Source organism: Salmo salar, chromosome 15 (assembly GCF_965601325.2).
Source record: "Salmo salar chromosome 15, fSalSal1, whole genome shotgun sequence".
NCBI lineage: Eukaryota > Metazoa > Chordata > Actinopteri > Salmoniformes > Salmonidae > Salmo > Salmo salar.
This window is the reverse complement of record NC_138305.1, coordinates 104912323-104984411: the sequence shown is the minus strand read 5'-3', so window position 1 is coordinate 104984411 and position 72089 is coordinate 104912323. Positions and strand designations below refer to the sequence as shown.

Sequence of the window (72089 nt, the reverse complement as noted above, 5' to 3'; positions counted from 1 at the left end):
TGGTGTGGAGGGGGGGGGGAGCAATGCAAATAGTCTGGGTAGCCATTTGACTAGATGTTCAGGAGTCTTATGGCTTGGGGGTAGAAGCTGTTTAGAAGCCTCTTGGACCTAGACTTGGCGCTCCGGTACTGCTTGCCTTGAGGTAGCAGAGAGAAAAGTTTATGACTAGGGTGGCTAGGGTCTTTGACAAGTTTTAGGGCCTTCCTCTGACACCGCCTGGTATAGAGGTCCTGGATGGCAGGGAGCTTGGCCCCAGTGATGTACTGGGCTGTTCGCACTACCCTCTGTAGTGCCTTGTGGTCGGAGGCCGAACAGTTGCCATACCAGGCAGTGATGCAACCAGTCAGGATGCTCTCGATGGTGCAGCTGTATAACCTTTTGAGGATCTGAGGACCCATGCCAAATCTTTTCAGTCTCCTGAGGGGGAATAGGTTTTGTTGTGCCCGCTTCACGACTGTCTTGGTGTGCTTGGACCATGTTAGTTTGTTGGTGATGAGGATATATATGGGGCATACAACAATCTCAGCTCTGTAGATTTTGCTACGAAGAGACAGATTCACTATATCATTTGTTCTGGTATTGCTCCTATGTAGCTTGTTTCTGGTCACATGTTCACGAATGGTTAAAAAAATCACAACATTCACTTAGAATGAACCTTATAAATAGCAGTGTTGGGCGTTCTGGAAAGCCATAGACAGTCAATAAATAATATAATAATTCTCGTAGGAAAGGTTTTCATCTTTAGCTCACAATCTGTGGATACTATACGATTAGAAAGGTTCAAAATGTATGTAAAACATCACAGCACAATTGAAAAACATATGGCACAGGGAAACCAAACGAGGGTGGTCTATGGTGATAGGTGGGATGGGCTGAGAGTGGCTGAGGGGTGGGATTAAGGAGCTCATGTTCAGTAATGTATTATTGTTATGTGATTGCTGTATATAAAAGTACCATGTATGTAACATGTGCATGCAAAATGTAAGTATATGTAGCAGAAAAGCTGTAAAAAACTAAAAAGATATGTGTCCTCCGAAGAGGGGGGGTGGTGGATGGGCTAATAATAATAGAAAATGAATTAATAATATTGTCCTCAATACAAAGCGTTATGTTTGGAGCAAATCCAAAAGAACACATCACTGAGTTCCACTCTTCATATTTTCAGCATGGTGGTGGCTGCATCATGTTATGGTGTGGTTGTCAAGGACTAGGGAGTTACTTAGCATAAAATACATGGAATAGAGCTAAGCACAGACAAAATCCTAGAGGGAAACCTGCTTCAGTCTGCTTTCCAGCAGACACTGGGTGACAAATTCATCTTTAAGCAGGACAATAAGCTCAAACACAAGGTCAAATGTACACTGGAGTTGCTTACCAAGACGATGTTGAATGTTCCTGAATGGTCTAATTAAAGATTTTGCTTAAATCGGCTTGACAATCTATGGCGAGACTTGAAAGTGGTTGTCTAGCAATGATCAACAATCAACTTGACCGAGCTTGAACAATTTAAAAAAAAATAATAGGCAAATGTTGTACAATCCAGGTATGCAAAGCTCTTAAAAGCTTACCCCAAAACACTCACATCTGTAATCCCTGCCAAAGGTGATTCTAACATGTATTGACTCTGGGGGTTGAATACTTATCTAATTAAGATATATTAGTGTTTTCTTTTTCATACATTTTGAACAAATATTCACATTTTTCTTCCACCCAGACATTGGAGTATTGTGTGTGGATCACTGACACAAAAAAAGGACAATTAAATACATTTGAATCCCACTTTGTAACATAAAAGGTTTAAAAAGTCAAGGGGTGTGAATACTTTCTGAAGACAATGTACATGGCAAAACTGATTGTATAAAAAATAGATCCATAGGAAGTATGTTTTGAAGTGTCTGAGAGAAAGCTCAGAAAAAAAGAAAAACAAATAACTGTGGAAATGCCTTTGACGTGGAAATACTCTATTCACTTCTATTCATTTTTCGGCCTGGTACGGGGTTACCTTACCTTGTGAGGTAAAAGCTTTTAAGCTTTTGATTTCTATGGGCTGTATTGCATGAGTGAGTGCAGCAGACTTTCAATGTTCTTACAGCAGACAGACCGGCTTAGAAGTATCAGAATATCACATCTCTCTCTCCCACCATACCTCTCTTTCTCTCTCTCCTTGCGTCTACTCTCCCTTCCTCACTCTCTTTCTGTATCTCTATCTGCCTATCACACTCCCCCCTTTCCCTGTCTCTCTTGCTTTCTCTCTCCCTCATCATTAATCTACTGCTGCCCTTAATCCAGTGCCTGCCTCTGATGGGAAATACACTAGCAGATAAGTGACAGGCCCAGACACGCTCCCTTAACAAAACAAGCTTGTGTGTCTAAGTACTCCTCTTCTGAAGCATGTGTGAGAGAGGAATGCCACGACAGCACCTGCCTCTGAATGGTTAGTGGTCATGGGAAACGCTTGTATGGTGCCTATGTCTCCCAGTTGTTGTGCGGTCCTGTCGAGTAGAAGAGAATGTGATTTAGATGGCTGATGTTGGTTCTGTGTCTTTGCTGGCGTGTCGAATCGACAATAAAAGGCTGGTGATTCTGTGGCAGGTTTTGGGTTTAACACCTGGGCACACTTGACGTGGGTTTCTTTTGTATGTTGGAGGGATTTTGTGCATTCAATGCTATAGTATGCGGCCGCAACACACACTTCTGATTTGCAGGTTCAACGATAGTTCCATCATCAGGGATGAGGATGCAGTTGATAAATACCAGCAATTGTTTATGGAAAGCTTGTTGAGGTTCTAGGCTTCCTGTATTTTTCATTAAGCTTGTTGAGGTTATAGACTTACTGTATTTGTCATAAGCTTGTTGAGGTTCTAGGCTTACTGTATTTTTCACAAGCTTGTTGAGGTTCTAGGCTTACTGTATTTTTCACAAGCTTGTTGAGGTTCTAGGCTTACTGTATTTTCCACAAGCTTGTTGAGGTTCTAGGCTTACTGTATTTTTCATAAGCTTGTTGATGTTCTAGGCTTGCTGTATTTTCCACAAGCTTGTTGATGTTCTAGGCTTACTGTATTTTTCATTAAGCTTGTTGAGGTTATAGACTTACTGTATTTGTCATAAGCTTGTTGAGGTTCTAGGCTTACTGTACTTTTCACAAGCTTGTTGAGGTTCTAGGCTTACTGTATGTTTCATAAGCTTGTTGAGGTTCTAGGCTTACTGTATTTTTCATAAGCTTGTTGAGGTTCTAGGCTTACTGTATGTTTCATAAGTGCACTTTCTTTTCTTTTCCACCTTTGTATAATGTTGATTTTTCAAGTCCCATACCAAAGAGATAAAATATCAAATTCTGATATACACTGAGTATACCAAACATTAGGAATACATAGTTTCAATGTGGGAGCTGTGGAGAGACCTGCTGCAGTATGGGGGTGTCATGTGTAGGTGTCAAGGTTGAGGTCACGTTCATTTCACATCTTCTCAATTCTGTATCACTTAAATTTAAATGTTTCCATTTTCAATTTAGAAAAAGTTGCTTTGACACCGAAGGGCTTTTCACAAGTCGAATCTCGATTCATTCTCTGAACTGATCGGCATTGAAACGGAGATGACCCCAAGCTCAGCAAATTACATTTCACAAAATCACGCGGGTGTGTTGGCGGCCATTGCGTGGGAGGGGAGGTCACGGACACATCTGAGTCACGTTCAATCCAGGGGCAGGATGTCCAACCTCCACACAGGAAGTAGGAAGTCATCTCCTGCATGTGACATTGGTGTGTGTGGGCGAAAGGGACAGACGGAAACCGAAGGGACACAAATGTGCAGATCAGGCCACACACACCAGCGCCTGTTATGTCATCGCCTGGGCGTCCCCAACATACCATCACTCCACAATCTCCAAGTTCTAATCCACAAGAGTTTATGTTAAGAAACTGATGTTGCCAAGATGGATGCCGAACGCAGTGTTCACATTAGGGACAAAAAAACTGTTTGACGTATGACTGTGAATTCTATGTGCAGGATATGGTGGAGGGTAAAATAAACCTATTTTAAAATATCTAAATGAAATAAGAACACTGTCTATCACAAAGCAGCCTTAGTTAGACTCAGCGTTCGATTCAATCAGATCAATTTAACATGTCTCACTACCCATTCTGAGGACACTTTCACATATCCCTGTTATTATTCACTAACATGTCTAACTACCCATTCTGAGGACACGTTCACATATCCCTGTTATTATTCACTAACATGTCTAACTACCCATTCTGAGGACACGTTCACATATCCCTGTTATTATTCACTAACATGTCTAACTACCCATTCTGAGGACACTTTCACATATCCCTGTTATTATTCACTAACATGTCTAACTACCCATTCTGAGGACACGTTCACATATCCCTGTTATTATTCACTAACATGTCTAACTACCCATTCTGAGGACACGTTCACATATCCCTGTTATTATTCACTAACATGTCTAACTACCCATTCTGAGGACACGTTCACATATCCCTGTTATTATTCATTAACATGTCTAACTACCCATTCTGAGGACACTTTCACATATCCCTGTTATTATTCACTAACATGTCTAACTACCCATTCTGAGGACACGTTCACATATCCCTGTTATTATTCACTAACATGTCTAACTACCCATTCTGAGGACACGTTCACATATCCCTGTTATTATTCACTAACATGTCTAACTACCCATTCTGAGGACACGTTCACATATCCCTGTTATTATTCATTAACATGTCTAACTACCCATTCTGAGGACACGTTCACATATCCCTGTTATTATTCATTAACATGTCTAACTACCCATTCTGAGGACACGTTCACATATCCCTGTTATTATTCACTAACATGTCTAACTACCCATTCTGAGGACACTATTCGCACTCTGGTATATATGGTACTCTGATCAACGCTCTAAATCATACGTGAAACTCAAATGAAACCTGGCAGGAATGAATTCTGGACCTGGCTGTGGGTATTGGGACGCGGCAGCGCGAGTCATGTGAAACTTTTACCCATTGTAAACAAGCTAGCTTGTTAATGTCATAAAAAAATTGCACCCTGAAATGGTTATTTTTAGCTTGTGAAAGCAAAGCGTATTTTCAATCATCTCCACTCATGGCAGTGTTGGTGTAACTGCAGTATCAGCTGATAAATCGGTGAGCTCCTGTGTTTACAAACCACTCCCTTCATTATTAGCTCTACAGCAATAAGGTAACTCAGGGAGTTGCTCTAAAGCAGGTCCACCTCCGACACCACCAAAACAGCTGCTATGCAGGGGGTTGTATTCTTAATGAATAATAACAGGGACATATGAACGTGTCCTCAGAATGGGTAGTTAGACATGTTAAACGCAAAAAATGAATGAACGTTTTCTTATTTTTGGCCAAAATTGCTGACTCATTGAAAACAACGATTTCCGGTTTCACTCTGCCGTTGCGTAACCCATAACCCACTGCTACAAGAACAGAAATATAAGACAACGATGAAGAAATCTAGGAAATATATGTTTTATTGGGTTCAAGCTGTATTCCATTCCATTCATGGCATACATCAGCACTGTCATCCCAGACACCCTGGACCCACTCCAATTCGCATACCGCCCCAACAGATCCACATACGATGTAATCTCTATTGCGTTCCACACTGCTCTCTCCCACCTGGACCAGAGGAATACCTATGTAAGAATTCTGTTCATCGACTTCAGCTCAGCGTTGAACAACATAGTCCCCTCCAAGCTCCTCACTAAGCTAAAGGACCCTGGGACTGAACACCTCACTCTGAAACTGGATCCTGGACTTCCTAACGGTCCTCCCCCAAGTGGTGAGGGTAGGTAAGAACACATCTGCAATGCTGACCTTCAACACGGAGCGCCCGCAGGGGTGCACAGTCCCTCCTGTACTCCCTGTTCAGACACGATTGTGTGGCCGCGCACGACACCAACACCATCATCAAGTTTGCTGACAACTCGATGGTGGTAGGACTGATTACCGACGCGTTACAGATGAACAGTGGGGAGGCCTGCTGGGCGGATAGAAGAGGCACAGTGGGGAGGCCTGCTGGGCGGATAGAAGAGGCACAGTGGGGAGGCCTGCTGGGCGGATAGAAGAGGCACAGTGGGGAGGCCTGCTGGGTGCGTTATAGAGGAGGCACAGTGGGGAGGCCTGCTGGGCACGTTATAGAGGAACAGTGGGGAGGCCTGCTGGGTGTGTTATAGAGGAACAGTGGGGAGGCCTGCTGGGAGGGTTATAGAGGAACAGTGGGGAGGCCTGCTGGGTGTGTTATAGAGGAACAGTGGGGAGGCCTGCTGGGCACGTTATAGAGGAACAGTGGGGAGGCCTGCTGGGTGTGTTATAGAGGAACAGTGGGGAGGCCTGCTGGGTGCGTTACAGAGGAACAGTGTGGAGGCCTGCAGGGTGCGTTATAGAGGAACAGTGGGGAGGCCTGCTGGGAGCGTTATAGAGGAACAGTGGGGAGGCCTGCTGGGTGCGTTATAGAGGAACAGTGGGGAGGCCTGCTGGGTGCGTTATAGAGGAACAGTGTGGAGGCCTGCTGGGTGCGTTACAGAGGAACAGTGTGGAGGCCTGCTGGGTGCGTTATAGAGGAACAGTGGGGAGGCCTGCTGGGCACGCTATAGAGGAACAGTGGGGAGGCCTGCTGGGTGCGTTATAGAGGAACAGTGTGGAGGCCTGCTGGGTGCGTTATAGAGGAACAGTGTGGAGGCCTGCTGGGTGCGTTATAGAGGAACAGTGTGGAGGCCTGCTGGGTGCGTTACAGAGGAAGAGTGGGGAGGCCTGCTGGGTGCGTTATAGAGGAACAGTGTGGAGGCCTGCTGGGTGCGTTACAGAGGAACAGTGGGGAGGCCTGCTGGGTGCGTTATAGAGGAACAGTGGGGAGGCCTGCTGGGTGCGTTATAGAGGAACAGTGGGGAGGCCTGCTAGGTGCGTTATAGAGGAACAGTGGGGAGGCCTGCTGGGAGCGTTACAGAGGAACAGTGGGGAGGCCTGCTGGGCGCGTTACAGAGGAACAGTGTGGAGGCCTGCTGGGTGCGTTACAGAGGAACAGTGTGGAGGCCTGCTGGGTGCGTTACAGAGAAACAGTGTGGAGGCCTGCTGGGTGCGTTACAGAGGAACAGTGGCGAGGCCTGCTGGGTGCGTTACAGAGGAACAGTGGGGAGGCCTGCTGGGTGCGTTATAGAGGAGCAGTGGGGAGGCCTGCTGGGCGGATAGAAGAGGCACAGTGGGGAGGCCTGCTGGGCGGATAGAAGAGGCACAGTGGGGAGGCCTGCTGGGTGCGTTATAGAGGAGGCACAGTGGGGAGGCCTGCTGGGCACGTTATAGAGGAACAGTGGGGAGGCCTGCTGGGTGTGTTATAGAGGAACAGTGGGGAGGCCTGCTGGGCACGTTATAGAGGAACAGTGGGGAGGCATGCTGGGAGGGTTATAGAGGAACAGTGGGGAGGCCTGCTGGGTGTGTTATAGAGGAACAGTGGGGAGGCCTGCTGGGTGCGTTAAAGAGGAACAGTGTGGAGGCCTGCAGGGTGCGTTATAGAGGAACAGTGGGGAGGCCTGCTGGGTGCGTTACAGAGGAACAGTGTGGAGGCCTGCTGGGTGCGTTACAGAGGAACAGTGGGGAGGCCTGCTGGGTGCGTTACAGAGGAACAGTTGGGAGGCCTGCTGGGTGCGTTATAGAGGAACAGTGGGGAGGCCTGCTGGGTGCGTTATAGAGGAACAGTGTGGAGGCCTGCTGGGGGCGTTACAGAGGAACAGTGTGGAGGCCTGCTGGGTGCGTTATAGAGGAACAGTGGGGAGGCCTGCTGGGCACGCTATAGAGGAACAGTGTGGAGGCCTGCTGGGTGCGTTATAGAGGAACAGTGGGGAGGCCTGCTGGGTGCGTTATAGAGGAACAGTGTGGAGGCCTGCTGGGTGCGTTACAGAGGAACAGTGGGGAGGCCTGCTGGGTGCGTTATAGAGGAACAGTGTGGAGGCCTGCTGGGTGCGTTACAGAGGAACAGTGTGGAGGCCTGCTGGGTGCGTTACAGAGGAACAGTGTGGAGGCCTGCTGGGTGCGTTATAGAGGAACAGTGGGGAGGCCTGCTGGGCACGCTATAGAGGAACAGTGTGGAGGCCTGCTGGGCGCGTTATAGAGGCACAGTGGGGAGGCCTGCTGGGTGCGTTACAGAGGAACAGTGGGGAGGCCTGCTGGGTGCGTTATAGAGGAACAGTGGGGAGGCCTGCTGGGTGCGTTATAGAGGAACAGTGGGGAGGCCTGCTAGGTGCGTTATAGAGGAACAGTGGGGAGGCCTGCTGGGAGCGTTACAGAGGAACAGTGGGGAGGCCTGCTGGGCGCGTTACAGAGGAACAGTGTGGAGGCCTGCTGGGTGCGTTACAGAGGAACAGTGGCGAGGCCTGCTGGGTGCGTTACAGAGGAACAGTGGGGAGGCCTGCTGGGTGCGTTATAGAGTAACAGTGGGGAGGCCTGCTGGGTGCGTTACAGAGGAACAGTGGGGAGGCCTGCTGGGTGCGTTATAGAGGAGCAGTGGGGAGGCCTGCTGGGCGGATAGAAGAGGCACAGTGGGGAGGCCTGCTGGGCGGATAGAAGGGGCACAGTGGGGAGGCCTGCTGGGTGCGTTATAGAGGAGGCACAGTGGGGAGGCCTGCTGGGCACGTTATAGAGGAACAGTGGGGAGGCCTGCTGGGTGCGTTATAGAGGAGCAGTGGGGAGACCTGCTGGGTGCGTTATAGAGGAACAGTGTGGAGGCCTGCTGGGTGCGTTATAGAGGAACAGTGGGGAGGCCTGCTGGGCGGATAGAAGAGGCACAGTGGGGAGGCCTGCTGGGTGCGTTATAGAGGAACAGTGGGGAGGCCTGCTGGGCACGTTATAGAGGAGCAGTGGGGAGGCCTGCTGGGCGCGTTATAGAGGAACAGTGGGGAGGCCTGCTGGGCGCGTTATAGAGGAACAGTGGGGAGTCCTGCTGGGCACGCTATAGAGGAACAGTGGGGAGGCCTGCTGGGTGCGTTATAGAGGAGCAGTGGGGAGGCCTGCTGGGCGGATAGAAGAGGCACAGTGGGGAGGCCTGCTGGGTGCGTTATAGAGGAGCAGTGGGGAGGCCTGCTGGGCGGATAGAAGAGGCACAGTGGGGAGGCCTGCTGGGTGCGTTATAGATGAGCAGTGGGGAGGCCTGCTGGGTGCGTTATAGTGGAGGCACAGTGGGGAGGCCTGCTGGGCACGTTATAGAGTAACAGTGGGGAGGCCTGCTGGGTGCGTTAAAGAGGAACAGTGGGGAGGCCTGCTGGGCGCGTTATAGAGGAACAGTGGGGAGGCCTGCTGGGTGCGTTACAGAGGAACAGTGTGGATGCCTGCTGGGTGCGTTACAGAGAAACAGTGTGGAGGCCTGCTGGGCGCATAGAAGAGGCACAGTGCGGAGGCCTGCTGGGTGCGTTACAGAGGAACAGTGGGGAGGCCTGCTGGGTGCGTTATAGAGGCACAGTGGGGAGGCCTGCTGGGCGCATAGAAGAGGCACAGTGAGGAGGCCTGCTGGGAGCGTTACAGAGGAACAGTGGGGAGGCCTGCTGTGCGCATAGAAGAGGCACAGTGGGGAGGCCTGCTGGGCGCGTTATAGCGGAACAGTGTGGAGGCCTGCTGGGTGTGTTATAGCGGAACAGTGTGGAGGCCTGCTGGGCGCGTTATAGAGGCACAGTGCGGAGGCCTGCTGGGTGCGTTACAGAGGAACAGTGTGGAGGCCTGCTGGGTGCTTTATAGAGGAACAGTGGGGAGGCCTGCTGGGCGCATAGAAGAGGCACAGTGGGGAGGCCTGCTGGGCGCGTTATAGCGGAACAGTGTGGAGGCCTGCTGGGTGTGTTATAGCGGAACAGTGTGGAGGCCTGCTGGGCGCGTTATAGCGGAACAGTGTGGAGGCCTGCTGGGCGCGTTATAGAGGCACAGTGGGGAGGCCTGCTGGGTGCTTTACAGAGGAACAGTGGGGAGGCCTGCTGGGCGCGTTATAGAGGAACAGTGGGGAGGCCTGCTGGGTGCGTTATAGAGGAACAGTGTGGAGGCCTGCTGGGTGCGTTATAGAGGAACAGTGTGGAGGCCTGCTGGGTGCGTTACAGAGGAACAGTGTGGAGGCCTGCTGGGTGCGTTACAGAGGAACAGTGTGGAGGCCTGCTGGGTGCGTTACAGAGGAACAGTAGGGAGGCCTGCTGGGTGCGTTACAGAGGAACAGTGTGGAGGCCTGCTGGGTGCGTTATAGAGGAACAGTGGGGAGGCCTGCTGGGTGCGTTATAGAGGAACAGTGTGGAGGCCTGCTGGGTGCGTTATAGAGGAACAGTGTGGAGGCCTGCTGGGTGCGTTATAGAGGAACAGTGGGGAGGCCTGCTGGGTGCGTTATAGAGGAACAGTGTGGAGGCCTGCTGGGTGCGTTATAGAGGAACAGTGTGGAGGCCTGCTGGGTGCGTTACAGAGGAACAGTGTGGAGGCCTGCTGGGTGCGTTATAGAGGCACAGTGGGGAGGCCTGCTGGGCAGAGCGGTTTTTTTTGGATGACTTAGTTGGCTGAGTGTCTCTCATTGGGTGACGCCGCAAACGTGCGAAGAGAGGCGGCCTCTGGGTACGTTACTCACCACCAGGCGAGCAGAATGGGGCACCCATGCTACAGAGAGTCAGGGATGGAATTTCCAATCATCCAAGCTGTTATCTTTTAGCCTGCTATGATTGTGTGCATGGCGTTCAATGATGGCCATGAAAGTGCTGTGTTTTAATTGTCTTCCTATCGCTCTTTAGTTTCCCCTCTCCTTCTGTTCCATTTCTGAAACACTCACTCTCTCTGTCCTCCGGCCCACTCTGCATGTTTCTCTCTCTAACCCTCGTTCCCTTCCCGTCCCTCACCTCGTTCCCTTCCCGTCCCTCACCTCGTTCCCTTCCCCCATCCCTCGTTCCCTTCCCTCCATCCCTCTTTTCCTTCCCTTCTTATTCTTCATTCTCTATTTACCTTTTGTCTCCTTCCACCCTGCTTTCTCTTTCTGTCCATCTCTCCCACCGTCTCCCTCTATCTCTTCTCTCCCTCTATCTGTCCTCTCGCGCTGTCTCCCTCTATCTGTCCTCTCCCACCGTCTCCCCCTACCTGTCCTCTCCCACCGTCTCCCCCTACCTGTCCTCTCCCACCGTCTCCCTCTACCTGTCCTCTCCCACCGTCTCCCTCTATCTGTCCTCTCCCACCGTCTCCCCCTACCTGTCCTCTCCCACCGTCTCCCTCTACCTGTCCTCTCCCACCGTCTCCCTCTATCTGTCCTCTCCCACCGTCTTCCTCTACCTGTCCTCTCCCACCGTCTCCCCCTACCTGTCCTCTCCCACCGTCTCCCTCTATCTGTCCTCTCCCACCGTCTCCCTCTATCTGTCCTCTCCCACTGTCTCCCTCTACCTGTCCTCTCCCACCGTCTCCCTCTACCTGTCCTCTCCCACCGTCTCCCTCTATCTGTCCTCTCCCACCGTCTCCCTCTATCTGTCCTCTCCCACCGTCTCCCTCTATCTGTCCTCTCCCACCGTCTCCCTCTATCTGTCCTCTCCCACCGTCTCCCCCTACCTGTCCTCTCCCACCGTCTCCCTCTATCTGTCCTCTCCCACCGTCTCCCTCTATCTGTCCTCTCCCACCGTCTCCCTCTATCTGTCCTCTCCCACCGTCTCCCTCTACCTGTCCTCTCCCACCGTCTCCCTCTATCTGTCCTCTCCCACCGTCTCCCTCTACCTGTCCTCTCCCACCGTCTCCCTCTATCTGTCCTCTCCCACCGTCTCCCTTTACCTGTCCTCTCCCACCGTCTCCCTCTATCTCTCCTCTCCCACCGTCTCCCTCTATCTGTCCTCTCCCACCGTCTCCCTCTATCTGTCCTCTCCCACCGTCTCCCTCTACCTGTCCTCTCCCACCGTCTCCCTCTACCTGTCCTCTCCCACCGTCTCCCTCTATCTGTCCTCTCCCACCGTCTCCCTCTACCTGTCCTCTCCCACCGTCTCCCTCTATCTGTCCTCTCCCACCGTCTCCCCCTATCTGTCCTCTCCCACCGTCTTCCTCTATCTGTCCTCTCCCACCGTCTCCCTCTATCTGTCCTCTCCCACCGTCTCCCTCTATCTGTCCTCTCCCACCGTCTCCCTCTATCTGTCCTCTCCCACCGTCTCCCTCTACCTGTCCTCTCCCACCGTCTCCCTCTATCTCTCCTCTCCCACCGTCTCCCTCTATCTGTCCTCTTCCACCGTCTCCCTCTATCTGTCCTCTCCCACCGTCTCCCTCTACCTGTCCTCTCCCACCGTCTCCCTCTATCTGTCCTCTCCCACCGTCTCCCTCTATCTGTCCTCTCCCACCGTCTCCCTCTATCTGTCCTCTCCCACCGTCTCCCTCTATCTGTCCTCTCCCACCGTCTCCCTCTACCTGTCCTCTCCCACCGTCTCCCTCTATCTGTCCTCTCCCACCGTCTCCCTCTATCTGTCCTCTCCCACCGTCTCCCTCTATCTGTCCTCTCCCACCGTCTCCCTCTATCTGTCCTCTCCCACCGTCTCCCTCTATCTGTCCTCTCCCACCGTCTCCCTCTATCTGTCCTCTCCCACCGTCTCCCTCTACCTGTCCTCTCCCACCGTCTCCCTCTATCTGTCCTCTCCCACCGTCTCCCTCTATCTGTCCTCTCCCACCGTCTCCCTCTACCTGTCCTCTCCCACCGTCTCCCTCTATCTGTCCTCTCCCACCGTCTCCCTCTATCTCTCCTCTCCCACCAGTCTCCTCTTTCTGTCTCTCATCCTTTCTCATCCATTCCCTGACCTATACACTGTCCATAACAGTTAATGTATGTTAAGCATTCTGCCACACATAACATTTTTGCCTCCTGCAGCAGACTAGGAGGAAGGCAGTCACCTTTTGATGACCTCTGAACTGTGACCTAACTCCCAGAGAGCAGCCCCTATCCCAGCTTCCACCTAGTTTAGTAGATCCCTCAAGGACTGAGGACAAAGTCACGTCAATTAGACTCCCCTCGTTAATTTGCTTTTTAATGAGGCTATAGGGGAGGTGTGTACGGTGTAGCGGAGACGGTGTAGCCTGTGTTGCTGTGCAAGCCGTTTTCACTCCCTTTGTCTGAACGTGTTCTGGCTGTGGCCCTGCTTCAGTACGCCACCTCATGTTGGGTGAAACAGGCACTGCTGAGGGACGGAGCGTGGCGAAAGGTGACAGTGGAACGGTCATAATGGTGATGTCATCCTGTCATTCTTTACTTGACTCTCCCTCTCTCTTCACCCTATCGTCTTGTGAAGGAGTCTTTATACTTCAAGTAAGCTCAGTCTAATTAGTGGATGTTTTGTATAAGCCTTGAGCTTGGGGTATAGCTCTCCCTCTTTCGTTCACTCATCTCGTCTCTACTCCGTGTCTTTGTCTGCTTCCTGTTTTCCATATCTTCCTTCTTTTTCCCCTGAGACTGGGTGAGTTGCCTAGTGTGTGTTGCGGCTAAAGCCATCGGGAAAACTTTTTCATTCAGAAACTCCACATTTAGGTCTGGGGATAATTCATACTACACACTCTGTCAGGCTGTGCTTTTCTGCTTTTTTTTCGTAGTCCTTTCATCAATTCAAGGAGAACAAATTGTTGTTTGTATAATAGCGGCCTCATCATGTTCCCACATTCTAAGATGTGATTCATTTTAAATTACTGTACAATTGATTAACAGCGGAAAGACTAAAAGATTTAAAGAGAAAATTATCTTGATGTCTTTTTTTATTGCTTTAGTTTTTCTCTCTTGCTTTTGGTCATGTTTTGGTCATGTTTTGGTCATAGTTTGGTCATAGATTGGTCATGTTTTAGATCAATTTGATCTTATGTCTGTATATCCTGCATGTTGAAATACACGTGAGATGATCTTATGGCAGAATTGTCTTTATACGTCTGTATATCCTGCATGTTGAAATACACGGGAGATGATCTTATGGCAGAATTGTCTTTATACGTCTGTATATCCTGCATGTTGAAATACACGGGAGGTTTTACACAAGCATCACGCACACATGCACGCATAAACACACACACACACACACACACACAGACACACACACACACACACACACACACACACACACACACACACACACACACACACACACACACACACACACACACACACACACACACACACACAGGCCTGATTGTATCATGGGGGGATTTTATCCATGAGGGCCTTTTATAACCAGTATCCTAGAGCCCTTTGCCACGGTGTATGTTAGTATATTCACAATCTAATATGTGGACCTCTTATCAGTGATGCCCCACTCCCCTCCAGTCATCACGAGGACAGAAAGATTACACGTGTATCTCTTACACGTGTATATCTCTTACGCGTGTGCATATCTCTTACAGGTGTATATCTCCCCTGTGTTCTATCTTGAATGTAAACTATCCTGTCGTTATTCAATTTAAACTATTGTCACGACTTCCGCTGAAGTCGGCTCCTCTCCTTGTTCGGGTGGCCTTCGGCGGTCGACGTCACCGGCTTTCTAGCCATCGCCGCTCCATGTTTCATTGATCCATTTGTTTTGTCTTGTTCCCGGCACACCTGGTTTACATTCCCCAATCACACTGCATGTATTTATTCCTCTGTTCCCCCTCATGTCTTTCTGTGATATTGTTTGTGTTACGTGTTATTTTGTGACGCCTCAGACTGGTGTTCTTATATTCCGTGTTGTTCACGAGGTATGTTTATTTGTTAAATATACATTTTGTGACTGTTTGCGCGTTTTTTGCACTTTTGCCTATTGGCTGGAGGTTTTGACACAGTTGCGTCCGTCTGTTGGTTTTTCCTGCCTCAATAAAGTGTGCGCCTGTTCACAACTCTCTGCTCTCCTGCACCTGACTCCACTACCAGTACACACACACCTGACTTCACTACCAGTACACACCTGACTTCACTACCAGTACACACACACCTGACTTCACTACCAGTACACACACACGTGACTTCACTACCAGTACACACACACCTGACTTCACTACCAGTACACACACACCTGACTTCACTACCAGTACACACACACCTGACTCCACTACCAGTACACACACACACCTGACTTCACTACCAGTACACACACACCTGACTTCACTACCAGTACACACACACCTGACTTCACTACCAGTACACACACACCTGACTTCACTACCAGTACACACACACCTGACTTCACTACCAGTACACACACACACCTGACTTCACTACCAGTACACACACACCTGACTTCACTACCAGTACACACACACCTGACTTCATTACCAGTACACACACACCTGACTTCACTACCAGTACACACACACCTGACTCCACTACCAGTACACACACACCTGACTCCACTACCAGTACACACACACCTGACTCCACTACCAGTACACACACACCTGACTCCACTACCAGTACACACACACCTGACTCCGCTCCCAGTACACACACACCTGACTCCGCTACCAGTACACACACACACCTGACTCCGCTCCCAGCTCACACACACCTGACTCCACTACCAGTACACACACACCTGACTCCGCTCCCAGTACACACACACCTGACTCCGCTCCCAGTACACACACACCTGACTCCGCTCCCAGTACACACACACCTGACTCCACTACCAGTACACACACACCTGACTCCGCTCCCAGTACACACACACCTGACTTCACTACCAGTACACACACACCTGACAACTATCCTGTTGTTATTCAATGTAAACTATCCTGTTGTTATTCAATGTAAACTATCCTGTTGTTATTCAATGTAAACTATCCTGTTGTTATTCAATGTAAACTATCCTGTTGTTATTCAATGTAAACTATCCTGTTGTTATTCAATGTAAACTATCCTGTTGTTATTCAATGTAAACTATCCTGTTGTTATTCAATGTAAACTATCCTGTTGTTATTCAATGTAAACTATCCTGTTGTTATTCAATGTAAACTATCCTGTTGTTATTCAATGTAAACTATCCTGTTGTTATTCAATGTAAACTATCCTGTTGTTATTCAATGTAAACTATCCTGTTGTTATTCAATGTAAACTATCCTGTTGTTATTCAATGTAAACTATCCTGTTGTTATTCAATGTAAACTATCCTGTTGTTATTCAATGTAAACTATCCTGTTGTTATTCAATGTAAACTATCCTGTTGTTATTCAATGTAAACTATCCTGTTGTTATTCAATGTAAACTATCCTGTTGTTATTCAATGTAAACTATCCTGTTGTTATTCAATGTAAACTATCCTGTTGTTATTCAATGTAAACTATCCTGTTGTTATTCAATGTAAACTATCCTGTTGTTATTCAATGTAAACTATCCTGTTGTTATTCAATGTAAACTATCCTGTTGTTATTCAATGTAAACTATCCTGTTGTTATTCAATGTTTGTGTTGCCAAATGAGGAGAACCCTTTACAGTACAAAAAGCTTTAGAAAAGACAGAAGAATGTCTCAGAGAATTCGGCAAAACTCAGACATTTACTCCTAAATCTGATTTTCTTTATTGAGATTTAGTTGTTGTTCTGTGTTACTCCATTTGCCTCTAGCAATCGTGTTAAAGAGGTTAATGAACTATGTCAATCGACCTGTAGGAGAAAACTCTTTCAAATGTAACCCTAAGCTAAGCATGGCGTAGGCAACGCAGTGCCTTGTTCAGGGTTGAAGCGCTGGTAAGGTTTACCCGTTAAATTGTTGAGAGCATCCACAGTGTTTATACAGTTGACTCTTCTTCACTAAGCACGTCTACAGATATTTAGGGGTGGTGTCAGCTTATGCTTTTTACTAGTCTAATTTCTCTACGAAATGATTCCCTCTTGATCTATACTATACATGTATGTATGCAAACACTCTTGCCCAACGTTTTCAGCCCAAGCCAGGAAATGCTCTCTCTCGCTCATTCATTTCATTTTCTCTCTCCCCCCCTCTCTCTCTCTCTCTACCTATCCTATTCCCCTTCTCTCATGTCTCATTCTCTACCTATCCTATTCCCCCCTCTCTCATGTCTCTCTCTACCTATCATATTCCCGCTCTCTCATGGCCTCTTTCTCTACCTATCATATTCCCCCCTCTCTCATGTCTCTCTCTCTACCTATCCTATTCCCCCCTCTCTCATGTCTCTCTCTCTACCTATCCTATTCCCCCTCTCTCATGTCTCTCTCTCTCTACCTATCCTATTCCCCCTCTCTCATGTCTCTCTACCTATCCTATTCCCCCTCTCTCTCATGTCTCTCTCTCTCTACCTATCCTATTCCCCCCTCTCTCATGTCTCTCTCTCTCTCTACCTATCCTATCCCCCCTCTCTCATGTCTCTCTTTCTCTACCTATCCTATTCCCCCTCTCTCATGTCTCTCTCTCTCTACCTATCCTATTCCCCCTCTCTCATGTCTCTCTCTCTCTACCTATCCTATTCCCCCCTCTCTCATGTCTCTCTCTACCTATCCTATTCAATCAATCAATCAAATGTATTTTTATATAGCCCTTCGTACATCAGCTGATATCTCAAAGTGCTGTACAGAAACCCAGCCTAAAACCCCAAACAGCAAGCAAAGCATGTGAAAGAAGCACGGTGGCTAGGAAAAACTCCTTAGGAAAAACTCCCTAGAAAGGCCAAAAACCTAGGAAGAAACCTAGAGAGGAACCAGTCTATGAGGGGTGGCCAGTCCTCTTCTGGCTGTGCAGGGTGGATATTATAACAGAACATGGTCAATGTTAAAATGTTCATAAATGACCAGCATGGTCAAATAATAATAATCATAGTAGTTGTCGAGGTTGCAACAAGCACGTCCGGTGAACAGGTCAGGGTTCCATAGCCGCAGGCAGAACAGTTGAAACTGGAGCAGCAGCACGGCCAGTTGGACTGGGGACAGCAAGGAGTCATCATACCAGGTAGTCCTGAGGCATGGTCCTAGGGCTCAGGTCCTCCGAGAGAAAGACAGAAAGAGAGAAAGAGAGAATTAGAGAGAGCATATTTAAATTCACACAGGACACCGGATAAGACAAGAGAAATACTCCAGATGTAACAGACTGACCCTAGCCCCCCGACACATAAACTACTGCAGCATAAATACTGGAGGCTGAGACAGGAGGGATCAGAAGACACTGTGGCCCCATCCGATGATACCCCCGGACAGGGCCAAACAGGCAGGATATAACCCCACCCACTTTGCCAAAGCACAGCCCCCACACCACTAGAGGGATGTCTCCAACCACCAACTTACCGTCCTAAGACAAGGCCGAGTATAGCCCACAACGATCTCCGCCATGGCACAACCCAAGGGGGGGCGCCAACCCAGACAGGAAGACCACGTCAGTGACTCAACCCACTCAAGTGACGCACCCCTCCCATGGACGGCATGGAAGAACACCAGTAAGCCAGTGACTCAGCCCCTGTAAAAGGGTTAGAGGCAGAGAATCCCAGTGGAAAGAGGGGAACCGGCAAGGCAGAGACAGCAAGGGCGGTTCGTTGCTCCAGCCTTTCCGTTCACCTTCACACTCCTGGGCCAGACTATACTTAATCATAGGACCTACTGAAGAGATAAGTCTTCAGTAAAGACTTAAAGGTTGAGACTGAGTCTGCGTCTCTCACATTGGTAGGCAGACCATTCCATAAAAATGGAGCTCTATAGGAGAAAGCCCTACCTCCAGCCGTTTGCTTAGAAATTCTAGGGACAATTAGGAGGTCTGCGTCTTGTGACCGTAGCGTACGTGTAGGTATGTACGGCAGGACCAAATCAGAAAGATAGGTAGGAGCAAGCCCATGTAATGCTTTGTAGGTTAGCAGTAAAACCTTGAAATCAGCCCTTGCCTTAACAGGAAGCCAGTGTGGGGAGGCTAGCACTGGAGTAATATGATCAAATTTTTTGGTTCTAGTCAGGATTCTAGCAGCCGTATTTAGCACTAACTGAAGTTTATTTAGTGCTTTATCCGGGTAGCCGGAAAGTAGAGCATTGCAGTAGTCCAGCCTAGAAGTAACAAAAGCATGGATTAATTTTTCTGCGTCATTTTTGGACAGAACATTTCTGATTTTTGCAATGTTACGTAGATGGAAAAAAGCTGTCCTTGAAACAGTCTTGATATGTTCTTCAAAAGAGAGATCAGGGTCCAGAGTAACGCTGAGGTCTTTCACAGTTTTATTTGAGACGACTGTAGAATCATCCAGATTCATTGTCAGATTCAACAGAAGATCTCTTTGTTTCTTGGGACCTAGAACAAGCATCTCTGTTTTGTCCGAGTTTAAAAGTAGAAAGTTTGCAGCCATCCACTTCTTTATGTCTGAAACACAGGCATCTAGCGAGGGCAATTTTGGGGCTTCACCATGTTTCATTGAAATGTACAGCTGTGTGTCGTCCGCATAGCAGTGAAATTTAACATTATGTTTTCGAATGACATCCCCAAGAGGTAAAATATATAGTGAAAACAATAGTGGTCCTAAAACGGAACCTTGAGGAACACCGAAATTTACAATTGATTTGTCAGAGGACAAACCATTCACAGAGACAAACTGATATCTTTCCGACAGATAAGATCTAAACCAGGCCAGAACTTGTCCATGTAGACCAATTTGGGTTTCCAATCTCTCCAAAAGAATGTGGTGATCGATGGTATCAAAAGCGGCACTAAGATCTAGGAGCACGAGGACAGATGCAGAGCCTCGGTCTGACGTCATTAAAAGGTCATTTACCACCTTCACAAGTGCAGTCTCAGTGCTATGATGGGGTCTAAAACCAGACTGAAGCGTTTCGTATACATTGTTTTTCTTCAGGAAGGCAGTGAGTTGCTGTGCAACAGCTTTTTCTAAAATTTTTGAGAGGAATGGAAGATTCGATATAGGCCGATAGTTTTTTATAATTTCTGGATCAAGATTCGGCTTTTTCAAGAGAGGCTTTATTACTGCCACTTTTAGTGAGCTTGGTACACATCCGGTGGATAGAGAGCCGTTTATTATGTTCAACATAGGAGGGCCAAGCACAGGAAGCAGCTGTTTCAGTAGTTTAGTTGGAATAGGGTCCAGTATGCAGCTTGAGGGTTTGGAGGCCATGATTATTTTCATCATTGTGTCAAGAGATATAGTACTAAAACACTTTAGTATCTCCCTTGATCCTAGGTCCTGGCAGAGTTGTGTAGACACAGGACAATGGAGCTTTGGAGGAATACCCAGATTTAAAGAGGAGTCTGTAATTTGCTTTCTAATGATCATGATCTTTTCCTCAAAGAAGTTCATAAATTTATTACTGCTGAAGTGAAATCCATCCTCCATTTGCGAAGGCTGCTTTTTAGTTAGCTTTGCGACAGTATCAAAAAGAAATTTCGGATTGTTCTTATTTTCCTCAATTAAGTTGGAAAAATAGGATGATCGAGCAGCAGTGAGGGCTCTTCGATACTGCACGGTACTGTCTTTCCAAGCTAGTCGGAAGACTTCCAGTTTGGTGTGGCGCCATTTCCGTTCCAATTTTCTGGAAGCTTGCTTCAGAGCTCGTGTATTTTCTGTATACCAGGGAGCTAGTTTCTTATGACAGATGTTTTTAGTTTTTAGGGGTGCAACTGCATCTAGGGTATTGCGCAAGGTTAAATTGAGTTCCTCGGTTAGGTGGTTAACTAATTTTTGTCCTCTGACGTCCTTGGGTAGGCAGAGGCAGTCTGGAAGGGCATCAAGGAATCTTTGGGTTGTCTGAGAATTTATAGCACGACTTTTAATGCTCCTTGGTTGGGGTCTGAGCAGATTATTTGTTGCAATTGCAAACGTAATAAAATGGTGGTCCGATAGTCCAGGATTATGAGGAAAAACATTAAGATCCACAACATTTATTCCATGGGACAAAACTAGGTCCAGAGTATGACTGTGGCAGTGAGTAGGTCCAGAGACATGTTGGACAAAACCCACTGAGTCGATGATGGCTCCGAAAGCCTTTTGGAGTGGGTCTGTGGACTTTTCCATGTGAATGTTAAAGTCACCAAAAATTAGAATATTATCTGCTATGACTACAAGATCCGATAGGAATTCAGGGAACTCAGTGAGGAACACTGCATATGGCCCAGGAGGCCTGTAAACAGTAGCTATAAAAAGTGAGTGAGTAGGCTGCATAGATTTCATGACTAGAAGCTCAAAAGACGAAAACGTAATTGTTTTTTTTTTTGTAAATTGAAATTTGCTATCGTAAATGTTAGCCACACCTCCGCCTTTGCCGGATGCACGGGGGGTATGGTCACTAGTGTAACCAGGGGGTGAGGCCTCATTTAACACAGTAAATTCATCAGGCTTAACCTGTTGGGGCTCGGGGGCAGTATTGAGACATTTTGAAAAAAATATGTGCCCATTTTTAACTGCCTCCTACACCAACTCAGAAGCTAGGATATGCATATTATTAACACATTCGGATAGAAAACACTCTGAATTTTCTAAAACAGTTTGAATGGTGTCTGTAAGTATAACAAAACTCATATTGCAGGCAAAAACCTGTGAAAAATAGATCCAAAAAAATGTGAATTTTGTGACTGTACTATTTAGTGTCATTGTTTTATAGATACCATAGTGAAAAAGGATTCATTTCGCAACACCTACGGCTTCCACTAGATGTCAACGATCTTTATAAAGTTGTTTGAAGCGTCTATGATAAACAGAGAGCAAATTAGAATCCAAGGAAGTTGACATGTCATCACTTCATTTTTTTGCGCCTGCGCATAAATCTGAGAAGCGTGAGTTTGTCTTCATTGTTTATCTAGACATAGGATAGGTTGTGTGAAAATATTACTGATGTTTAACGTTAAAAATGGACCAAAAGATTAATGCTAAACAACATTTGACATGTTTGAACGGACGTAAATAGATTATTTACTAGGTTTTTTTAGCTTTTCGGCGTGATTTTACACTCCCCCCACCACGTTTTGTGGGAGCATAATGAACGCTAAGTACTTGGTGTTATTTGGACATAAATTATGAACTTTGTCAAAAGAAACCACATTTGTTCCGGACCTGGGATGCCTTCCGGACCTGGGATGCCTGCCTTCTGATGGAGATAATCAAAGGTAAGGGGATATTTACAATGTTATTATCGATTTTAGATGATGCTAACTGTATAGCATAGCCTGTTGTTCTTAGCATAGCACCCCGTTTATTGCAAAATGTGATTTCCCAGTAAAGTTATTTTGAGATCTGGCCATTCGGTAGCAATTACGAGATGATAATATATTATTCTTTGAATGACAATATTATAATTTACCAATGTTTTCGAATAGTAATTTTGTTATGTTCACCGGAAGCATTTCAGAGAAGAAAAAAATCTGAATTTCACGCTACTGTAAAATGCTGTTTTTGGATATAAATATGAACTTGATGGAACAAAAAATGCATGTATTATATAACATAATGTCCTAAGAGTGTCATCTGATGGAGATTGACAAAAGTTAGTGCATAATTCTAGCTGGTTTCTGCTTTTGGTGACGCCTGACCTTGAATTGAAAATGGATGTTTGTACTTTTGTGGCTATGTACTGTCCTAACATAATCTAACTTTATGCTTTTGCCGTAAAGCCTCTTTGAAAATCGAACAATGTGGTTAGATTAAGGAGATGTTTATCATTTAAATTGTGTAAAATAGTTGATTGTTTGAGAAATTGAAATTATTAGATTTTTGATGTTTTGAATTTCCAGCCTTGTTAGCAATCCCGACTCGGGGTTCATTGCTAACCTGTAGCCCCAACAGGTTTTAAGCCATGTTTCAGTCAGGCCAATCACATCAACATTATTATCAGTGATTAGTTCATTGACTATAACTGCCTTGGAAGTGAGGGATCTAACATTTAGTAACCCAATTTTGAGATGTGAGGTATCACAATCTCTTTCAATAATGGCAGGAATGGAGGAGGTCTTTATACTAGTGAGATTGCTAAAGCGAACACCGCCATTTTTAATTTTGCCCAACCTAGATCGAGGCACAGACACGGTCTCAATGGGGAAAGCTGAGCTGACTACGCTGACTGTGCTAGTGGCAGACTCCACTAAGCTGGCAGGCTGGCTAACAGCCTGCTGCCTGGCCTGCACCCTATTTCATTGTGGAGCTAGAGGAGTTAGAGCCCTGTCTATGTTCGTAGATAAGATGAGAGCACCCCTCCAGCTAGGATGGAGTCCGTCACTCCTCAACAGGCCAGGCTTGGTCCTGTTTGTGGGTGAGTCCCAGAAAGAGGGCCAATTATCTACAAATTCTATCTTTTGGGAGGGGCAGAAAACAGTTTTCAACCAGCGATTGAGTTGTGAGACTCTGCTGTAGAGCTCATCACTCCCCCTAACTGGGAGGGGGCCAGAGACAATTAATCGATGCCGACACATCTTTCTAGCTGATTTACACGCTGAAGCTATGTTGCGCTTGGTGACCTCTGACTGTTTCATCCTAACATCGTTGGTGCCGACGTGGATAACAATATCTCTATACTCTCTACACTCGCCAGTTTTAGCTTTAGCCAGCACCGTCTTTAGATTAGCCTTAACGTCGGTAGCCCTGCCCCCTGGTAAACAGTGTATGATCGCTGGATGATTAGTTTTAAGTCTAATACTGCGGGTAATGGAGTCGCCAATGACTAGGGTTTTCAATTTGTCAGAGCTAATGGTGGGAGCCGTCGGCGTCTCAGACCCCACAACGGGAGGAGTAGAGACCAGAGAAGTCTCGGCCTCCGACTCCGACTCGCTTAACTTCTTGGGGCTATGTGGGACGCTAGCGTGCCACCCGTGGTGCACCCTATCAACAGCAGGTGCATTTCAAGAGCGGCAAATTTGAAACCAAATAAATGTCAAAATTCAAATTTTTCAAACATACAACTATCTTACACCCTTTGAAAGATAAACATCTCCTTAATCTAACCACGTTGTCCGATTTCAAAAAGGTTTTACGGCGAAAGCATAAAGTTAGATTATGTTAGGAGAGTACATTGACAATAGCTGTGTGTAATGTTTTGTCAATTCAAAGACAGGGTCACCAAAACCATAAAACCAGCTAAAATGATGCACTAACCTTTTACAATCTCCATCAGATGACACTCCTAGGACATTATGTTAGACAATGCATGCATTTTTAGTTATATCAAGTTCATATTTATATCCAAAAACAGCGTTTTACTATGGCATTGATGTTGAGGAAATCGTTTCCCTCCAATAACCGGCAGTCAAGTCAGCACCACAAATTAAATAATTAAAATTAGAAAACATTGGTAAAATATTATATTGTCATTTAAAGAATTATAGATTTACATCTCTTGAACGCAATCAACTTGCCAGATTTAAAAATAACCTTACTGGGAAATCACACTTTGCAATAATCTGAGCACTGCGCCCAGAAAAATATGCTTTGCTATACAGACAAACGGCCATGTTGGGGAGATCTAAAATCAAAAATACTATGTAAATAATCCATTACCTTTGATTCTCTTCATCAGATGTCACTTCCAGGAATCCCAGGTCCATAACGAATGTAGTTTTGTTCAAAAAAGCTCATCATTTATATCCAAAAAGATCCGTGTTGTTAGCACATGATCTAAGCCAGCCGGACTTCTCGTCATGAACGAGGGGAAAAAATATATTTACGTTCGTTCAAACATGTCAAACGTTGTATAGCATAAATCATTAGGGCCTTTTTTAACCAGAACATGAATAATATTCAAGGTGGACGAATGCATTCTCTTTTATAACGTATTGGAACGAGGGTACCCAACATGAACTCGCGCGCCAGGTGTCTAATGGGCCATCATCGTTCCATGGCTCTTGTTCGGTCAGATCTCCCTCCAGAAGACTCAAAACACTTTGTAAAGGCTGGTGACATCTAGTGGAAGCAATAGGAAGTGCCAAAATATTCCTCAGCCCCTGTGTTTTTCAATGGCATAGGTTTAAAGGTAATACAACACATCAGGTATCCACTTCCTGTCAGAAAATGTCTCAGGGTTTTGTCTGCCAAATGAGTTCTGTTATACTCACAGACACCATTCAAACAGTTTTAGAAACTTTAGAGTGTTTTCTATCCATATATAATAAGTATATGCATATTCTAGTTACTGGGTAGGATTAGTAACCAGATTAAATCGGGTACATTTTTTTATCCAGCCGTGCAAATACTGCCCCCTATCCCTAACAGGTTAATGGGGAGAACCGGTTGAAAGTTTCTGTCGGCTGAATAAGCGACAGCCATGAGAAAGATGTCCGGCTGCGGGGACCGTGCGAGGGGGTTTATACTAACGTTTCTATCTGTACTTACTGGTGGCACAGACGCTGTTTCATCCTTTCCTACACTAAAATTACCCTTGCCTAACGATCGCGTCTGAAGCTGGGCTTGCAGCACAGCTATCCTTGCCGTAAGGCGATCGTTCTCCTGTATATTATAAGTACAACGACTGCAATTAGAAGGCATCATGTTAATGTTACTTAGCTTCGGCTGTTTGAAGTCCTGACGAACCATGTCAAGATAAAACCTCCGGGGTGAAAAAGTTGAATGAAAAAAGTTGAGTGAGGGAAAAAGTAAAAATATACGGTAATGAAAAAGTAAAAAACCGTCAGGTAGCAAAGTAAGATCGGCAACAAAACGCACAGCAGCGTAAACAAGTCTGCAAGTTGTGACCGGAAACAGGAAACAGGAAGACTGAAGGTCTCAGGTCTCTCTCTATACCTATCCTATTCCCCCTCTCTCATGTCTCTCTCTACCTATCCTATTCCCCCTCTCTGTCATGTCTCTCTCTCTACCTATCCTATTCCCCCCTCTCATGTCTCTCTACCTATCCTATTCCCCCTCTCTCATGTCTCTCTCTCTACCTATCCTATTCCCCCTCTCTCATGTCTCTCTCTCTCTCTACCTATCCTATTCCCCCTCTCTCATGTCTCTCTCTCTCTACCTATCCTATTCCCCCCTCTCTCATGTCTCTCTACCTATCCTATTCCCCCCTCTCTCATGTCTCTCTCTCTCTACCTATCCTATTCCCCCTCTCTCTCAGGTCTCTCTCTCTCTACCTATCCTATTCCCCCCTCTCTCATGTCTCTCTCTCTCTACCTATCCTATTCCCCCTCTCTCATGTCTCTCTCTCTCTACCTATCCTATTCCCCCCTCTCTCATGTCTCTCTCTCTCTACCTATCCTATTCCCCCCTTTCTCATGTCTCTCTCTCTACCTATCCTATTCCCCCTCTCTCTCAGGTCTCTCTCTCTCTCTCTACCTATCCTATTCCCCCCTCTCTCATGTCTCTCTCTCTCTACCTATCCTATTCCCCCTCTCTCATGTCTCTCTCTCTACCTATCCTATTCCCCCCTCTCTCATGTCTCTCTCTCTCTACCTATCCTATTCCCCCCTCTCTCATGTCTCTCTCTCTCTACCTATCCTATTCCCCCCTCTCTCATGTCTCTCTCTCTCTACCTATCCTATTCCCCCCTCTCTCATGTCTCTCTCTCTCTACCTATCCTATTCCCCCTCTCTCATGTCTCTCTCTCTCTACCTATCCTATTCCCCCTCTCTCATGTCTCTCTCTCTCTACCTATCCTATTCCCCCCTCTCTCATGTCTCTCTCTCTCTACCTATCCTATTCCCCCTCTCTCATGTCTCTCTCTCTCTACCTATCCTATTCCCCCCTCTCTCATGTCTCTCTCTCTACCTATCCTATTCCCCCCTCTCTCATGTCTCTCTCTCTCTACCTATCCTATTCCCCCCTCTCTCATGTCTCTCTCTCTCTACCTATCCTATTCCCCCTCTCTCATGTCTCTCTCTCTCTACCTATCCTATTCCCCCCTCTCTCATGTCTCTCTCTCTCTACCTATCCTATTCCCCCCTCTCTCATGTCTCTCTCTCTCTCTACCTATCCTATTCCCCCCTCTCTCAGGTCTCTCTCTCTACCTATCCTATTCCCCCCTCTCTCATGTCTCTCTCTCTACCTATCCTATTCCCCCTCTCTCATGTCTCTCTCTCTACCTATCATATTCCCCCCTCTCTCATGTCTCTCTCTCTACCTATCCTATTCCCCCCTCTCTCATGTCTCTCTCTCTACCTATCCTATTCCCCCCTCTCTCATGTCTCTCTCTCTACCTATCCTATTCCCCCCTCTCTCATGTCTCTCTCTACCTATCCTATTCCCCCCTCTCTCATGTCTCTCTCTACCTATCCTATTCCCCCTCTCTCATGTCTCTCTCTCTCTACCTATCCTATTCCCCCTCTCTCATGTCTCTCTCTCTCTACCTATCCTATTCCCCCTCTCTCATGTCTCTCTCTCTCTACCTATCCTATTCCCCCTCTCTCATGTCTCTCTCTCTACCTATCCTATTCCCCCCTCTTATGTCTCTCTACCTATCCTATTCCCCCCTCTCTCATGTCTCTCTCTCTCTACCTATCCTATTCCCCCTCTCTCTCATGTCTCTCTCTCTCTACCTATCCTATTCCCCCTCTCTCTCATGTCTCTCTCTCTACCTATCCTATTCCCCCACTCTCATGTCTCTCTCTCTCTCCCTCTCTTATTTTTCTCTCCTTTGCTCAAGGAACCGTATCACCTCAGTTCCATAGTCTGCAGCTGAACCTCTCGCTCATACATCAGAAACAAGACTCTGACTTCACAAAGGGAAGCTTCTGTCATTGGCTTGTTGCAAATAACAACACCTTTCTACCTGCACGGTGCCATTTCCCTTTTTCTGTCACAAATGTTATAGATTGAATTGACAAAGTAGTGTCCCGGGGTGTAACGAGGTTAACAGTGTGTGTTGGGTGGGGGGGTGAAAGACAGCTCCTTAGAACACAGACTGAGCACAAACATACTTCACATGCCGATCAGCAAATGAGAAACGTGTGATTGGTGTGCACTCTCGAGACCTGGGCTTTTCCTCTCAATGGCTGCATGTTTTTGAAGCACACATGCCTTTATCTTCTCACACCAATCCCACCACCAAAGAACAAGGATAAAAGCATGGGCCATAGATGGCTCATGGGCCTTCAGGATACTATGAGCTCTTTAGGTGTATGTAGACAGAGGAGTTTATTAATCACATGCACAGGGTACAGGGAAGTTCTTACGCTCCAAGCTCCAATAGTGCAGGTATAAAAATAAGTGAATGAGACAATAATATTAATAACTGTAGCAATGATAAATGTCCATTGGGGGGTGGGGGCAGGGTAAATGTTATATTCAGCAGCCTGATGGTCTGTGGGGTAGAAGCTATTGGCCAGTCTGTTCGTTTTTGCAATGATGCTCCTGTACTGCCCGAGTCTGAGTGATGGAAGCAGAGAGAACAGGCCATGGCTCGGAATGCTGAGGTCCTGCAACAGCTGGTGTTGTCCGTAGGTGTCCTGGAGGGCAGGCAGTGAGCACCCAAATGGTGTGTTCGGCTGAGGGTACCACCCTCTGTCGAACCTTGCGGTCCTTGGTGGTGTAGTTGCCGTACCATAGATGTACTATTGTAAAGTGGTTGTTCCACTGCATATCATAAGGTGAATGCACCAATTTGTAAGTCGCTCTGGATAAGAGCGTCTGCTAAATGACTTAAATGTAAATGTACTAGGCTGTGATGCAGCCTGACAGTATGCTGCATGGTGCTCCTGTGGTGCTCCTGTACAACACTTTGAGGGCCCTCAAGGACAGGCCGGATTTCTTCAGAATCCTGAGGTTGAAGAGTCGCTGTCGTGCCCTTCTTCACCACGGTGTCAGTGTGATTTGACCGTTTCAGCTCGTCGGAGATGTGTACACAGAGGAACTTGAAGTTTTTGACCATCTCCAAGCCGGCCCCGTTGATGAGGATGTGGGGTGGGCCCAACCTGGTTCCTTGAGGGAGAGGTGTGCAACCAGCGCTACCAAAGGTTCTCCAACAATGACTGGGTATAGGTATTACCCACTGGGCACAAACTAGTTGAATCAACGTTGTTTCGATGCAATTTGTCAACGTATTGTGATGTGGAATCTACGTGGAAAATACATTGGATTTGAAAAAAGTAATCAACTGTTGTTTTGAGGGTGTAATTTCAACCAAAGGATTGTGCTATCATGGTAACCAAATTTCAACATAGACAAACTTTATATAAAATATGTTTAATTTGTGAGTTTAAAACAACGTCAGATCTTCAACGTTATATCCACTATCAGAAAAAAAGCAATAGGCTGGACAGCACCTCCTACTGGAGAATTTATCTATCTACAGCTACCCTAAGGTCTCCCATCCAGGTTTTTAACAAAGCCCTGCTTAGCTGTGGCATTTCTCACTGACTATTACCAATGTGCTATCGTGAAAATGATTGTTGAGAGATCTCCTATTAAAACCGAAATAGATTAACAGTTGCTAGCAAAGTCATTCCAAAGGGTAGGTTTACCTTTTGAGACTATTTAGGCCTATGTAGCATTGGCAATGTCATCAACAGCTGTTGTTTCAATTCAACCCAGAATTCAATTCAAAACAGACAATACAATAGGCCTAGGGTTTCAAGCTCTGGTTGATTTCAAATGTAATGATACTTAGTCATGTTGAAATGTGTTTGGTTGTCAACGCAACCAAATATCAACATTTGAAGGAGATGTATCTTCTGATTGGATAGTTCCATCTGAGACATTGACTTAGTCTGGCTTTAATTCCAGTTTATCTACAAATTAATAATTGATATGTTGGATTCAGGTCTCCATCTCAACCAAAAATCTAAGTTTTAGAATAAAATAAAATAAAACGTTATTTAAAGTGCATTTAAAGTGTGATTTGATTTAGCCCTATTCTATAACATAGATTTTTGTTTCACAAGTCAACATTTACAGTGCATTCATCTTAAGATAGCTAGGTGCGACAACCACATATCACAGCAATTTCTTCTCAATATCATAGCTTCAGTATCAGTAGAGTCAAAGATAGATGGTATTAAAAAAAAATATATTAATCCAGTGTCTCAGATGGAACTATACAAGCAGTAGATATATCTCCTATAAATGTTGATATTTGGTTGCATTGACAACCGAACACTATTCAATATTACCTTTGTAACACTGTAAATAGGCTAAAGTTTAGGCTATCTTACAAACTAACATTCAACCTTAAAACCATTCCCACATTTTGAGGTTAATGTAACTTTACATTTATTCTTATGTAATCATATAAAGCATGCATGTTCAAGGTACCATGCATAGGTCATCACAGGTCTGTGGAGATCTTCACAATATCTGTAATAATCTGGCAGAATCTCGAATGGCACTTGCACCATGTACTATTAATGTCATCTCAGCTGCAATCCAGTTCACTTGGTTCTGCTATCATTTGAAGCACAGAATAACACATTCATCTGCTGTATATATAAACAAAATATCTGACATTGTATTCCCATTTGAACTTTGCTGTGCTTTTAAATGGTTGGAAGTGCAGCGATAGACATTTGACCGACAACTAAACGAAAAATCAGACATTGTTTATCCATTGGAATTTGGTTGTGATTTTAGACGGTGGATAGTATAGTGATAACACATTGGAAAATCAACTTGCCTGTCTTTTTGAGTGGGTTGTAATCTCATTGATCAACATCTCAACCAAATATTACCCAGTTATCCACGTTGAGATAACATGGTGTGCCCAGTGGCTAGCTCCCAGGGTGCATTTGCGAGCTCCAAATGACGAACCTTTATGTGAGCACCTCCCTTGCTTAAGTCATAATACTACATTTTCCAACACTTGTCTATATGCAGTGCTGTGCAGTACAGTCAAATACCTTTCACATTGGCCAGTCCTTGTGCATGCCAACCATAAGTACGGATGTCATCACATTCCTAAGGAATTCAAAAGGAAACATATAAGACAGGATTACAAAGAAGATGCGTTGAGAAGTGCACCGATGAGACAGGGCCAAACACAGCTCTGTTCATTTTCAGAGCGCCACTGCCTGCCAGAAGACAACAGTTCCACCGGGCCCCAGCGCTGTGTGAGGACAGATAATGCCTAGGCCTGTTAAATCGTTATCTATGCAGCCTTTGGCTATCTCTCTCTGTGCGCCAGTTCCAACCCACACCCAGCCTTTCAGAGGAAGCAGAAAGGATTCTTATCTGTTCTGAGATGTCCTGGGAGCATGGATCGGTGCTACGGCACTAGGCTAGTCCAACAACAATAGCAGCAGCAGTATGGCTGTAGTGACCTGTGTACACTGTCCTACTGTGTACAGCCCTGTTTAAACGTGTGTCTTACCGACCCATACACTGTGATATGCAACTATTATAATTTAGGAGATTGCTTTGTTGGGTTGTATGCAAACAATATACACTGCTCAAAAAAATGAAGGGAACATGTAACTCCAAGTCAATCACACTTCTGTGAAATCAAACTGTCCACAACACTGATTGACAATACATTTCACATGCTGTTGTGCAAATGGAATAGACAACAGGTGGAAATTATAGGCAATAAGCAAGACACCCCCAATAAAGGAGTGGTTCAGCAGGTGGTGACCACAGACCACTTCTCAGTTCCTATGCTTCCTGGCTGATGTTTTGGTCACTTTTGAATGCTGGCGGTGCTTTCACTCTAGTGGTAGCATGAGACAGAGTCTACAACCCACACAAGTGGCTCAGGTAGTGCAGCTCATCCAGGATGGCACATCAATGCGAGCTGTGGCAAGAAGGTTTGCTGTGTCTGTCAGCGTAGTGTCCAGAGCATGGAGGCGCTAACAGGAGACAGGCCAGTACATCAGGAGACGTGGAGGAGGCCGTAGGAGGGCAACAACCCAGCAGCAGGACCGCTACCTCCGCCTTTGTGCAAGGAGGAGCAGGAGGAGCACTGCCAGAGCCCTGCAAAATGACCTCCAGCAGGCCACAAATGTGCATGTGTCTGCTCAAACGGTCAGAAACAGACTCCATGAGGGTGGTATGAGGGCCCGACGTCCACAGGTGGGGGTTGTGCTTACAGCCCAACACTGTGCAGGACGTTTGGCATTTGCCAGAGAACACCAAGATTGGCAAATTCGCCACTGGCGCTCTGTGCTCTTCACAGATGAAAGCAGGTTCACACTGAGCACGTGACAGACGTGACAGAGTCTGGAGACGCCGTGGAGAATGTTCTGCTGCCTGCAACATCCTCCAGCATGACCGGTTTGGCGGTGGGTCAGTCATGGTGTGGGGTGGCATTTCTTTGGGGGGCCGCACAGCCCTCCATGTGCTCGCCAGAGGCAGCCTGACTGCCTTTAGGTACCGAGATGAGATCCTCAGAACCCTTGTGAGATCATATGCTGGTGCGGTTGGCCCTGGGTTCCTCCTAATGCAAGACAATGCTAGACCTCATGTGGCTGGAGTGTGTCAGCAGTTCCTGCAAGAGGAAGGCATTGATGCTATGGACTGGCCCGCCCATTCCCCAGACCTGAATCCATTTGAGCACATCTGGGACATCATGTCTCGCTCCATCCACCAACGCCACGATGAGTCCAGGACTTGGCGGACGCTTTAGTCCAGGTCTGGGAGGAGATCCCTCAGGAGACCATCCGCCACCTCATCAGGAGCATGCCCAGGCGTTGTAGGGAGGTCATACAGGCACGTGGAGGCCACACACACTATTGAGCCTCATTTTGACTTGTTTTAAGGACATTACATCAAAGTTGGATCAGCCTGTAGTGTGGTTTTCCACTTTAATTTTGAGTGTGACTCCAAATCCAGACCTCCATTTGTTGATAAATTGGATTTCCATTGATTATTTTTGTGTGATTTTGTTGTCAGCACATTCAACTATGTAAAGAAAAAAGTATTTAATAAGATTATTTCATTCATTCAGATCTAGGATGTGTTATTTTATTGTTACCTTTATTTTTTTGAGCAGTATATTTCATTTTCCAAGAAGAGATTCATTTATTTTACTAGGCAAGTCAGTTAAGAGCAAGTTCTTATTTTCAATGACACCTAGGAACAGTGGGTTAACTGTCTTGTTCAGGGGCAGAATGACAGATTTGTACCTTGTCAGCTCAGGGATTTGAACTTAAAATCTTTCAGTTACTAGCCCAATGCTCTAACCACTACGCTACCCTGCCGCCCGAATTATGAGTATAGAAGCGTGTGTGTAGAATGTGACTGAGGAGAAATGTCGGCCAGTTTGGTAGAGTTCACCTGAACTCTACCAAACTGTTTCCTGGAAATGTCCATTCATAGTGTCTAATAAATATTCCACACTCTGAAACCTTCCATCCATAGTGTCTAATAAATATTCCACACTCTGAAACCTTCCATCCATAGTGTCTAATAAATATTCCAAACTATGAAACCTTCCATCCACAGTGTCTAATAAATATTCCACACTCTGAAACCTTCCATCCACAGGGTCTAATAAATATTCCACACTCTGAAACCTTCCATCCATAGTGTCTATTAAATATTCCACACTCTGAAACCTTCCATCCACAGTGTCTAATAAATATTCCACAGTCTGAAACCTTCCATCCATAGTGTCTAATAAATATTCCACACTCTGAAACCTTCCATCCACAGTGTCTAATAAATATTCCACACTCTGAAACCTTCCATCCATAGTGTCTAATAAATATTCCACACTCTGAAACCTTCCATCCACAGTGTCTAATAAATATTCCACACTCTGAAACCTTCCATCCATAGTGTCTAATAAATATTCCACACTCTGAAACCTTCCATCCGTAGTGTCTAATAAATATTCCACACTCTGAAACCTTCCATCCATAGTGTCTAATAAATATTCCACACTCTGAAACCTTCCATCCATAGTGTCTAATAAATATTCCACACTCTGAAACCTTCCATCCACAGTGTCTAATAAATATTCCACACTCTGAAACCTTCCATCCACAGTGTCTAATAAATATTCCACACTCTGAAACCTTCCATCCACAGGGTCTAATAAATATTCCACACTCTGAAACCTTCCATCCACAGGGTCTAATAAATATTCCACACTCTGAAACCTTCCATCCACAGTGTCTAATAAATATTCCACACTCTGAAACCTTCCATCCATAGTGTCTAATAAATATTCCACACTCTGAAACCTTCCATCCACAGTGTCTAATAAATATTCCACACTCTGGAACCTTCCATCCACAGTGTCTAATAAATATTCCACACTCTGAAACCTTCCATCCACAGTGTCTAATAAATATTCCACTCTCTGAAACCTTCCATCTGTAGTGTCTAATAAATATTCCACACTCTGAAACCTTCCATCCACAGTGTCTAATAAATATTCCACTCTCTGAAACCTTCCATCTGTAGTATCTAATAAATATTCCACACTCTGAAACCTTTCAAGTTGTATTTGTCACATGCACAAGTACAGTGAAATGCCTAACGTGCAAGCCCTTCACAATAGTGCAGAATTCAAAATCAAAATAGTATAACAAAAAAATATATAATTTTAAGAAACAGCTGTATACAGGGTCATCTACATACAGAGTCAGCTATATACAGGGTAATCTATGTTCAGGGTCAGCTACGTTCAGGGTCAGCTACGTTCAGGGTCAGCTACGTACAGGGACAGCTACGTACAGGGTCATCTACGTACAGGGTCATCTACGTACAGGGTCAGCTACGTACAGGGACAGCTACGTACAGGGTCAGCTATATACAGGGACAGGGTCAGCTATATACAGGGTCAGCTATGTTCAGGGTCAGCTATATACAGGGACAGCTATATGCAGGGTTTTGCTATATACAGGGTCAGCTATGTTCAGGGATACTGGAGTAGTTGAGTACACGACCGTTCAAAAGCTTGGGGTCACTTAGAAATGTCCTTGTTTTCCATGACAACATACATGAAATGAGTTGCAAAATTAATAGGAAACATAGTCAAGACGTTGACAAGGTTATAAATAATGATTTTTTTATTGAAACTTTGCTTTCGTCAAAGAATCCTCCATTTGCAGCAATTACAGCCTTGCAGACCTTTGGCATTCTAGTTTTCAATTTGTTGAGGTAATCTGAAGAGATATCACCCCATGCTTCCTGAAGCACCTCCCGCAAGTTGGATTGGCTTGATGGACACTTCTTACGTACCATACGGTCAGGCTGCTCCCACAACAGCTCAATAGGGTTGAGATCCGGTGACTGTACTGGCCCTCCATTATAGACAGAATACCAGCTGACTGCTTCTTCCCTAAATAGTTCTTGCATAGTTTGGAGCTGTGCTTTGGGTCATTGTCCTGTTGTAGGAGGAAATTGACTACAATTAAGCGCCGTCCACAGGGCGTTGCAATATGGAGCGATAGCTTTCCTTCTTCAAGATCCCTTTTACCCTGTACAAATCTCCCACTTTACCACCACCAAAGCACTCCCAGACCATCACATTGCCTCCACCATGCTTGACAGATTGCGTCAAGCACTCCTCCAACATCTTTTCATTTTTTCTGCGTCTCACGAATGTTGTTCTTTGTGATCCGAACACCTCAAACTTAGATTCGTCTGTCCATAACACTTTTTTCCAATCTTCCTCTGTCCAGTGTCTGTGTTCTTTTGCCCATCTTAATCTTTTATTTTTATTGGCCAGTCTGAGATATGGCTTTTTCTTTGCAACTCTGCCTAGAAGGCCAGCATCCCGGAGTCGCCTCTTCACTGTTGACATTGAGACTGGTGTTTTGCGGGTACTATTTAATGAAGCTGCCAGTTGAGGATTGGGAGGCGTCTGTTTCTCAAACTAGGCACTCTAAGGTACTTATCCTCTTGCTCAGTTGTGCACTGGGGCCTCCCACTCCTCTTTCTATTCTGGATAGAGCCAATTTGCGCTGTTCTGTGAAGGGAGTAGTACACAACATTATACGAGATTTTCAATTACTTGGCAATTTCTCACTTGGTATAGCCTTAATGTTTCAGAACAAGAATAGACTGACGAGTTTCAGAAGAAAGTTATTTGTTTCTGGACATTTTGAGCCTGTAATCGAACCCATAAATGCTGATGCTCCAGATACTCAACTAGTCTAAAGAAGGCCAGTTTTATTGCTTCTTTAATCAGAAAAACAGCTGTGCTAACATAATTGCAAAATGGTTTTCTAATGATCAATTAGCCTTTTAAAATGACAAACTTGGATTAGCTAACACAATGTGCCATTGGAACACAGGAGTGATGGTTGCTGATAATGGGCCTCTGTACGCCTATGTAGATATTCCATAACAAAAATCAACCGTTTCCATCTACAATAGTCATTTACAATATTAACAATGTCTACACTGTATTTCTGATCAATTTGATGTTATTTTAATGGACAAAAAATGAGCTTTTCTTTCAAAAACAAGGACATTTCTAAGTGACCCCAAACCTTTGAACGGTAGAATATGTATAATAATAATAGAAATAATAGTAAACACTATAGCAGCAGCATAAGTGTGTGCTGCTGCTATAGTGTGTGTGTGCGTGCGTGCGTGTGTGCGTGCATGGACGTGTGTGTGGACGTGTGTGTGGAATGTGTGTGCGGAACGTGTGTGTGGACGTGTTTAACTATACTTATGGACTAGAAGTCCGCACAAGAACAGTAAACGAACAACAATTTGACAAACTGGGGACATTTTGTTAGTTCCCAAAAGGTCAAATGCTATTTCTAAGGGGTTTAGGTTTAAGGTTAGAATTAGTGTTAGGGTTAGGAGCTAGGGTTAGCTTTAGGGTTAAGGTTAGGTTTTCGGGTTAACGTTAGGGTTAGGGTTAAGGTCAAGGTTAGGGTTAGGGAAAATAGGATTTTGAATGGGACTGAATTATATGTGTGTGGGGTTGGGTTTGTGCGTGCGTGCGTGTGTGCTCAAGAGTGTCACTGTAGGCGTGTGTGAGTATGTGGATAGAGACCTGTGAGTGAGCATATAGTCAGTGCATATAGTCCTTGGTGGAGGTGGACAGCTATTGTCTATCTGTTAAAAAGTCTCATTGCTTTCAGATAGAATCTGTCTTGGTCCGAGACCTGATGCTCTGGTACTGCATGCCGAACGGAAGCAGAGAGAACAGTCTACGGCAGGGGTGGCTGGAGTCTATTTCGGGCCTTCCTAAGACAGCGCTTGGTGTGTACGTCCTGGCTGGGAGCCAATGATGTGCTGGGCTGTCTGGCGTTCGCACCACTCTCTGGAGTGGGCGGTGCAGTTTCCAAACTAGGCAGTGATGCAACCAGTCAAGATGCATCTGTAGAAGTTTTTTAAGGATCTGTAATTGCCAAATCTCTTCAGCCTCCTGAGGTCGTGCCTCCTTCACAGCTGCGCTGGTGTGGGAGAGGAGTGATGACGACACCGAGGAACTTAAAGCTCTCAACCTTCTCCACGGCGGCCCCATCGATGTGGATTGGGGTCTGCCCCGTTGTGTAGTCCACAATCAGTACCTTGGTCTTGCTGACTTTGAGTTGGAGATTGTTGTCCTGGCACCACACTGCCAGGTGTCTTGTTGCAGTTCGTGATCAGGCCTACCACGGTTGTGTCATTAATGTGGTCATGTATGACGCAGCTGGTAGAGCATAGCGCTCGCACAGCTAGGGTTGTGGGTTCGGTTCCCGGGGCCACCAGCGTGTAAAATATAAGTACTCATTACTGTAAGTTGCTTTGAATAAAAGTGCCTGCTAGATGGCATATACATTCAGACCCCTTCACATTCTGTTATGTTACAACGTTACTGTAAAATTGATTAAATTGTATTTTTTTTCACTCATCAATCTACACACAATACCCCATAATGACAAAGCCACAACAGGTTTTTAGAAATTGTTGCAAATGTATTACAAATCGGGGCGGCAGGTAGCCTAATGGTTAGAGCATTGGCCTAGAAACCGAAAGGTTGCTAGATTGAATCCCCGAGCTGAAAATCTGTCATTCTGCCCCTGAACAAGGCAGTTAACTCACTGTTCCTAGGCCGTTATTGTAAATACAAATTTGTTCTTAACTGACTTGCCTAGTTAAATAAAGGTGAACTATCACATTTAAATAAGTATTCAGACCCTTTACTTTGTTGAAGCACCTTTGGCAGCGATTACAGTCGTGAGTCTTCTTGGGTATGATGCCACAAGCTTGGCACACCTGTATTTGGGGATTATCTCCCATTTTTCTCTGCAGATCCTCTCAAGCTCTGACAGGTTAGATGGGGAGTGTTTCTGCACAGCTATTTTCTGGTCACTCCAGAGATGTTTGATCGGGTTCAAGTCCAGGCTCTGGCTTGGCCACTCAAGAACATTCAGAGACTTGTCCCGAAGCCATTCCTGTGTTTTCTTGGCTGTGTGCTTAGGGTTGTTGTCCTGTTGGAAGGTGAACCTTCGCCCCAGGCTGAGGTCCTGAGCGCTCTGTGGCAGGTTTTCATCAAGGATCTCTCTGTACTTTGCTCCGTTCATCTTTTCCTCGATCCTGACTAGTCTCCCAGTCCCTGCCACTGAAAAACACCCCCACAGCATGATGCTTCCACCACCTTGCTTCACCGTAGGGATGGTGTCAGGTTTCCTCCAGATGTGACGCTTGGCATTCAGGCCAAAGATTTCAATCTTAGTTTCATCAGACAAGAGAATCTTGTTTCTCATGGGCTGAGTGTCCTTTAGGTGCCTTTTGTCAAACTTCAAGCGTGCTGTCGTGCCTTTTACTGAGGAGTGGCTTCCGTCTGGCCACTCTACCATAAAAGCCTGATTGGTGGAGTGCTACAGAGATGGTTGTCCTTCTGGAAGGTTCTCCCATCTCCACAGAGGAACTCTTGGTCACATCCCTGACCAAGGCCCTTCTCCCCTGATTGCTCAGTTTGGTCAGGTGGCCAGTTCTAGGAAGTCTTGGTGGTTCTAAACTTCTTCCACTTAAGGATGATGGAGGCCACTGTGTTCTTGGGGACCTTCAATGCTGCAGACATTGTTTTGTGCCCTTCCCCAGATCTGTGCCTCAACACAATCCTGTCTCGGAGCTCTAAGGACAATTCCTTCGACCTCATGGCTTGGTTTTTGCACTGACATGCACTGTCAAATGTGGGACCTTATATAGACAGGTGTGTGCCTTTCCAAATCATGTCCAATCAATTGAATTTACCACAGGTGGACTACAATCGAGTTTTAAAAACATCTCAAGGATGATCAATGGGAACAGGATGCACCTGAGCTCAATTTCGAGTCTCATAGCAAAGGGTCTGAATACTTATGTAAATAAGGTATTTCTGTTTTTTTATTTTTTATACATTTTCAAACATTTCTGAAAACCTGTTTTTGCTTTGTCATTATGGGGTATTGTGTGTAGATTGATGAGGGAAAGCATTTATTTAATCCATTTTAGATTAAGGCTGTAACGTAACAAAATGTGGAAAAAGTCAAGGGGTCTGAATACTTTCCAAATGCACTCTCTATCAGCCAAAACATTCATATAATAGATGATGGAGTATGAGTGGTCATTTTATTTATTTAAATAGGCAAGACAGTTAAGAACAAATTATGTTTTCAACGACAGCCTAGGGGCAGAACGACAGATTTGTAAAGCTCGGGGATTTGATCTTGCAATCTTTCAGTTACTAGTCCAACGCTCTAACCACTACGCTACCTGCCACCCCAATAACAAACTAGGAGTATAGAAGAGGATGAAGTATACACCCTAGGGGGCCCCCATGTTGAGAGTCAGCATGGGGAGGTGTTATTGCCTACCCTCACCAGCTGGGGGCGGCCCGTCAAGAAGTCCAGGATGCAAAGGGGGTCCTCTTGACAAGCTAGACTGGACACACCTGATGGGTATAAGTGGGAGATGAGATGGAAGATGTCACTGTACACCGTCAGCCTATTTCAGTCTGCAGCAATGTGCTCCAGCGACATCACCAGCGGGAAGCCCTCACCTTTGGTATGTGCCAAGCCTGATGGGAGAAGACAACTGCTTGCATGGGGCTGGAAGGGCCGGGACAGACGCTCTGCAGACATGCTGAAGACATGAAGGGTGGATATGTGTTGAAATTAGAGCAACGATGTCTGTGTACTGTATTTGTATGTGTGTTCCCTCTGACAAAAGATGTCAATCTTGAAGGTGGGAATCGTTTGTGGATGGAATATTGAATGGAATATGTGCTTCTCTGAGTGCATAATAAGCAATTGAAATAAACTAGCATCAATACATCATTAGAGAAAAGGAGGTACATGCTCTATTAACAAATGCAGATGAATAAGAAAAATATACCATTATTCACTATAATTGTGACTGTTTCTTACTGATATCGGATGCATCTACACGTGTGTTTACCTAGCACGTGTGTTTACCTAGCACGTGTGTTTACCTAGCACGTGTGTTTACCTAGCACGTGTGTTTACCTAGCACACGTGTTTACCTAGCACGTGTGTTTACCTAGCACACGTGTTTACCTAGCACGTGTGTTTACCTAGCACGTGTGTTTACCTAGCACACATGTTTACCTAGCACACGTGTTTACCTAGCACGTGTGTTTACCTAGCACGTGTGTTTACCTAGCACGCGTGTTTACCTAGCACGCGTGTTTACCTAGCACGCGTGTTTACCTAGCACGCGTGTTTACCTAGCACACATGTTTACCTAGCACGTGTGTTTACCTAGCACAATGCTCTGAGGTGAGCTAAGACTGTAGATGTGGTTGCATGTGATTCACCTATCTGACAATCTTGGTGGGCTTCACATGCTCGGTATAGTGCGGCGTAGTCGGGCCTCGAAAGCTCTCTTCAACCTTTCGGCCGTCCTTCATTTGCCCGTTTACTGCCCGTCTGACCCTCTTTACAGGTGCGTTCATATCGCTCCCATCAGGGGTGCTCTACCACGTATGCAGTCCGCCCCCGTGTCTCTGTTTACTATGCACTCATGAGCGTCAGCCATCTTCTTAAAGTGCTGCTCGCATGGTAAGAAATCAATCTCCATGCAGCGATGCAAACCTAGCCTCTGAAACAGGGGGGCCTGCCCCTATAAATCAGCATAGCTGAAATATTTGTGGCCAACTTGGAAGGAAGATTTATGCCGGCGGGATATTGGAGAGCGTTTATCATGCTCTCGCAGGAGGAGGGGGAGGTGTTGGGCTAGGCGCGGTGGGTGGGGGGGAGGCTAAAGGGGGTTGAACAACAGGGAGTGAGGGATTGAGAGGTGGTGGATGGGGGTGTTGATGGAGGAGGAGCGTGTGGGATGTTTGAAGTGGGCATAGTTTCCAAAATAATGGATTTATGGATTTATTAAGGGCGGGAAAAATGACCGTGGTTTAAATGGCAGGAGTCTTGCATTGAGGGGGATTGGGTAGGTCTGGTGTTACTTCTGTTAAAGTCTCGGGCCTGGGTTGGTGTCTGAGGGTAGTAGTAGTGAGGGGAGGGGGTGAGGTGGGAGAAGGGGTGACACTGGGTCCTTACTCTAGCCCAGGGGTGTCAAACTCATTTTCCCTGCAGTTCAGGGGAGTGGGAATGCTCCTTGAGACAGATTGAACATACGGTCACGTTACCTGACCATACACTTCCAAACGCTATATTTATGATGCATGTGCATGGGGAGGCAGGTAGCCTAGCGGTTAAGAGTGTTGGACCAGTAAACGAAACGACATTGGTTCAAATCCCTGACACGACTAGATGAAAAATCTATCGATGTGCCATTGAGCAAGGCACTTAACCTTAATTGCTCCTGTAAGTCACTCTGAATAAGAACATCTGTAAAAACTGTACAGTATACTAGCGTGGCTGGCAACATTTTGACCTGGTCTTCTGTGACGTGTTTTTTGTTACTTCATCACAAGTGGTGTAGACCTTACCGTAGACCTTACTTACAAGCCCTTATTAACCAACAATGCAGTTAAAGAAATATAGTTAAGAAAATATTTACTAAGTAAACTAAAGTCAAAAAAGTCAAAAAGTCAAAAAGTAACAGAAGAAAATAAAATAACAATAACGAGGCTATATACACGGAGTACCGGTACCGAGTCAATGTGCGGGGCTAAAGGTTAGTCGAGGTAATTTGTAAAGTGACTATGTATAGATAATAAACAGCGAGTAGCAGCAGTGCTACTGCTTGCCGTGCGGTAGCAGAGAGAACAGTCTTTGACTTGGATGACTGGAGTCTCTGACAGTTTCTGGGCCTTTCTCTGACACCGCCTATTATATAGGTCCTGGATGTTAGGAAGCTTGGCCCCAGTGATGTACTGGACCGTACGCACTACCCTCTGTAGCGCCTTACATTCAGATGCTGAGCAGTTGCCATACCAGGCGATGATGCAACCAGTCAGGATGCTCTCGATGGTGCAGCTGTAGAACTTTTTGGGGATCTGGGGACCCATGCCAAATCTTTTCAGTTTCCTGAGGGGGAAAAAGTTTAGTCGTGCCCTCTCGTTACAACAGTCTTGGTGTGTTTAGACCATGACAGTTCGTTGGTGATGTGGACACTCTCGACCCACTCCACTTCAGCCCCGTCGATGTTAATTGGGGCCATTTCCTATATAAACCACAATCAGCTCCTTTGTCTTGCTCATATTGAGGGAGAAGTTGTTTTCCTGGCACCACACTGCCAGGTCTCTGACCTCCCCCTATAGGCTGTCTCATTGTCAGTGAGTTGTGACTGTTGTGTCGTCAGCAAACTTAATGATGGTGTTGGATTTGTGCTTGGCCATGCAGTCGTGGGTGAACAGGGAGTACAGGAGCGGACTAAGCACGCACCCCTGAGGGGCCCCAGTGTTAACGATCAGCGTGGTAGATTTGTTGTTGCCTACCCTTACCACCTGGGGGCGGCTCGTCAGGAGGTCCAGGATCCAGTTGCAGAGGGAGGTGTTTAGTCCCAGGGTCTTTAGTTTAGTGATGAGCTTTGTGGGTACTATGGTGTTGAACACTGAGCTGTAGTCAATGAACAGCATTCTCACATAGGTGTTCCTTTTGCCCAGGTGGGAAAGGGCAGTGTGGAGTGTGATTGAGATTGCGTCATCTGTTGATCTGTTTGGGCGGTATTCAAATTGGAGTGGGTCTAGGGTTTCTGGCATGATGGTGTTGATGTCAGCCATGACCAGCCTTTTAAAGCCCTTCATGGCTACTGACGTGAGTGCTACGGGCGGTAATCATTTAGGCAGGTTACCTTCGCTTTCTTGGGCACAGGGACTATGGTGGTCTGTTTGAAACATGTAGGTATTACAGACTCGGTCAGGGAGAGGTTGAACATGTCAGTGAAGACACTTGCCAGTTTGTACGCCCATGATTTGAGTACACGTCCTGGTATTCTGTCTTGCCCTGCGGCTTTGTGAAGGTTGACCTGTTTAAAGATGTTGCTCACATCGGCTACGGAGAGCGTGATCACACAGTCGTCCGGAACTACTCTCTTGTAGGTTTTCAATCCAACCCCAGCTGTAACTAACCTGACTCATCTTATCAACAAGTTAATTATTAGAATCAGGTGCGTTAGATTAGGGTTGGAGTTAAAACCTACAGGACAGTATCTCTTCAGGAACAGGGTTGGAGTGAAAACCTACAAGACAGTAGCTCTCCAGGAAAAGGTTTTGGGAGCCCTGCAGTAAACTATTTGAATTGTTTACACTTTCAAGCATTTCACGGAATTGTCATAACATGTAAAGCATATACAATAATAACATAAAATGATTTTAATGTAAAAAATAGAATGACAAAACTGTAAAACATTATCCTAAATACAACCCATCAACTTGAAGGTTTGAGCATGGAATATACTTTAAACATATACACTAAAAACAGCCCGTCACTACCTCAAGCCTACACAGCCCTTCACTACCGCAACCCTACACAGCCCTTCACTACCTCAACCCTACACATCCCTTCACTACCTCAACCCTACACAGCCCGTCACTACCTCAACCCTACACAGCCCGTCACTACCTCAACTCTACACAGCCCTTCACTACCTCAACCCTACACAGCCCTTCACTACCTCAACCCTACACAGCCCGTCACTACCTCAACCCTACACAGCCCGTCACTACCTCAACTCTACACAGCCCGTCACTACCTCAACTCTACACAGCCCTTCACTACCTCAACCCTACACAGCCCGTCACTACCTCAACCCTACACAGCCCGTCACTACCTCAACCCTACACAGCCCGTCACTACCTCAACCCTACACAGCCCTTCACTACCTCAACCCTACACAGCCCGTCACTACCTCAACTCTACACAGCCCGTCACTACCTCAACTCTACACAGCCCGTCACTACCTCAACTCTACACAGCCCGTCACTACCTCAACTCTACACAGCCCGTCACTACCTCAACTCTACACAGCCCCAGAATCATGTTATTGTGCTAAAATAGAGGCCTGGTATGACACTTCTCCTTTATTCATAAAGGTAAGAGATGTTTCCATCCCTCAAACATCAGCTCCTTTTGTGTGGAAGTAGAAAACACAGGGCAGAGAGAGGGATAATCATATTTGGGAATTTCTAATTAAATTTATCTTTTTAGCCGACTCCATATGTTTGCGTAAATTTTTTTTCAGAAAGGAAATTCAAGGGAATGGTGTTCGCTAGAGTGAGGGCTGGTCCAGACATCCAGAGATTCCATATGCCGCAGTCCTATATCTAATTAGATTGCTTTGCCGAAGCATACTTTAATTTAATCCATCATTAAGACTTAATAAATATAACAATGGCACCCGAAATTTGGAACACACTGAAAAAAAGACCGGCACGTCTCTTCTGAAGTGAAAAGTACTAACAGGGAAACGAAAAGCAAATAGACTCAACTTCATTCGTGTTTACGAGTGTGGGCCTGTTTGCCATGCCCCCATGTCTATTTGTGAGAAAATGTGTGTGAGTGGGAGAGTTAGCGAGAGCATACGGAATTAGATTGCTGTGAGGCAATAAGTCCTGTTTTCATCTCTTCCATCTCACCGTTTTTCCAAACCAACCAGTCAGACCTGACATCATAACCCCTGTGCTGCTTCTACAGGTCCTCTGATGTCATGCATTTTGTATTTGCATGAAAAACTCCCCACATACTTGTAATATGTTGCAGGAAAGGGCCTGTCTTGTGACTGAGCTTGACATTCTTGCCCCTCTGCTACTGCCGCTGAGCATTTCACCTGAAGTGTGTGTGTGTGTGTGTGTGTGTGTGTGTGTGTGTGTGTGTGTGTGTGTGTGTGTGTGTGTGTGTGTGTGTGTGTGTGTGTGTGTGTGTGTGTGTGTGTGTGTGTGTGTGTGTGTGTGTGTGTGTGTGTGTGCGCGCGTGATTGCGAGTGTCTGTGTGTGTGGCGGGGGAAGATATTTTTGTGATGTTTTTTTCTTTTGTTTTTGGACTTCGGTTGTTCAGGCACACACATTTTTCTATCTCGTGGCAAGCCAAAGTCTACGCCCCTTCGTCGGTGATTGGTCAGCAGTAGGGATTCTTCAATAAAGTCTTTATTCAACTCATTTTCATGCACATTTTTTTCATTGAGAAATACTGCATCAAACATCTTAATTAGATGTAAAATATATCCTCGTTCATGTTAAAATCAATGACAGATTTCTTGAGTTATTCTTAGATTAATAATTACTATTTTGAGGAAGTTTACACTGGCTACACCGTCTAAAAATGGACCTACAGTACTATTATTAGTATGTGAGCTAGGTGCCAGCTGAAGCATATAATGGAGACCATTACGTGTGTGTGTGTGTGTGTGTGTGTGTGTGTGTGTGTGTGTGTGTGTGTGTGTGTGTGTGTGTGTGTGTGTGTGTGTGTGTGTGTGTGTGTGTGTGTGTGTGTGAGAGAGAGAAAAATTACGAAAGAAAAGATTGACAAAAAGGAAACTTTCAAAAGTGTTTGAGCTTTCAAGGTCACCTGTTGAGTGCTTGTTTGTATGCCAGTGTTGTTGGTTAACATCATAGAGATGGATAGAGATCACTACTTGGAAATTACCTGTTTTTGCAAGGACATTACCATTGAGAGCTTCCACCATTTTGAAGTAGTCAACTGGGCGGGACTTCCTATGGGTTAAGGAAGGATCACATAATTCCATCTAGGTCACAAGGAGGGATCAGCCAATTAATTATGCTTGTGAGAAAACATTTCATAACTGCAGGGGGCAGTAAACCACCAACCATGGCTTTATACCTGTTCAAACAACACACTCTTGGTGGCAGTATGCACCCTTTCGGCTTGTTTACCAACTCATAGAAGTAGTAGAAGAAGAAAATGGACTACTTCAAAATGGAGATGGCCTCAATGGAGCTGCCTGTGCGCTCACAGATGCTATAACAGGACAGATACAAAGATGAGTCTTCTATCTAAGTCTATGATTTGCATCAGATCCCCCTTTCCAGCCAGGCATGCAAAGAGAAAGGGGGGTTAGTTGGAGTCCCAGATTGGAAAGCAGGTCTCTATATGCCCTGAAGGCTGCAGTCTCCTTCAGCAGCCTCCTCACAGACAACGTCCGTGCATTAATCATGTGCAATGTTATACCCCCGACCGACAGCCTTAAACAGACAGCGACCAAGCTGTTCCCACCAGCAGGGCAGGATGGCACAGATCTGCAAAACCCCTGTACGCTGGGTTGTGTGGGGGTGGTGTGCGTGTGTGTGTGTGTGTGTGCGTACGTACATGCATGTGTGCGCTTGTCCATGCATATGGGCACGTTTTGTATAAAGAGTGGGTTTTTTTTGTGTGTTTGACAAAACAAATTCAGTCGCACGGCCTAACTCAGATGCAAATAATTTATAAAAAGATCTCCACAGTTTCATCGCAACCCGGCTTCCATCAGGATTATTGATGTGTTGACCACCATTCCATTCCTTCATATCTCTACAGTTTGTAGGTGTGTGATTGACACTATTGTCCCCGTTTTTAACTTTCCCAATTGAAACATCAATGGTCCATTGAAATCCATCAGAGAAGCATGAGAGTGTGAATGATTCAGTCCTAGTTCCTCTTATCAGTACTCTCAGAGCTGGTCATCTTACTGGAACAGCTCTCCAAACATACTAACTCCACTCATCTGTCTGTCTGTCTGTCTGTCTGTCTGTCTGTCTGTCTGTCTGTCTGTCTGTCTGTCTGTCTGTCTGTCTGTCTGTCTGTCTGTCTGTCTGTCTGTCTGTCTGTCTGTCTGTCTGTCTGTCTGTCTGTCTGTCTGTCTGTCTGTCTGTCTGTCTGCATATCCATCTCTGTATGTCTCTCTCTCTTTGTCTTTGTCTCTCTCTCATGTGTGCACACGTACGCAGTCAAGCACACACACGTAGATTGCACCACACACTTCTATTTACTAAGGACATGTGAGCTGCTTATCAATGCTGAAAATCAATGTCTCCACTACCATAGACACCAGGTACTGAGGAACAATGGTCATTGGCTGTCAAGGTGTGGCACTCATTTACAGCAAATTCAATACCTTGGATCATTAACTGATGATTAGAGATGTAACATAGTCCGGTTTTGCACATGGAAGATATTCCCTCTGCTTTCAAGTAGCCGACTTTCCTAAACAGAGAAGAAAAATCAATCTGATCTATTAAATTAGCTTCATCTTGTCTGCTTTCAAGAGCACATTACAGGGGTTAATGAAGTCTTAGGTATGGAGCTAATATGAGCCAAACAATGCAGTTCTATGGATTCAATTAGTTTGATATGAGTCATCTCTGTGAATAAGAAAATCAGATCTGATGATCTGTTTCTTTTTTTTAATCCCTGTTAACATCAATAGAGCTTCACTGAATGTTGCTGTTTGGACTTGAATACTATTAGGCCTAGCGAGAATTCACTCTGTATAAAGATAGTGTGACTCAATGTATATTTCTCAAGGACCAAATCAACCCATTAGTAACTGAAGCATAACTTGTTAATTCAGCATCGTAATGTAAACACAATTGTTTATAGCAAAAATGTGTGTGACCTAGCATAGTGGAAACATCCGTTCTATTCCTTTCCTCTCGTCAGGCGCATAATAATTTATTAATATCACTTACCCAATGTCAAGGATAACGAGTGGTAGGCAGACAGATGTAGCTTAGACACGTTTCTATGGTTTCCGTGGCTGTGGTGCGCTAGCTGTGTGACCCCGGCAATTAACACTGTGAGAATTGTCTTGAACAATAATGAGGCATTGTTTACTTGGAGAGACGAGGAGATGGAGTGTGGGGGATGTGGAAGAGGGGAGGAGGGAAAGAAGGAAGAGGAAGGGAAGAAAGCTTGCTGTGGAGCTAATGGCTAACTAGACTAACTAGGCTAACTAGACTAACTAGACTAACTAGCCGCAAAGCTAATAGGTTATTAAAGGCTAGAAACTGGGGCTTATGGCTAGCAGGTTATGTCTGTCTGTCGTTGGGGGGGTTAGCGGGTTAGCCTATGGTGGCATTGGGCTAATGACCACGCCTGTTAGGAAGCCATCCATTTCCCCCATCGTGCCCTGGAGGTTCAGGCCCTCCTGTCCTTCAAACATCCATTCCAGGACAGTGACCCAATGCTGCTGTCTGAAGTTGCGGCCTATTACAATGGATGCTTGCTGAAGACATCTCTGACAACCCTCTATCTTATTTAATTATTCCGTCATTCATTGTCTCTCTGTCTCTCTGTCATTGCATTCTCCTTTGCTCAAGGAACCGTTTCTGCTCAGTTTCACAGTCTGCAGCTACGTGAACTTTGCACACATATTATAATTTTTTATGTCTATCTGAATGACATCGAAGATCATGGGAGGTCCTGTTTTTCATTTGTCTGACCATAGAGTATTGCAACATTAGCAACTTTCTAATGCCTGTATTCCATTTTGACTGCTTACAGTCTTCAAGTCTATCAATACTTCAATAGCCAACTGTACAATAGGAGAGGCAATGTCTTCCAGAGCCTATAATTTCTCTCATTGATCGTTATCCTGAAACATTCATGGAAAACCACACATCCATAAATGTCTTGAATAGACAATTTAGAACCATGAGCTGGTGGATAGCCTGCAAGGCTGGTTGAGCTAGCTAGATAGCCTAGTCGTTTATTCCTGATATGAAAGCAGGAATCAATCAATAATGTATTGGAATATCAACGCCGATTGTTATTGAGGCAAATTTAGAGCAATCTTCATGCCTAAGGGCTGTAGAATGAAATAAAATAAATAAATTATTGACAGATTTCAGTGTCTCCTTGACATGTGACAGTAAATTAATATTATCTTACTATTAATGCTATTTACTAGTTAATCGTTATAATATCATCTTACTATTAATCCTTATAAAGTGCAAATGTGACTGACAGCTGACAGAATAATGTAAAACTACTATCATGCTCTGTCCTCCCGAGTGGTGCAGTGGTCTAAGGCTCTGCATCGCACTGCTAGCTGTGCCACTAGGGATTCTGGGTTCGTGTCCAGGCTCTGCATCGCACTGCTAGCTGTGCCACTAGGGATTCTGGGTTGCAGTCCAGGCTCTGCATCGCACTGCTAGCTGTGCCACTAGGGATTCTGGGTTCCAGTCCAGGCTCTGCATCCCACTGCTAGCTGTGCCACTAGGGATTCTGGGCTCAAGCCCAGGCTCTGTCGCAGCTGACCGTGACTGGGAGACTCATGGGGCGACGCACAATTGGCCCAGCGTCGTCAGGGTTAGGGAGGGTTTGGTCGGCAGGGATGTCCTTGCCCCATCGCGCACTAGCGACTCCTGTGGCAGGCCGGCACAGTGCACGCTGACCAGGTCGCCAGGTGTATGGTGTTTCCTCTGACACATTGGTGTGGCTGGCTTCCGGATTAAGTGGGCATTGTATCAAGAAGCAGTGTGGCTTGCAGGACACATGGCTCTCAATCTTTGCCTCTCCCAAGTCCATACGGGAGTTGCAGCGATGAGACAAGACTGTAACTACCAATTGGGGGGTAAAAATGTGTAAAGAATATATATATAAAAATACCATGCTCTTATATTTGTATTTATTATTGATCCCCATTAGTCCCTATCAAGGCAGCAGCTACTCTTCCTGGGGTTTATTAACCTCTTGGGGCTAGGTGGGACGCTAGCGTGCCACCCGTGGTGCACTCCATCAACAGCAGGTGCATTTCAAGAGCGGCAAATTTGAATCCAAATAAATGTCAAAATTCAAATTTTTCAAAAATACAACTATGTTACACCATTTGAAAGATAAACATCTCCTTAATCTAACCACGTTTTACGATTTCAAAAAGGTTTTACGGCGAAAGCATAAATTTAGAGTATGTTAGGACAGTACATTTACAAGAGTTGTGTGTAATGTTTTGTCAAGTCAAAGACAGGGTCACCAAAACCATAAAACCAGCTAAAATGATGCACTAACCTTTTACAATCTCCATCAGATGACACTCCTAGGACATTATGTTAGACAATGCATGCATTTTTAGTTCTATCAAGTTGATATTTATATCCAAAAACAGCGTTTTACTATGGCATTGATGTTGAGGAAATCGTTTCCCTCCAATAACCGGCAGTCAAGTCAGCGTCACAAATTAAATAATTAAAATTAGAAAACATTGGTAAAATATTATATTGTCATTTAAAGAATTATAGATTTACATCTTTTGAACGCAATCAACTTGCCAGATTTAAAAATAACCTTACTGGGAAATCACACTTTGCAATAATCTGAGCACTGCGCCCGGAAAAATACGCGTTGCGATACAGACTAGACGTCATGTTGGGGAGATCTAAAATCGAAAATACTATGTAAATAATCCATTACCTTTGATTCTCTTCATCAGATGTCACTTCCAGGTATCACAGGTCCATAACGAATGTAGTTTTGTTCAAAAAAGCTCATCATTTATGTCCAAAAATCTCCGTCTCGTTAGCACATGATGTAAGCCAGCCGGACTTCTCATCATGAACGAGGGGAAAAAATATATTTCCGTTCGTTCAAACATGTCAAACGTTGTATAGCATAAATCATTAGGGCCTTTTTTAACCAGAACATGAATAATATTCAAGGTGGACGAATGCATACTCTTTTATAACGTATTGGAACGAGGGTACCCAACATGAACTAGCGCGCCAGGTGTCTAATGGGACATCAACGTTCCATGGCTCTTGTTCGGTCAGATCTCCCTCCAGAAGACTCAAAACACTTTGTAAAGGCTGGTGACATCTAGTGGAAGCAATAGGAAGTGCCAAAATATTCCTAAACCCCTGTGTTTTTCAATGGGATAGGTTTAAAGTCAATACAACACATCAGGTATCCACTTCCTGTCAGAAAATGTCTCAGGGTTTTGCCTGCCAAATGAGTTCTGTTATACTCACAGACACCATTCAAACAGTTTTGGAAACTTTAGAGTGTTTTCTATCCATATATAATAAGTATATGCATATTCTAGTTACTGGGTAGGATTAGTAACCAGATTAAATCGGGTACATTTTTTTTATCCAGACGTGCAAATGCTGCCCCCTAGACCCAACAGGTTAAGGATCCCCATGAGTTCCTGTCAAGGCAGCAGCTACTCTTCCTGGGGTTTATTAAGGATCCCCATTAGTTCCTGCCAAGGCAGCAGCTACTCTTCCTGGGGTTTATTATGGATCCCCATTAGTTCCTGCCAAGACAGCAGCTACTCTTCCTGGGGTTTATTAAGGATCCCAATTAGTTCCTGCCAAGGCAGCAGCTACTCTCCCTGGGGTCCAGCAAAATTAAGGCAGTTATATAATTTTTATAAAAACATAACAATACATTTCACAACACATTTCACCACATATTAAGTGTGTGTTTTCAGGCCATTACTCTGCGACCACATATCTACAACGCAAAATCCATGTGTACATGTGTGTATGCATCTGTTTGTGCATGTGTGTGTCTCTTCACAGTCCCCGCTGTTCCATCTGATTTTACTGCTTGCATCAGTTATCTGATATAGAATAGAGTTCCATGTAGTCATGGCTCTATGTAGTACTGTGTTTTTCACATAGTCTGTTCTGGACTTGGGGATTGTGAAGAGACCTCTGGTAGTATGTCTTGTGGGGTATGCATGGGTCTCTGAGCTGTGTGCTAGTAGTTTAAATAGACATCTCAGTGCATTCAACATGTCAATATTTCTCATAAATACAAGTAGTGATGAAGTCAATCTCTCCTCTAAGTCCATCTTTGTGGCACCTGACCACACGACTGGACAGTAGTCCAGGTGCGACAAAACTAGAGCCTGTTGGACCTGCCTTTTTGATAGTGTTGTTAATAAGGCAGAGCAATGGTTATTATTGACATACCTCTCCCCATTTTAGCTACAGCTGTATCAACATGTTTTGACCATGAATGTTCACAATCCAGAGTTACTCCAAGCAGTTTAGTCTCTTCAACTTGCTCAATTTCCACATTATTCATTACAAGATTTAGTTGAGGTTTAGGGTTTAGTGAATATTTGTCCCAAATAGAAAGCTTTTAGTTTGTGAAATATTTAGGACTAACTTATTTCTTGCCTCCCATTCTGAAACTAACTGCAGCTCTTTGTTAAGTGTTGCAGTGATTTCACTTGCTGTGGCAGCTAATGTGTATAGTGTCGAGTCATCAGCATACATGGACACACAGGCTTTACTCAGAGCCAGTGGCATGTCATTAGTAAAGATTGAAAAAAAGTTAGGGGCCTAGCCAGCTGCCCTGTGGAATGCCTGACTCTACTTGGATTGTGTTGGAGAGGCTTCCAATAAAGAACACCCTCTGTGTTCTGTTAGACAGGTAACTCTTTATCCACAGTATAGCAGGGGATGTAAAGCCATAACACATTCATTTTTCCAGCAGCAGATTATGATCAATAATGTCAAAAGCTGCACTGAAGTCTAACAAAACAGCTCCCACAATCATTTTATCATAAATTTCTCTCAGCCAATCATCAGTCATTTGTGTAAGTGCCATGGAATGCCCTTCCCTATAAGCATGCTGTAAATCTTTTGTTTGTTTGTTTATTATGAAATAGCTTTGTATCTGGTCAAACACAATTTTTTCAAAAAGTTTAATAAGAGTTGGTAACAGGCTGATTGGTCGACTGTTTAAGCCAGTAAAGAGTGCTTTGCTATTCTTGGGTAGCGGAGTGACCTTTCCTTCACTCCAGGTCTGAGGGCACACACTTTCCTGTAGCCTTAGATTGAAGAGATAGCAAGTAGGAGTGGCAATATTGTCCGTTATCATCCTCAGTAATTTTCCATCCAAGTTGTCAGACCTAGGTGGCTTGTCATTTTTTAATCTCTTCCACACTCACTTTATGGAATTCAACATTAAAATGATTGTCTTTAATAACTTGGTCAGTTATGCATAGATGAGTGGGTTTAGAGTTTGCTCATCTTCCCAATAAAAAGTAATTAAAGTAGAAGGGCAATATCAGTGGGTTTTGTGATGAATGAGCCCTCTAATACAATGTATGAGGAAGCGGAGCTTGTCTTTTTTCACAAAATGTTATGTAAGGTGCTCCAAAGCTTTTTACGATCATTCTTTATATAATTTGCCTTTGCTTCATAGTACAGTTTCTTCTTCTTTTTGTTCAGCTTAGTCACATGATTTCTCAATTTACAGTACGCTGTGCTGTGCAGCCCGATTTATTTGCCATTCTTTTTGCATCATCCCTCTCAACCATAAAATTTTTCAATTCATCATCAATCCAAGAGATAGTCAGAATATGAATGTTATATGTTACTAGCAAGTTATCATTAACCTTTCTTAGACCACATATGTTCATGTGGGCAATCATTTATAACTTTTCTGGGATTCTTGATTGTTTTTATTGCTTTACTGGGAGGCTTATCAGAGGTAGACATGACAATGATATTCATGTTTGAGCTGTGGACTTCCTACTCAAGCAAACTGCCTCAGTGCTAACAGTATGACTCAGGCGCATGATTGCTGCGTACAATAGCTGTAAGATCAGCAGAGGCATTCAGGGCAGTTAGAGGGACATAAATTAGGTTACTTACATTATGACTGCCAACGCCCCTGGGACAATGTACATTTGCAGCAGCCCTACGACAACTCAGCAACACAACGGTAGGAATTATCTGAGCAGGGCTTAGATCACTGATAAGTCATTGTCTCAGCACAGCCTTGACATACCACCCTATACAACTACTTGAACCCAGTAAAATGACATATAGCGAAAGAGGAAAGCGAAACATTAATTCTTGGAACTCAATAAAATGACATATAGACAAAGGAGAAAATTGACGCAAGCACAATGACATGTATTGCAGTGACTTCAAAGTCTGTCGTTGGATGGATTATAGTGAGGAGCTTTAGGATTAAGACACACTGGAGTGACTAGCCCGGAGGGAGGAGGGTTATGGGTAAGAAACCCAGTATACAGTCTGAACCATTAGTATGACAACATATTGGATAAAGGACCCTTTGTGCGTGCGGAGTCGAGATTTGTCATGTATTTTAATTAATTTTGAGACGATAAATCGTGACGGTTTTCACTAGGGACAGATATAATTGTTGATTTGGTGTTTCAGAGCACTTGGAAGTGTTTTTGAGAAGAGCATCTCTTGTCAAATGTAAATGTAATATTACAAACCCACATTAAGATGACTGATCAATACGTTGCCCACAGAAAATAGGTCATAACTTAAAGGCAAAGGTTGGTGTGCATATGAGTCTGTGTGTGTGTGTGTTCGTCCATGTCCGTGTGTGTGTGTGTGTGTGTGTGTGTGTGTGTGTGTGTGCATGTGTTTGTGTGTGGGCAGGGGGCATGTGGAAATGAGGGGAGGCTGTGTTGTTTTATGTTGGCAGGACTCCAGGTCGATGGAGGCTGTATCCATATTGATCTGTAGAACCGTGCACCGGGCTGCAAGCTGATACATTTGGACAATAAATACAAAATGGGGTTCGAAAGTTTATTTGCACATAGCTAAAGTACATATACAGTATGTATACAATGTAAACTAATGTATATAGTAAATTCAGACCAATTTACTTTTTTCACATTTTGTTAAGCCTTATTTTAAAATGGATTAAATTATTCAACACACAAATCAATCTACACACAACACCCCATAATGACAAAGCAAAAATTGATTTTTGGAGATTTTTGCAAATGTATTAAAAATAAAAACAGATACCTTATTTACATAAGTATTCAGACCCTTTGCTGAGACTCAAAATTGAGCACAAGTGCATCCTGTTTCCATTGATCATCCTTTTTTACCCCCAATTTCATGGTATCCAATTGGTAGTAGTTACAGTCTTCTCTCATCGCTGCAACTCCCATACGGACTTGGGAGAGGCGAAGGTTGAGAGCCATGTGTCCTCCGAAACACAACCCAACTAAGACACACTGCTTCTTGACACAACGCACATCCAGCCCGGAAGCCAGCCGCACCAATGTGCCGGAGGAAACACTGTACATCGTGTCAGTGTGCACTGCACCCGGCCCAACACAGGAGTTGCTAGCACACAATGAGACAAGGATATCCCTGCCAGCCAAACCCTCCCTAACCCGAATGACGCTGGGCCAATTGTGCACCATCCCACGGGCCTCCCGGTCATGGCAGGCTGCGACAGAGCCTGGACTCGAACCCAGAATCTCTAGTGGCACAGCGATGCAGTGCCTTAGACCACTGCGCCAACCGGGAGGCGCCCATTGATCATCCTTGAGATGTTTCTACAACTTGATTGGAGTCCACCTGTGGTAAATTCAATTGATTGGACATGATTTGAAAAGGCACACACCTGTCTATATAAGGTTCCACAGTTGACAGTGCATGTCAGAGCAAAAACCAAGCCATGAGGTCGAAGGAATTGTTCTTAGAGCTCCGAGACAGGATTGTGTCGAGGCACAGATCTGGGGCAGGGTACCAAAACATTTCTACAGCATTGAAGGTCCCCAAGAACACAGTGGCCTCCATCATTCTTAAATGGAAGAAGTTTGGAACCACCAAGACTCTTCCTAGAGCTGGGGCCCAGCCAAACTGAGCAATCGGGGGAGAAGGGCCTTGGTCAGGGAGGGGACTAAGAACCCGATGGTCACTCTGACAGAGCTCCAGAGTTCCTCTGTGGAGATGGGAGAACCTTCCAGAAGGACAACCATCTCTGCAGCACTCCAGCAATCAGGCCTATATGGTAGAGTGGCCAGACGGAAGCCACTCCTCAGTAAAAGACACATGACAGCCCACTTGGAGCTTGCCAAAAAGCACCTAAAGGACACTCAGACCATGAGAAACAAGATTCTCTGGTCTGGTGAAACCAAGATTGAACACTTTGGCCTGAATGCCAAGTGTCACATCTGGAGGAAACCTGGCAACATCCCTCCGGTGAAGCATGGTGGTGGCAGCATCATGGAGTGGGGATGTTTTTCAGCGGCAGGGACTGAGAGATTAGTCAGGATCGAGGGAAAGATGAACAGAGCAAAGTACAGAGAGGTCCTTGATGAAAACCTGCTACAGAGCACTCAGAACCTAAGACTGGGGCGAAGGTTCACCTTCCAACAGAACAATGACTCTAAGCACACAACCAAGACAACGCAGGAGTGGCTTCGAGACATAGTCTCTGAATGTCCTTGAGTGGCCCAGCCAGAGCCCGGACTTGAACTCGATCAAACATCTATGGAGAGCCCGGAAATTAGCTGTGCAGCGACGCTCCCCATCCAACCTGACAGAGAGGGTCTGCAGAGAAGAATGGGATAAACTCCCCAAATACAAGTGTGCCAAGCTTGTAGCATCATACCCAAGAAGACTGGAGGCTGTAATTTCTGCCAAAGGTGCTTCAACAAAGTGCTGAGTAAAGTGTCTGAATACTTATGTAAATGTGATATTTATGTTTTTGCTTTGTACTTATGGGGTATTGTGTGTAGATTGATGAGGGAAATAAACCATTTTTTAAACAATCGATTTTAGAATAAGGCTGTAAAGTAACACAATGTGGAAAAAGTCTAGTGGTCTGAATACTTTCCGAATGCACTGTACATCTGACTGAATGGAGAAGGGCTTTGTTTGGTGTATATTCCTAGAGACCAGCTCATGACCAGAGACCAGAGTGAGGTGTATGTTCCAAGATACCACCTCAGGACCACTGCCCAGAGTGTGGTGTATGTTCATAGACACCACCTCAGGACCACTGCCCAGAGTGTGGTGTATGTTCATAGACACCACCTCAGGACCACTGCCCAGAGTGTGGTGTATGCTCATAGACACCACCTCAGGACCACTGCCCAGAGTGTGGTGTATGCTCATAGACACCACCTCAGGACCACTGCCCAGAGTGAGGTTTATGTTCATAGGCACCACCTCAGGACCGCTGCCCAGAGTGGGTGTCCATTGAGACGAAACTATATCATCCTCCACTGTCATTTTACCATCTTAAGCATTTTCATCTGGGCCAGTCCATATTAGGAGCTACCATTAATGCACAGTATCATCACAATACTGCAAGCAGTTTCATTCAATTCTATCATTAGCTCCCATCTTGTACAAAAGAAATGCACTGCCATAGCACTGCTAAAGATAGGCGCTGCTCTACCACACTGCAATGCTATGTTATTTCCCCTAATATTGATTGACAGTAGAGAAAGCTTCTCTTTTACGTCCCAAGGAGAACATCCATAACACGTGATTTAAAGTCTCCTCTCTGGATACTTTCTCTTAAATAAACAGAATAATTTAATCTCTGAGATATAAAAAAGAAAACAGACAGAGAGGAATCGTCTGATGTTCTGTGAGAAGTGGAGAGGGTGTAGCTACGGTGAACGAGGGTGGCACTAACATGGGTTAATTAGACTGAGTGTGTGCGTGTGTGTTTTGTGTGTGTGTGTTTAATGTGTGTTTAATGTGTGTGTGTGTGTTTTATATGTGTGTGTGTGTGTTTTATATGTGTGTGTGTGTTTTATATGTGTGAGTGTTTTATATGTGCGTTACTGTGAGGACCATGTGACTGACATGCTCTCACAGGGGGCTCTATAACCCTCTCTTCACCTCACTGGTAGCTCTGTGAGGCAGGGGTCTGTCTTTCGACGGTAAAACCAGGGCCTTTGATGAAACAATTTAGTAGGCCTGTGAGTCCCAAATGCACCCTATTCCTTTATGTTGCACTACTTTGGACTATACACTCATAGGCTCTGGTCAAAAGTAGTGCATAATATATTCTTTTTTTAGTTTAACCTTTATTTAAACTAGGCAAGTCAATTAAGAACAAATTCTTATTTACAATGACGGACGACGACGGTCCAATTGTGCGCCGCCCAATCACAGCCGGATGTGATACAGCCTGGATTTGAACCAGGAACTGTAGTGACTCCTCTTGCACTGAGATGCAGTGCCTTAGACCGCTATGCCACTCGGGACTGAATAGGGAATAGGATGCCATTTAGGACGCAGGCCCCGTTTTCTCTCCTCACTTTGCACTTTTTTTCTCTCCTTCCCCCGCCATTGAATATTTCTCTCCCACCCCTGTCCTCTCTCTATTCACTTGCTAAATCTAAGTGGATGTACATGTAACTAGCCATCCTACAGATGTATGCTACCCACGGCTATGACACATTCATTTCAAATGTAATCGTACCGGATCTATTCTGTTTGTGCTTTAGCCTTCAGCTCTACAGGGACTAACAACAAACTAGTCTCCTCTGAAGCATTTCTTGTACAAATTCTATGGCTACAATCAACAATATATGCATGGGTATAAGTCACTGGTTTGCACTTTTCTTGCCACTATATATATATATATATATATATATATATATATATAGAGAGAGAGAGAGAGAGAGAGAGAGAGAGAGAGAGAGAGAGGAGAGAGAGAGAGAGAGAGAGAGAAGAGAGAGAGAGAGGAGGAGAGAAGAGAGAGAGAGAGAGAGAGAGAGAGAGAGAGAGAGAGAGAGAGAGAGAGAGAGAGAGAGAGAGAGAGAGAGAGAGAGAGAGAGATCCGCCTGTGGTGTCCCACTTGTCCTACTTCTATCCATCCACCCCTCCCATCCTCCCTTTTCTATTTTTCCTCTGTCTAACGCCTACGCCAGTAGCGTCTCTTCCTGCATGAGCTCTCTAGTCTTACGCAGAGGCACACACACACACGTGGGTGAGCCTGTGGGCATATCATGCCAGCTCGGTTTCATCAGACCGTCTGTTACACCCTTGAACCCTTCACCTACCCTCTGCCCAAGGGTGGTCTCTGTCTCGTCACATCCAGCAAGGCAACCCTCAAGAGACGCTCACCTTTGTTTAGGAATTATAAGTGGAAATCAAGCCGAGCAGGCTCTCTCTCTGTCACTCTCTCTGTCACTCTCCCTCTCTCTCCCTCTCTGACTCTCTCTCTGTCTCTCCCTCTCTCTGTCTCTCTCTCTCTCTCTCTGCCTCTCTTTCTCTCTCTCTCTCTCTGTCTCTCTCTCTCGCTGTCTCTCCGTCTCTCCGTCTCCCTCTGTCTCTCTCCCTCTCTATCTCTCTCTCTCTCTGCCTCTCTTTCTCTCTGTCTCTCTCTCTCTTTCTCTGTCTCTCCGTCTCTACTCTCTCTCTCTCTCTGTCTCTCCGTCTCAACGTCTCTCTCTCTGTCGCTCTCTCTCTCCGTCCCTCTCTCTCTCTCTGTCTCTCTCCCTCTCTCTATCTCTCTCTGTTTTTCTGTCTCTCCGTCTCTACTCTCTCTCTGTCTCTCTGTCTCTCTCTCAATTCAATTAATTTCAATTTGCTTTATTGGCATGACGTAACAATGTACATATTGCCAAAGCTTACTTTGGATATTTACAATATTAAAATAATAAGAATCAAAATAACAGTAACAACAATAACCAAGGGTCAAAATAACCGTACATTGAGCAATAACAATAACCATAGGGTAGAGGAAATGTGCAGGTTGGTATGTCTGTCAGACACTGGCCCTCATCTTATGGCAGGCAGCAATGTAGCAATGTAGAGCACTCTCTCTCTCTCTATCAATTCCATTTCAATTTCAATGTCAATTGAAGGGGCTTTATTGGCATGGGAAACATGTTTTTATTGCCAAAGCACGTGAAATAGATAATAAACAAAAGTGAAATAAACAATCAAAAATGTACAGTAAACATTACACTCACAAAAGTTACACAAAAAAAAAGTATTTTCAAATGTCATATTGTGTATACAGTATTGTAATAGTTAAAGTACAAAAGGGAAAATGAATAAACATAAATTGTATTTACAATGGTGTTTCTTCTTCACTGTTTGCCCTTTTCTTGTGACAACAGGTCACACATCTTGCTGCTGTGATTGCACACTGTGGTATTTCACCCAATAGATATGGGGGAATTCTTTGTGGGTCTGTGTAATCTGAGGGAAATGTGTCTCTAATATGGTCATACATTTAGCAGGAGGTTAGGAAGTGCAGCTCAGTTTCCACCTCATTTTGTGGGCAGTGTGCACATGGCCTGTCTTCTCTTGAGAGCCAGGTCTTCCTTCGGAAGCCTTTCTCAATAGCAAGGCTGTGCTCACTGAGTCTGTACATAGTCAAAGACTTCCTTAAGTTTGTTTCAGTCACAGTGGTCAGCTTTTCTGCCACTGTGTACTCTCTGTTTAAGGCCAAATAGAATTCTAGTTTGCTCTGTTTTTTTGTTAATTCTCTTTTTGTTTTCTCATGATTTGGTTGGGTCTAATTGTGTTGCTGTCCTGGGGCTCTGTGGGGTGTTTTTGTGAACAGAGCCGCAGGACCAGGACCAGCTTCTCCAGGTTGATTTCTCTGTAGGTGATGGTTTTGTTATGGAAGGTTTGGGAATCGCTTCCTTTTGGGTGTACACATCACCAACAAACTATCATGGTCCAAACATACCAAGACAGTCGTGAAGAGGGCACGACAAAACCTTTTCCCCCTCAGGAGACTGAAAAGATTTGGCATGGGTCCCCAGATCCTCAAAAGGTTCTACAGCTGCACCATCGAGAGCATCCTGACCGGTTGCATCACCGCCTGATAAGGCAACTGCTCGGCATCTGAACGTAAGGCGCTACAGAGGGTAGTGCGACCGGCCCAGTACATCACAGGGGCCAAGCTTCCTGCTATCCAGGACCTATATAATAGGCGGTGTCAGTGGAAAGCCCATAAAATTGTCAGAGACTCCAGTTACCCAAGTTATAGACTGTTTTCTCTGCTACAGCATGGCAAGCGGTACCGGAGCGCCAAGTCTAGCACCAAAAGGGTCTTCAACAGCTTCTACCCCCAAGCCATAAGACTCCTGAACAATGCACAAAATCGCCACCGGAAAATGTCCATTGACCCCCACCCTCTTGTACACTGCTGCTACTCGCTGTTTGTCTGTTATCTATGCATAGTCACTTTGCCCCCACCTACATGTATAGATTACCTCAACTAGCCTTGTAGCCCTGCACACTGACTCGGTACCGGTTCTCCCTGTATATAGCCTCGTTATTGTTATTCTTATTGTGTTACTTTTTATTATTACTTTTTAGTTTTGTCCACTTAGTAAATATTTTCTTCTTCTTGAACTGCACTGTTGGTTAAGGGTTTGTATGTAAGCATTTCACGGTAAAGTCTACACTTGTACTCGGAGCATGTGACAAATAAAGTTTGATTTGATTTTTGGTTGTAAATTTAATGTCTCTTTTCTGGATTTTGATAATTAGCAGGTATCGGACTAATTCTGCTCTGCATTAATTATTTGGTGTTTTACGTGGTACACAGAGGATATTTTTGCAGAATTCTGCATGCAGAGTCTCAATTTGGTGTTTGTCCCATTTTGTGAATTCTTGGTTGGGGAGCGGACCCCAGACCTCTCAACCATAAAGGGCAATAGGTTCTATAACTGATTCAAGTATTTTTAACCAGATCCTAATTGGTATGTCAAATGTTATGTTCCTTTTGATGGCATAGAAGGCCCTTCTTGCCTCATTTCTCAGATCGTTCACAGCTGTGTGGCGCTGATATTTAGGCCGAGATATGTCTATTTTTTTGTGTGCTCTAGGTGTCTAGATGGAATTTGTATTTGTGGTCCTGGCAACTGGACCTTTTTTGGGCCACCATTATTTTTGTCTAACTGAGATTTACTGTCAGGGTCCAGGTCTGACAGAATCTGTTGCAGAAGATCTGGGTGCTGCTGTAGGCCCTCCTTGGTTGGGGACAGAAGCACAAGATCATCAGCAAACAGTAGACATTTGACTTCAGATTCTAGTAGGGTGAGGCCGGGTGCTGCAGACTGTTCTAGTGCCCTCGCCAATTCGTTGATATATATGTTGAAGAGGGTCGGGCTTAAGCTGCATTCCTGTCTCACCCCCGGCCCTGTGGAAAGAAATGTGTGTGGTTTTTGCCTATTTTAACTGCACACTTTATAAGGTCGTATGTTTCTCCCCCAACACCACATTCCATTAATTTGTATGCCAAATTGAGTTGAAAGCTTTTTTGAAATCAACAAAGCACAAGAAGACTTTGGCTTTGTTTTTGTTTGTTTGTTTGTCAATTAGGGTGTGCAGTGTAAATACGTGGTCTGTCGTACAGTAATTTGGTAAAAAGCCAATTTTACATTTGCTCAGTACATTGTTTTCACTGAGGACATGTACAAGTCTGCTGTTAATGATAATGCAGAGGGTTTTCCCAAGGTTACTTTTGACGCATATCCCACGGTAGTTATTGGGGTCAAAATTGTTTTAGTGATTGACCGTAGTGAAGGCGTAGGCTCAGGTTTTCTGGGTCTCTGTGTTTTTGGTTGGACAGGTTTCTCAATTTCTTTCTTAGGTTTTTGCATTCTTCATCAAACCATTTGTCATTGTTGTTCATTTTTTTTGGTTGTCTGCCTGAAATCTTCAGATTTGATAGGGAAGCTGAAAGGTCAAATATAGTGTTTAGGTTTTCTACTGCCAAGTTTACACCTTCACTATTACAGTAAAACGTTTTGTCCAGGAAGTTGTCTAGAAGGGATTTAATTTGTTGTTGCCTAATTGTTTTTTGGTAGATTTCCACACTACTTTCCTTCCATCTATAGCATTTCTTAACTTCTCAGGGCTGCATGGGACGCTACCGTCCCACCCATGGTTCACACTATTCAACAGCCAGTGAAATACCAGGGCGCCAAATTCAAAACAACAAAATGTCATAATTCAAATTTCTCAAACATACAACTATTTTACACCATTTTAAAGATAAACCTCTCCTTAATCCAACCACATTGTCCGATTTCAAAAAGGCTTTACGGCGAAAGCATAAAGTTAGATTATGTTAGGACAGTGCCAACACAAGAAAAACCACACAGCCATTTTCCTAGCAAGGACAGGCGTCACAAAAACCAGAAAATCAGCTAAAATTATGCACTAACCTTTGACGATCTTCATCAGATGACACTCCTAGGACATCATGTTACACAATACATGCATTTTTTGTTCTATCAAGTTCATATTTATATCCAAAACCCCCATTTTACATTGGCGCGTGACGTTCAGAAAATGTATTCCTCCCAAAACTTCCGATGAATCAGCACGTCAATTTACAGAAATACTCATCATTAACGTTGACAAAATATATAACTATTATTTAAAGAATTATAGATAAACTACTCTTTAATGCAACCACTGTGTCAAAATAACTTTACGGAGAAAGCACATTGTTCAATATTCTGAGTACAGAGCTCGGCCATCAATGCAAGCTATACAGTTAGCCGTCAAGCCATGGCGTCGTATTAGATTATGTTAGGAGAGTACATAGACACAAATAATCATACAGCCATTTTCCAAGCAAGCATATATGTCACATAAACCTAAACCACAGCTAAATGCAGCACTAACCTTTGATGATCTTCATCAGATGACACTCCTAGGACATTATGTTATACAAAACATGCATGTTTTGTTCAATGAAGTTCATATTTATAACAAAAAACTGCTTTTTACATTAGCATGTAAAAAATTGGATTACCTTTGCTGTTCTTCATCAGAATGCACTCCCAGGACTTCTACTTCAACAACAAATGTTGTTTCGGTTCCAAATAATCCATAGTTATATTCAAATAGCTCCGTTTTGTTCGTGCGTTCAGGTCACTATCCAAAGGGTGACGCACGAGCGCATTTCGTGACAAATAATTTCAAAATATTCCAATACCGTACTTAGAAGCATGTCAAAAGCTGTTTAAAATCAATTTTAATGCAATTTTTCTTGTGAAATAGCAATAATATTCCAACTGGGCAACGTTGTATTCATTCAAAGGCTGAAAGAAAAACATGGAGTAGTCTCGTGACCACGCATCTCCAGTGTCACTGTCCCCAGGCTGACCACTTACAAATTCTCCTGCTGTTCTTCGCCCAGAGACAGCAGACACCCCATTCCACTTTCTGGCGGCTTTAGAGAGCCAATGGAAGCCTTAGAAAATGTCACGTTACAGCACAGATGCTGTATTTTCGATAGAGATGCAATAGAAGGACAACAAATTGTCAGACAGGGCACTTCCTGTATGGAATCTTCTCAGGTTTTGGCCTGCCATATGAGTTCTGTTATACTCACAGACACCATTCAAACAGTTTTAGAAACTTTAGAGTGTTTTCTATCCAAATCTACTAATTATATGCATATTCTAGTTTCTGGGCAGGAGTAGTAAACAGATTAAATCGCGGATGTTTTTTATCCGGCCATGAAAATACTGCCACCTATCCCAAAGAAGTTAACTAGGCAAGTCAGTTAAGAACAAATTCTTATTTACATTGATGGACTACCGGGGAACAGTGTTGTTCAGTGGCAGGACTTTTTTCTTCTTTTTTTACGTTACAACCGCAGATATGTTTGTAATAACTTGTCAAACAGTAATTGCTGAAAATTCTTTATTTTGATGGGTGTTCATTTTTTGTGTAATTAAAAAAAATCTAATTCAGTTGAAATGCTTACAAATTAGATACGCTGAAAGGAAAGCAACTTCTGAAAATGAACACCCCGGATTATAGTGATATGTCTGATCTTGCAAACAATGTCAAGTATAGCGCCAAGTGTGTTGATTTTTAATCCGAGGGTATCCTAACAATGACGCACTTGTTGGATTATGTAAGAGAAGGTGACAACAACAGTAATTAATGAGGTAGTCTAGACAGCGCAGCTGAGTGCACACAGGGCAGACAGAGCAGCTGAGTGCAGGTAGAGCAGACAGAGCATCTGAGTGCAGGTAGGGCAGACAGAGCTGCTGAGTGCACACAGGGCAGACAGAACAGCTGAGTGCAGGTAGGGCAACCAAAGCAGCTGAGTGCAGGTAGGGCAGACAGAGCAGCTGGGTGCACACAGGGCAGACAGAGCAGCTGGGTGCAGGTAGAGCACACAGAGCAGCTGAGTGCAGGTAGAGCAGACAGAGCAGCTGAGTGCAGGTAGGGCAGACAGAGCAGCTGACTGCAGGTAGGGCAGACAGAACAGCTGAGTGCAGGTAGAGAAGACAGAGCAGCTGAGTGCAGGTAGGGCAGACAGAGCAGCTGAGTGCACACAGGGCAGACAGAGAAGCTGAGTGCAGGTAGAGTAGACAGAGAAGCTGGGTGCAGGTAGAGCAGACAGAACAGCTGAGTGCAGGTAGAGCAGACAGAACAGCTGAGTGCAGGTAGGGCAGACAGAGCAGCTGAGTGCAGATAGGGCAGACAGAGCAGCTGAGTGCACACAGGGCAGACAGAGCAGCTGAGTGCAGGTAGATCAGACAGAGCAGCTGAGTGCAGGTAGGGCAGACAGAGGAGCTGACTGCAGGTAGGGCAGACAGAACAGCTGAGTGAAGGTAGAGAAGACAGAGCAGCTGAGTGCAGGTAGGGCAGACAGAGCAGCTGAGTGCACACAGGGCAGACAGAGCAGCTGAGTGCAGGTAGGGCCAACAGAGAAGCTGAGTGCAGGTAGAGCAGACAGAGCAGCTGAGTGCAGGTAGGGCGGACAGAGCAGCTGAGTGCAGGTAGGGCGGACAGAGCAGCTGACTGCAGGTAGGGCAGACAGAACAGCTGAGTGCAAGTAGAGCAGACAGAGAAGCTGGGTGCAGGTAGAGCAGACAGAACAGCTGAGTGCAGGTAGGGCAGACAGAGCAGCTGAGTGCAGGTAGGGCAGACAGAGAAGCTGGGTGCAGGTAGAGCAGACAGAACAGCTGAGTGCAGGTAGGGCAGACAGAGCAGCTGAGTGCAGGTAGAGCAGACAGAGCAGCTGAGTGCAGGTAGAGCAGACAGAGCAGCTGAGTGCAGGTAGGGCAGACAGAGCAGCTGACTGCAGGTAGGGCAGACAGAACAGCTGAGTGCAGGTAGAGAAGACAGAGAAGCTGAGTGTAGGTAGGGCAGACAGAGCAGCTGAGTGCACACAGGGCAGACAGAGAGGCTGTGTGCAGGTAGAGCAGACAGAGCAGCTGAGTGCAGGTAGGGCCAACAGAGCAGCTGAGTGCAAGTAGGGCGGACAGAGCAGCTGAGTGCAGGTAGGGCGGACAGAGCAGCTGAGTGCAGGTAGGGCGGACAGAGCAGCTGACTGCAGGTAGGGCAGACAGAACAGCTGAGTGCAAGTAGAGCAGACAGAGAAGCTGGGTGCAGGTAGAGCAGACAGAACAGCTGAGTGCAGGTAGGGCAGACAGAGCAGCTGAGTGCAGGTAGGGCAGACAGAGCAGCTGAGTGCAGGTAGAGCAGACAGAGCAGCTGAGTGCAGGTAGGGCAGACAGAGCAGCTGAGTGCAGGTAGGGCAGACAGAGCAGCTGAGTGCAGGTAGGGCAGACAGAGCAGCTGGGTGCAGGTAGGGCAGACAGAGAAGCTGAGTGCAGGTAGAGCAGACAGAACAGCTGAGTGCAGGTAGGACAGACAGAGCAGCTGAGTGCAGGTAGAGCAGACAGAGCAGCTGAGTGCAGGTAGAGCAGACAGAGAAGCTGAGTGCAGGTAGGGCAGACAGAGCAGCTGAGTGCACACAGGGCAGACAGAGCAGCTGAGTGCAGGTAGGGCAGACAGAGCAGCTGAGTGCAGGTAGGGCAGACAGAGAAGCTGACTGCAGGTAGGGCAGACAGAACAGCTGAGTGCAGGTAGAGCAGACAGAGCAGCTGGGTGCAGGTAGAGCAGACAGAACAGCTGAGTGCAGGTAGAGCAGACAGAGCAGCTGAGTGCAGGTAGGGCAAACAGAGCAGCTGAGTGCACACAGGGCAGACAGAGCAGCTGAGTACAGATAGGGCAGACAGAGCAGCTGACTGCAGGTAGGGCAGACAGAACAGCTGAGTGCAGGTAGAGCAGACAGAGCAGCTGGGTGCAGGTAGAGCAGACAGAACAGCTGAGTGCAGGTAGGGCAGACAGAGCAGCTGAGTGCAGGTAGAGCAGACAGAGAAGCTGAGTGCACACAGGGCAGACAGAGCAGCTGAGGGCACACAGGGCAGACAGAGCAGCTGAGTGCAGGTAGGGCAGACAGAGCATCTGAGTGCAGGTAGGGCAGACAGAGCAGCTGAGTGCAGTTAGGGCAGACAGAGCAGCTGAGTGCAGGTAGAGCAGACAGAGCAGCTGTGTGCAGGCAGGGCAGACAGAGCTGCTGACTGCAGGTAGGGCAGACAGAACAGCTGAGTGCAGGTAGAGCAGACAGAACAGCTGAGTGCAGGTAGGGCAGACAGAGCAGCTGACTGCAGGTAGGGCAGACAGAACAGCTGAGTGCAGGTAGAGCGGACAGAACAGCTGAATGCAGGTAGAGCAGACAGATCAGCTGAGTGCAGGTAGAGCAGACAGATCAGCTGAGTGCAGGTAGAGCAGACATAACAGCTGAGTGCAGGTAGGGCAGATAGAACAGCTGAGTGTAGGTAGAGCAGACAGAACAGCTGAGTGCAGGTTGGGCAGAAAGAGCAGCTGAGGGCACACAGGGCAGACAGAGCAGCTGAGTGCAGGTAGGGCAGACAGAGCAGCTGAGTGCAGGTAGGGCAGACAGAGCAGCTGAGTGCAGGTAGGGCAGACAGAGCAGCTGAGTGCAGTTAGGGCAGACAGAGCAGCTGAGTGCAGGTAGAGCGGACAGAACAGCTGAGTGCAGGTAGGGCAGACAGAACAGCTGAGTGCAGGTAGGGCAGACAGAACAGCTGAGTGCAGATAGGGCAGAAAGAGCAGCTGAGGGCACACAGGGCAGACAGAGCAGCTGAGTGCAGGTAGGGCAGACAGAGCAGCTGAGTGCAGGTAGGGCAGACAGAGCAGCTGAGTGCAGTTAGGGCAGACAGAGCAGCTGAGTGCAGGTAGAGCAGACAGATCAGCTGAGTGCAGGTAGAGCAGACAGATCAGCTGAGTGCAGGTAGAGCAGACAGAACAGCTGAGTGCAGGTAGGGCAGATAGAACAGCTGAGTGCAGGTAGAGCAGACAGAACAGCTGAGTGCAGGTAGAGCAGACAGAGCAGCTGTGTGCAGGCAGGGCAGACAGAGCTGCTGACTGCAGGTAGGGCAGACAGAACAGCTGAGTGCAGGTAGAGCAGACAGAACAGCTGAGTGCAGGTAGAGCAGACAGATCAGCTGAGTGCAGGTAGAGCAGACAGAACAGCTGAGTGCAGGTAGGGAAGATAGAACAGCTGAGTGTAGGTAGAGCAGACAGAACAGCTGAGTGCAGGTAGGGCAGAAAGAGCAGCTGAGGGCAGACAGAGCAGCTGAGTGCAGGTAGGGCAGACAGAGCAGCTGAGTGCAGGTAGGGCAGACAGAGCAGCTGAGTGCAGGTAGGGCAGACAGAGCAGCTGAGTGCAGGTAGGGCAGACAGAGAAGCTGAGTGCAGGTAGAGCAGACAGAGCAGCTGAGTGCAGGTAGAGCAGACAGAACAGCTGAGTGCAGGTAGGGCAGAAAGAGCAGCTGAGGGCACACAGGGCAGACAGAGCAGCTGAGTGCAGGTAGGGCAGACAGAGCAGCTGAGTGCAGGTAGGGCAGACAGAGCAGCTGAGTGCAGGTAGGGCAGACAGAGCAGCTGAGTGCAGGTAGAGCAGACAGATCAGCTGAGTGCAGGTAGAGCAGACATAACAGCTGAGTGCAGGTAGGGCAGATAGAACAGCTGAGTGCAGGTAGAGCAGACAGAACAGCTGAGTGCAGGTAGGGCAGATAGAACAGCTGAGTGCAGGTAGAGCAGACAGAACAGCTGAGTGCAGGTAGGGCAGATAGAACAGCTGAGTGTAGGTAGGGCAGACAGAACAGCTGAGTGCAGGTAGGGCAGATAGAACAGCTGAGTGCAGGTAGGGCAGATAGAACAGCTGAGTGCAGGTAGAGCAGACAGAACAGCTGAGTGTAGGTAGAGCAGACAGAACAGCTGAGTGCAGGTAGGGCAGAAAGAGCAAGTGCTCGGTAGTTGCAGCCTTGTTCCTCCCCTTTATATTAATTTATTCATATAGTGCCTTCGGAAATATTCAGACACCTTGACTTTTTCCACATTTTGTTAGGTTACAGCCTTATTCTAAAATTGATTAAATTGTTTTTTTACTCGTCAATCTACACACAATACCCCATAATGACATCACAATACCCCATAATGACAAAGCCAAAACAGGTTTTTAGATTTTTTTGCTAATTTATAAAAAATAAGAAACTGAAATATCACATTTACGTAAGTATTCAGACCCTTTACTCAGTACTTTGTTTAAGCACATTTAGCAGTGATTACAGCATTGAGTCTTCTTGGGTATGACACTACAAGCTTGGCCTTTGACCTCATGGCCTGGTTTTTGCTTTGAAATGCACTGTCAACTGTGGGACCTTATATAGACAGGTGTGTCTTTCCAAATCATGTCCAATCAATTGAATTTACCACAGGTGGACTCCAATTTGTAGAAACATCTCAAGGATGATCAATGGAAACAGGATGCACCTGAGCTCAATTGCGAGTCTCGTAGCAAAGGGTCTGAATACTTATGTAAATAAGGTATTTCTGTTATTTATTTTTAATAAACATGCAAAAAAAAAAATAGTTTTGCTTTGTTATTATGGGTTATTGTTACTACTACCTAACTACACTTCTTTGGTTGCCCCGACATTTCTGGAAGGTTAGAGATCATGTAAATGACTGTATTTGGTCCAGTTTTCTTAGTACTCTAAGAATAATCTAACCCTAGAAAAGTTCCAGCATCATTTCTCAGGGACGATTCTAGAACGTTGAACTATCAGATGAAGGGAAACCATGTTATGGAATGTGTGACTAAATGTGTCATTTTCAAGAGAACATTTAATCAAAACTTTACATCTCGGGGCGTCCCGAGTGGTGCAGCGGTCTAAGGCACTGCAGTGCTTGAGGCGTCACTAGAGAGCCGGGGTCGATCCCGGGCTGTGACGCCGCCGGCTGTAACTGGGAGACCCATGAGGCTTAACTACCAATTGGGGAGAAAAAGAGTTAAAAAATAAAATAAAACGGCCCTCACATCATAACCACCCAGTAACACAGGGTAAAGAGGTAACGTTTCTCAACAGCTGAGCAGGGACACTGTTGCATAGGGCTCTGTCCGCTTGAGGAAATTGCTTTTCTGCCATCTGTGCTTGGTTGGCAACACGTCCAGGGAAACAAAGTCTTTCTTTCATTCCGTCAGCGGTGGCTGATTTGATCACACGACAATGTGTTAACCAATCAATACACAAGGATGAACTCAAATCAAATCAAATGTATTTGTCACAAACACATGGTTAGCAGGTGTTAATGCAAATGTAGCGAAATGCTTGTGCTTCTAGTTCCGATCATGCAGGAATATCTAACAAGTAATCTACCATTTCCACAACAACTACCTTGTACACACAAGTGTAAAGGAATGAATACGAATATGTACATAAAAATATATAATTGAGTGATGGCCGAACGGTGTAGGCAAGATGTAATAGATGGTATGGAGTACAGTATATACATATGAGATGAGTATTGTAGGGTATGAAAACATATAAAGCGGCATTGTTTAACTTCTATGGGCTATGTGGGACGCTAGCGTCCCACCTGCGGGACACAGCCAGTGAAATATCAGGGCGGCAAATTCAAAAACAACAATGTTATAATTAAACTTTCTCAAACATACAACTATTTTACACCATTTTAAAGATACACTTCTCCTTGATGTAACCACATTGTCCGATTTCAAAAAGGCTTTACAGCGAAAGAAAAACATTAGATTACGTTAGGAGAGTACATAGACAAATATAATCACACAGCCATTTTCCAAGCAAGGACATGTGTCAATAAAACCCAAAACACAGCTAAATGAAGCACTAACCTTTGACGATCTTCATCAGATGACACTCCTAGAACATTATGTTACACAATACATGTATGTTGTGTTCAATAAAGTTCATATTTATATCCAAAAACAGCATTTTACATTGGCGCGTGATGTTCAGAAAATGTATTCCCACCAAAACCACCGGTGAATGTGCACATCAATTTACAAAAATACTCATCATAAACGTTGACAAAATATATAACAATTATTTAAAGAATTATAGATAGACTACTCCTGGATGCAACCACTGTGTCAGATTTTAAAATAGCTTTACGGAGAAAGCACATTTTTCAATATTCTGAGTATATAGCTCAGCCATCACAGTGAGCTATACAGACAACTGCCAAGTTCGGGGCAACCTAAACTCAGAATTAGTATTAGAAATATTCTCTTACCTTTGCTGATCTTCGTCAGAATGCACTCCCAGGACTGCTACTTCCACAAGAAATGTTGTTTTTGTTCGAAATAATCCATATTTATGTACAAATACCTCCGTTTTGTTTGTGCGTACAGATCACTTATCCAAAGGCATAACGCGCGAGCGCGGAACCAGAGACGAAAAGTCAAAATGTTCCATTACCGTACTTAGAAGCATGTCAAACGCTGTTTAAAATCAATCTTTATGGTATTTTTTATGTAAAATTGCGATAATATTCCAACCGGACAATAGCATATTCATTCAAGAAGAAAAAGAAGGAACGGCGTGCTCGTGTGACCGCGCATATCCAATCCCTTTGTTGCCAGGCAGTCCACTCAGTAACTGAGCTCCTATTATCTGCCCAGTGACAGGAGAATGCTCAAACCACTTTCTGAAGGCTGTTGACAGCCAATGGAAGCCTTAGGAAATGCAACGTCACCCCACAGACACTGTAGTTTTGATAGAGAATCAAAAGAAGAACAACAAATCTCAGACTTCCCACTTCCTGCTTGGATTTATCTCAGGTTTTTGCCTGCCATATGAGTTCTGTTATACTCATAGACACCATTCAAACTTCTAGAAACTTCAGATGGTTTTCTATCCAAATCTACTAATAATATGCATATTATAGTTTCTGGGCCAGAGTAGTAACCTGTTTAAATTGGGTATGTTTTTCATCCGGCCGTGAAAATACTGCCCCCTACACCCCAACAGGTTTTAAGGTGGCTAGTTATACATTACATCAGGATGGCATAGAGTACAGTATATACATATGAGATGAGTAATGTAGGTTATGAAAACATTATATAAAGTGGCATTGTTTAAAG

The 72089-nt window shown here is 45.2% G+C and overlaps 1 long non-coding RNA gene across 1 annotated transcript; it reads right to left on the bottom strand.

Moving 5' to 3' along the window:
• Nucleotides 1–33920: 33920 nt before the first annotated feature.
• On the bottom strand, nucleotides 33921–47972 carry LOC106592530 (uncharacterized). The gene is made up of 4 exons (XR_001325661.2): nucleotides 47795–47972; nucleotides 47221–47309; nucleotides 39752–39834; nucleotides 33921–39643 (listed from the first exon to the last, which is right to left on the bottom strand). It is a non-coding gene; the product is annotated as an uncharacterized LOC106592530 (long non-coding RNA).
• Nucleotides 47973–72089: the final 24117 nt, after the last annotated feature.